Source organism: Cuculus canorus, chromosome 2, assembly GCF_017976375.1.
Source record: "Cuculus canorus isolate bCucCan1 chromosome 2, bCucCan1.pri, whole genome shotgun sequence".
Classification (NCBI taxonomy): domain Eukaryota; kingdom Metazoa; phylum Chordata; class Aves; order Cuculiformes; family Cuculidae; genus Cuculus; species Cuculus canorus.
The window spans coordinates 83,937,168-84,009,256 of NC_071402.1; positions in this window are offsets into that span (position 1 = coordinate 83,937,168).

Sequence of the window (72,089 nt, forward strand, 5' to 3'; positions counted from 1 at the left end):
CTTTATCTTTGCTGTTACTCATGTGGGGTTAACTGCTCCTGATCTAGTCACCTAGAAGCTGTAAATTGGCAGCACTATAGAATCATTGTATCATAGAATTGCTTGGATGGAAAAGACCTTTGAGATCACCAAGTTGAACTGTACCTGTCGACTATTAAACCATATCCTTGAGCACTTAATCTACCCATCTTTTAAATACCTTCAGGCACGGTGACTCAACCACCTCCCTGGGCAGCCTGTTCCAGTGCCTGATAACCCTTTCAGTGAAGAAATTTTACCTAATTTCCAGTCTGAACCTTCCCTAGCACAACTTAAGGCCATTTCCTCTTGTCCTATCACCTATCACTTGGGAGAAGATACCAACACCCACCTCTCTACAACCTCCTTTCAGGTAGTTGTAGACAGTGATAAAGTCTCCCCTCAGCCTCTTTTTCTCCAGGCTAAACAATTCCAGATTTCTCAGCCACTCATCTAATAAGACTTGCTTTTTCAGCCCCTTCACTGGCTTTGTTTCCCTTCTCTGGACATGTTCCAGGACCTCAACGTCTTTCTCTTAGTGAGGGGTGCCACCTGGGCACACTGCTGGCTCATGTTCAGCCATTGTCAACCAACACCCCCAAGTCCTTCTCTACAAAGCAGCTTTCCAGCCACTCTTCCCCAAGACTGTAGCACTGCATGGACTTGGCACCTGACCTTGTTGAACTTCATCCTGTTGATTTCAGCCCTTTAATCCAGTCTGTTCAGATCCCTCTGTAGACCTTCCCTACCCTCAAGGAGATTAATGTTTCTTCCCAGTTTAGTGTCATCCGCAAACTTTCTAAGAGTACACTCAATCTCTTCATCCAGATTATAGATAAAAATATTGAACAGAACTGGACCCAGCACTGAGTCCTGAGGAATACCACTTGTGACCAACCTCCAACTGGATTTAACTCCATTTTCCACTACTCTTGGGGCCCAGCCATCCAGCCAGTTTTTAACCCAGCAGAGATTATTCCTGTCCAGAACAGTGGCAGACAGTTTCTCAAGCAGAATACAATAGTCAAAGGCTTTACTAAAGTCCAAGTACACTGTATTCACAGCCTTTCGCTCATCCATTAAACAGGTCACTTTGTCATAGAAGGAGATCAGGTTAGTTTGGCAGGACCTACCTTCCATAAACCCATGTTGACTGGGCCTGATCACCTGGTTTTCTTATGTCTGCTGTGTGATAGCACTCAAGATGACCTGCTCCATGACCTTCCCTGGCACAAAAGTCAGACTGACAGATCTGTAGTTCATTGGATCCTCCCTCTGACCCTTCTTGTAAATGGGCGTAACATTTGCCAACCTCAATACACCACAACCTCAAACACTAATATCATACGACACTCTCTTAAGTTATTAGTGAGCACCTAAAGAGTAACTCATATATTTGTTCACCTTGTGTCATTACAAATCTTATTGTACTGGCTTTGTTCAAGGATTAAGAATCATAAATATATTTCTCTAACTCACTATTTTGTACCTATGATGTTCTCCAGTATGTTTTACTCAGCCCGTGAGTTAGTATTATCAGATCTTACTGGTTAGGAATTTTAGGCAAAATATTTGTTGTCCTGTCTTTCACTTCATGTTGAATAAAAAAGGATACATTGGAGTAGAGACTTATTCTGTATATCTATGTTTTGTTTAGCTTTAGGAATTCTGAATAAAACCCCCAAAAGCTGCAGAATAAGATATATTTCTTATTAGTCATTATTCTGTGTATGAAATTACTCTATAACAAAAAGAGTAATGTTCACAACAAAAACCCTCTAACGAATAGCATACTTTTCTCACTGTAAGAACAATTAAATGTAAATATAGATATAAATACAAATATCAATATAAATACAAATGCATGGTTTTGTTTCTCAGTATGTTTCCTGTATCTTGCCTTCTTATTCTTTATACTATATTTTCTTTCTTTCAAGATGGTCTCCTTCTCTCACGTCCTCACGGACTGAGGTAGGATCCTTTTTTTTCTATGTAGACTTTCTTGGTTTGATTGCTCTTATCTTTACACCTGTCTGGGATTTTCACTTTTCTTCCCAGAGTCATTGTAGAGCATGCTCAGACAGAAGTTTCTGTCTCTTAGCCTTTTCCCATAATCTCCTGTCTCTAGTGGCAACTAGTACTTTCTGAAGCATCAGATGAAGAAATGATCGTAAGTGAGGGAACAGTATTTTATTCCTCCCTGAGGCATGATTGCTGTGATTAGCTAGGTCTGCTTGAATGTTCAACTTCATGATGCGTCTGTTTCCTGAAAAAACCTCACAAAATCAAAACTACAAAATGCTGTTCAACCATGGGTACCCTGCAGCAAAGCGGCAAAAATGGAGAATAGCTTTGCAAATGCCAACCCGAGGTGTGGTGGTGTCTTATTATTACATACGATTACATAAGGCTTGAAATCAGATGTAGAAGAGAATTTTTTACAACAAATTGTGTGTGTGTGGGTGTGGTGTGGTTGTGCTATTCTTTCTATGCCTGACACAATTTGCAAAAGAGTACTTTGTAAAGTAAACTTGCTAGGTCTTCTGTTAAAATTGGTCAATAGCTACAGCTAATGTTATGTTTGAAATGCTGAACAATCAATATAACAACTGGTTTATAAGTTAATAAGTAAATAGCATTATATAAGATTCATTTCATATTAGAAACAGAAAGATGGCATGGACTCTAAGCATAGTAGAATTTGGAGAGGGGTGGCTGGAGAGCAGCCCTGCAGAGAGGGATCTGGGGCTGCTGGTTGATGGCAGGCTCAATAGCAGTCAGTAGTGTGCCCTGGCAACAAAGGGCATGCTGCGTCCTGGGGTGCATCAAACACAGTGTAACCAGCTGATCAGAAAAAAAATTACTATCCTGCTACATTCAGCCTTGGTGTGACCTCATCTTGAATACTGTGTGCAGTTCAAACCCCTGAAATTCAAGAAAGATTATAAGGTACTTGAATGCAACCAAAAGGCCAAATCATAAATGCCCTTACCTTGTTATCTCAGTGCACTCAGGTATACCAAAATGTTCAACTGAAAATTTGATTGAGGGTAAAAAGGTGGACATAAGTCCACTATGTTGTGATTATCTAGACTCCAAAATACAGAGAATATCTTTCAGAGCCTTTTACGTATGTTTCTCATTTCAAGCATAGAATTGCTTTTCTTTTTATCATATTAAATTCTGATAGCATCTTAATATCAACTTGTTACTCGTGAGATCTAACTTTTTCTTCTGAATTATTCTTCAGTTACTAATTTGGTCAAGGTTAGAATCCAACTTGGCTCCTGTGGCACAAATGAACAATAAATTAAGACAGAAAGCTGAAAAATGCTGCTCTTTCTAAAAGAATCTTTGATGAGGAAAAAATTATAATTTTGTTTTAAGTGAGATTAATCATGGTTAAATAATGCTGGACCACCAGAATATTTGTTTAATTGAACAGAGACATAGAATGTAGCAGAGGTGATTTGTCAGGCTAAGGAAATTTAGGAGTGATTCAATTTTCTTCACACATAAAAATCTACTCTCCACCCTCTATGGAGAATGTTAAGCACGTTATTTACTCTCTTGGCATGGGTATTATCTGTATTATCATCTGAACTAAGTCAATAAAATATGCTGGTTAGGTCATTTCACAGGCAGAAGGGTGATGATTCTTATTGTTATTTTTCTTTGCCTTTTATGGATACCACAGCACTTGAAGGCAAAATTTGTTTTCATATGTTAGACTACTATATAACTTTATTTAAATAAAGTCCAAGCTCAGCAAAGCATGAAAGTTCCAGTGATGTAATCTAAAGCTAACGTCATTGAAAGAAGATTAGAAATAAATTTGCAGCTCCACATTTTTAACAGAATGAAACAGAATCACCTTTCTAAACTGGTCTGAAAAGGGGATCAGAGTGTTTCTCAGTGGGTTCTCTCTATCTAAAATTTCTCAAAAAAATGATCATAGGTAATGCTAAAAGCTATCAGTAACAGAAAGACCATTTTGGTATATCCAGTCAGGAGATTAAAAAATAAATGCCACTAAATCTAAATTCTCAGGTCTAGAAGTAGCCCTTGCTGGTTACAGCTGCAAAATTACTCTGAAACAGCATAAAGAAACTTGTACTGCAAGAATAACAACTTCATATTATGTTGCTGTCAATCTGATACCTTATAATAGTGACACAATCACCTCAAAACAAACTTAGTGCTGCTTTTTGTTCTCTAACAAAGTTCAATGGTAACTGTAGTCCTCTTTCCTCATGGTACCTTTGCCTCATGAAAATTTTGCTTTCACATTGCTTAAGCAATATCAAAGCAGTTCTTGAAATATTTTTGTCTTACCAATGTGTGCTTGGAAGCGTATAAGGGAAGAAAAAGAAGAAAATTGTAGTCATCATATCTATATGCCTCCATACGTATAACAGGGATTATCTTCTTCTCTTACCCTTTTGGGAAAACTTCACCTTAAGATCTTCCTTTCCTTATTTATCTCTATCCAAGCTTCATCAGTTCATCACAGCCAACACTGCACCAAAAGGTAAATAAATTACTTTTTGAGGATTAAAAAAGGAACAGCAATACAAGAAAGTTTTTCAACCAAGAAATGCATGATTATGTAACTTCTCACTTACAAGGTTTATCGTAGATTCCAAACACAAAAAGCTTTCATGAATCTTCTTAATTATTTACCCTCTTTAATTCAGTTCAGTTTAAGTGTAGGGATGCTGACCCACCAACAGTCTGTCACCTATACCTTTGTTGTCTTTACAGTCCCCTCAGCAATTCTGCAAAATATATGATACAGAATGATTTTCATTCCAGAGGCATTCACATAAATATTTTCCGCTTTTGATTAATGCATAACTTTGAAAATAGCACAGCTGTTCTAAATCTATGTGGACCTAGTAAAGAATATAATCTGTCCTATTGTCTGGACACCTTTTATGCTTTGTATAATGCTTAGTAAAAGTATCTTGGTACCCCAAGGACATCCTTAATAGGCTGACAAAGCAAAGATTCCATTAAATACATTGTATGACATGGATGACTAGAAATGGAAACTGTTGAACATGTAATACATGTTAGACCTATCTGTTGTATGTTTTTACTTCTAATTTTAGTGCTAAATTAGCCATTTCTTCTAGTGGCTAATAAACAGCAGGAACAAAGTAATTTCCTGAAAAATACACAGATAAAAGATGATAAAAAAATAATGCCATGCATGCTTTAAAAACTATACTTTGTTTTCATTTTTTAAAGGACTGTGAAGATAAGTTGTTCTTTCTGAAAGAACAGAAGGCATTGTTAGGTAAAGGATTGGGAATGAAATACTGCATTTAGGGAGATGCCTAGAACAGAACACCAAAGTGCTTTTAGAAGGATTTGAGTATTTAAGTAATAACTAACTTATATTGGACACAGAAGGAGAAAGCCTTCAGGGCAGAGGGTAAGGAACTACAAATGGGGATAGAAGGTGAACTAGAGCTGAAGGAGGGAGTAGTTGAAGTGTTAAGAGGAAAGGAGTGAAGTACATGATAGATATGTCAGTGCCCTTGTTATGCCTCTGTTATTTCCTGACTGACTAGTCCTTCCTGGAAACAAAAATTAAATGGAAAGGCCAGATTTTGGAGATGTTGTAAAGGGAAAATGGCAGGATTTAGCAGCAGCCTGAATGTGAGAGATAAAGGACAGAAAAATGTCTAGTATAATCATAAGTTACCTGTTTGTAGAATGAGAGAGATTACAGGCTTATGTGCAATGATGGTAAAGGGCGCCAAGGTGAGGACGCATGTGAAATGGTTATTATTCGTTCCCTCCCTCTAAAAGGTATATGTTTCTGATACAGAGACATGAAAAATTCACAGTGGTTTTCAGAACTGAAATACAAGATGCGTCAATCATTGAACAAATGAGAAGCTTAAGGTGAGGTAGGCTGTCCAAAATTTACATATAGATATCGTATTTTGTCTGTCTATGAGAAAACTGCCTTACACAAGAACAGGAGGGATTAAAACACCTAATAATAGATACCAATAGATATCAGAAATCTTTCTTTTACATTACAGGCCCAATTACAAGGCATTGGTTGAAGCATCTTAGTGTTTAAAAATAAATTTAAGTAATGATGAAATATTGGAAGAAGATCGCAGCTCTCTGGGTCTTAGAAGGGGAAGAAAGTACTTAGAGAGAGTACTATCATCTTCAATCCATGATAGGACTAAATCTTAATTGTTATGTATCAGAATATTTAGACAATAGAAGAATTTTAAAAATAGAAAAATAGAAAAGGTTTGTCTTTCTTTCTTTCTTTTTTCTTTCTTTCTTTCTTTCTTTCTTTCTTTCTTTCTTTCTTTCTTTCTTTCTTTCTTTCGCCTTTTGTACTTCCTATTCTGTATTCTTAATTGGATCAAGTCAGATTTAATTCCACTGTGACTACAGCACTAGTGTCATCACCCCGTAAGCTGTTAAATCCCTCTGAAACCTTCAATTGCTTTTGTTAAGTGGCAGAGCCATTTTCCAGAACCATTTTTTTTTGTTAAGTGGCAGAGCCATTTTTCTGTAGAATGTGTGCTGGGTTTTGATCAAAGTTATCTTCTTGCCAACTGTGAATTATTATGCATGCGTGGTAGTTGGATGCATGTGTAAAACCAATCTTTCTGGGAAAGGGAGATTCAACTAACGAGTATAAGGAAGATGATCATCGATCTCATGTTTTTAAGCCTCCTACAAAACAAGAACTGTTGAAACTCCAGGGGGATATCAATTCACTTCGACACTTCATTAAAGATAATAATAATCTTTCATATTAGTTTTCGGTTTTAAAGGCAGTTCAGAATTTGAAATAAATAAAATTTTAATCAAGCACACAATTGACCTTGAAGTAGACAAAGGTGCATTTCTGTCTCATTCTGACATGAGAATAAGTCTTTATCATAGCATTATAAAATGTTTGAGTTAAAAACTGCTTTTTATCTTTAGGGAGAAAGGTTTGTATTTCACTGCCGTTCATTCATGCTGCTTGTAATTGCTGTCCTCAGTTTGAGAATATTGACTCATAAGACACTACCGCTTAGAAAAAGCTTTATTTCTGTAGTATTTGTGGTTTCTACTGGAGTACACTGTCTGCTTTATATGCTAAGCTAGTTTGACCTTGCTCTTTCAATTTACTGCTGTGAATGTACCCATGCAAAAATGAGTTAAATGATTCAGTAAAGACAAAATGTGGGTTTGAAAAAGAAGGCCAGAGAACCCTGAGCTTTATTTTATGTCTGCATCTCTTTAAATTGCTGCCTCAAGTACTGGAAGTAGTTTGTCTTGCACTGAAAACATTTCAGTATTTTTCCATAGATTACCCGAACAGTAAATTAGTCCACACATGATTTTTGATTGCTGGGTTTATACTGTTTCTGATATCCAAGATACAGCAAAGATAAATCAGCTGGTAGAGAGGCTGTCTCTTTTCTTTTGACTGTAGAACATCTACTTTGTTTCTTGGTGACTATAGATCTACATAGGTTTCTATAAATGTGTATAGAAGTCAATGAACATCATATAGTGTGTATGAATACGCATGTTTTTTTACATAAACATATTTGTACACTGATTGAGTGCTTGCTTATCCATTCAAACACACACATACATATATACAAAGAAAACAAACTTTTATTCCAAAATGTATTTGGAAATAACTGTCTTTTCAGGTTATATTTAGTAATTTATTTCATTTTTATTATCAGAATGAGAATTTACATTCTAAAAAAAAAAAATGTAGATTATGATTATTTTTTCATTTTGAACTAGAGTAGGCGGCCACCATTACCATCAAAGAGCAATACAAAGTTCTCATCATTGAGGAAGATCAGAACAGTTCCTTTTTTTTTGTAGTCTTGTTTATATATTTGTTCTTTTGATCATTTGGCATTTATGCAGTACTCTGCATATAACCTGAATAGTTATTTTATATTTGAGGTAATACTAAAGGAAAGATAACACTACTAGATAAGAACTGGATGACTTCAAAACCACCAAAACAAATTTGCTTTTATTTTAAAATTTATTCAGAATTGGGATATCTCCATTAAATATTTCAGATTTCAAAATATCCAGTTTAATATTTCCATGAGGTTCTGTTATCTTTCAAGAAACTGAAAATAGATTAGATAGTATCTTATTAAAAAAATAGACTTAAGCAAAATCAGTTTTACTTAATGCTGTGAAGAGTCTCAGTTGAAGGTACCTTAGTTTTAATAAACTTTTAGTTTTAGATAAAAAAGTAAGGAATTTTGTTTCTGTTTTTCTTTAATGCTTTTGGTTTAATTTTTCTTATAAATATGCTCATGGTTATTAATTATCATTCTATATGTAAAGTTTTTTTCCCAACTTTGAGTTTTCTGATTTATGTCTTGATGTCCCAATTTGATTGGAAGTCATGTCTACATCTCTTTTTTTTTGTCTATTAGTTTAAATTGGATTACATGAACTGTTGTTTGGTGTGTTAATTTCCCATATAAAAGACTACCTTGAAGAATCTCATAAAATTAAACAGAAAATTTTAAATTGAAAGAAGCAAGGGGAAAACTGTGCAAGGAATTTATGCTTTTTGACAAGATTTTTTAGTGCTCAGTGTCAAGGCACAGCATGGGCCAAAAATCAGGCAGAGGAATAGGGCTCCATCAAAGCTGAACTAGGATGTGATCCTGCCGGTGGGGGTCAGGATCAGGCCTGGTCAGACACAGCTCTGGGATGGCCGGGCAGGGACATGGGGAAGGGCGTGCAAGACTGGGCAGAACCAGTAAGGCCTATCAATTTCACTCGAGGATACTGGGTCTGTTCTATGATAATAATTCAAGCTGAAAAAAAGAAATAATAATGCAAATTTCATGAAATTTTGGGAAGCTTCTTCCCACTCTATCTAATTTTATTCTCCTTCTAAGCCTGGATGTTGCTGATTGCATGGACATACTATAATTTAGCCTGTAAAACTCATAGGAGACAAAATGTGCTGTACTTTTAAGGTCTAAAGCATCAGAAGCAAACTATACATTCTTCACTTTGATAAAACTTTCTAGAACATAGACCTTTTCTACAGTATATGATCATTTTTTTTTCTCTAGAGACTACTTGTCTCCCATGTTTGCTTAAGCAACCACAGTATCTGAACAGGTCCCTTTTGGGCGTTTCAACATATCCTCCTTTAGTTCAATTGGAAACAGGAAACTCAGGTTTGTGGGGAAAATCAATTCTTTAGCATTACTGTTAGAAACAAACTGGAAAAATAGTGACTTGAAAAGCTTGGGTTTTTTTGTGATATATGCTGAATGTCACATTATAACTAGAGGAACTTATTTGACAGAAAAATTATTTTTAGTTTTCTCTTTGCTCTCCTTTACGGTACATTTCTAATTCTTACTTCTGCTTCTTTTCTGAAAGTTCTTTGGAGGAGGAGAAAATGTGTCTCTCAAATATTAATAAATAAAAATTATTCCTCAGCAGTCTTCTCATATAAAAGTCTTGTTTATTAAGGACTAGACAGAGGCAATAAGGTTAAAATTTAGAAAACTGGGTTCTTGCAATAGCATTTAGATTTACTCCATAATTCTGTTGTTTCTGTCTATACATATAATTCTTCTTGAGAGTGAATAGAAAAATGAATGCATGGAAAACTAATAAGAAGTCAAGTAAAATCTATTATTATATTAATATATGAGTTGTCTGAGCTGGAACAGATGTGATTTTTGGATGAGGAAAGTGAGTAGTGAGTACTTAAGTGTTGGATATCTGCTCATATGTATGAGTGCCCCCAGGAAGACAAGCATAATATTTGAACACAAAATATTTTTTAAATCACTCTTCATGGTCACTTTGAGTTTGATCAGGTTTTCTGCTGCTGAGGGAAGGATGTTTGCCCAATTTATGTCTTTAAATCAAAGGAGGAATATAGTAAAATAAAAAAAAATTGGATCCCTGTCTCTTAATAGCTCTTAGAAACCTACAGTAACATTCTGTTGCTTTAAGCAGTTTGAAAGGACCTTACTTGGTAGTAACTTGCTAGCAGACAACTAAAGAGATAACCTTTCCTGTCTGTTACTATTGTAACCCTCTCACAAGTATCCTTTATCAGACCTCCCATCATAAACAGTTAAACTTTGTAACTACTGGGATGGAGGAATTAAATGCTGTCAAAATAAGTGTTGATTTTAAGGTTATAAAGTTTATCATAATCATTTAGGTTTAAGGTTCCATAACATGTGCGATTGTTACCAACTTTGTAACTCCTGAGCCGAGAAAGACCAATAGGATAAATATTATGCAGATCTGGGAAAGATTTGACCCTGGGCATGTTTAAAAGTGAATAAAAGCTTATCTTCTACTCTTTCTTTTTCATGCATGAGTTATCTTGATAATCCAATCTTAACTAGTTTAATGTGGTAGAAAAAAAAGGCATTTCTTCCTGCTCTATACAAAGGCTGCAGCTGAGTGCAGTGTGTAACCTGCTTAGAACTATGCGAGTACTGAGAACCTAATGAGCTCGTATCCCCTTTCTGAAAGAGGGAATAAAAAAAGTCTGGCCTAATGATCGCTTTTACAGCCAGCAATAGCAGTGCAGCTAATATATTGCTATGTGGGAATTGCTTCTAGCACCTGTCACAGTGTACTTCCACTGTTAAGTACCAGGGTGTAGACATTACTCTTGCTGTTGATTAAATAGGGGGCAATCAAAGAGAGAAAGGTGCAAGCAATGCAAAGGGTGATTTGAAAGAAATGCCTGTCTCCCAGCATAGTGACTACACTTCCTCCTAGGATTTTAGTCTGAGGAAAACGGGACTTGCTGGAGCTGCTGAAGCTAGGCCAGCTAACAGAACTTTAATTGGTATTGCAGTTCAGAGACTTTAACAATCTTTTTTCATAAAATTCTCCTGAGCATTCTCAGAACTGAGTTATATTTCCAATTTAAATGATATTTTCAATATAAGAGAAGAATGTTTCTGCAATAATTATATTACCTTTCACTACTAATATCTTTGTTTTCATAGAATTATACAATCACAGAATTGCTTGGTTGGAAAAGACGTTTGAGATCATTGAGTCCAACTGTGCCTGTCTACTACTAAACCATACCACTAAGCCCTTGTCCACTTGTCTTTTAAATACCTCCAGGGATGTTGACTCAACTACCTCCCTGGGCAGCCTGTTCTAGTGCCTGATAACCCTTTCAGTGAAGAAATTTTTCCTGATATCTAATCTGAACCTTTCCTGGCACAACATGAGTCCATTTCTTCTTGTCTTATCGCCTGTCACTTGGGAGAAGATACCAACATCCACCTCTCTAAAACTTCCATTCAGGTAGTTGTAGACAGTGAAAAAGTCTCCCCCAGCCTCCTTTTCTTCAGGCTAAACAAATCCAGTTCCTTCAGCTGTTCCTTGTAAGACTTGTTCTCCAGCCCCTTCACCAGCTTCTTTTCCCTTCCCTGGCCACGCTCCAGAGCCTCAATGTCTTTCTTGTAGTGAGGGGACCAAAACTGAACACAGCATTCGAGGTGCAGCCTCACCAATGCTGGTTACAGGGATGCGATCATTCCCCTGGTCCTGCTGGCATTGCTGTTTCTGATACAGGCCATGATGCTATTGGAAAGGTGTAAATAAGCATGTAAGACATACATGTCTGGGGAGTAAAAATGGAGCACTAGTCCTCCCGAAGCTCTTTTTTTTCCACCCTGTAGAAAATGAAAGTATTTGTGATTCTTGTCATAAATCTACTTTGAAACAAACAGAAGGTTTACAGAGAGCACTGGAAAAAGAGTTTAACGTTTTAAACTAATCTAAACCCATGACCTTAGGAGATCTGGTTTTACTGACTTTCAGAACTCAATGCATAGCTTCCTTTTATTGTTCTGCAAGCATTTTTAAAATACATGTCTAGAGATCTATGGTAGAAGGCTGAGTGCTAATATCTTATTCGGATAATATTATTCTATAAATTTCAGGAACCTAACATTAACTGGTTTTGGTTTTGGATTTTGCCTCTGCTGACAGTAATAACTTACCACAATAAGTATTGTGCATTGGCTTAAAATATTTAAGAGTATCTACAAGTGAGATGGTCTCCTTAAGAAACTAGAATTATTTTTATTGTCATAAACCAACATGTATTTGTATTGTGTGGATCTTTTTCAAAGAAAAGTAAAAATATTCCTCAGTCTAACTGGAGATGAATGGGTAACCTACTAGGATTTGCAGCTGCTTTCATCTGCTTTTCTGCAAGTATATACATGTACATATGGGTCTTATGTATTTTAAAAACTGTTATCTATAAGATTCATTATGATTCACAGGGATGCTTGTTATCAAATTATCGCATTAAAAAAAAAGACAAAACACTTTATAATAATAATTGGTCTACAAACTGTCCAACTGTTGTGGTGGCTGTAATAGCAACATGGCTTCAGTGAATGGACATATGGTTATATTCAATTAATTACTTGAGCATTGGACTGTGTTGTATACATGTAGACAGTTTAGAACAGGTTGTCACTGCAAATGCTGTGATAGAGACAGAAGTACTGAGTTTACTCCAGGGAAGCATATTGCTGATTTAGGAGCGTAATGGCCCCTGGCAAACTCATTCAGAAGTGTTATATACTGTTGACATGGTAGCACAAGTTCAGAAACACTTCCATTAATTGCCTCTTCTGATTGTTGACAGGTTTTCTTTTCTCAAACAAAATCAAGAAGAAAGTCTATTATCCCAAATTGAGACAGGTAGTAATTTTTTTCTAATTTTATAAAACATACTGCTTTTATTCAGATATGCATGTACTGCTAGGTAAGACATTTGATTTCAGCATCACTATCAAGGGAATTAGTGCACCATCAAGCTCTAGGAGGTTGATGATATAGTCTCTAGAAATGCTTGGATTGTTTTCCTGTGAAAATAAATTATCTAAGCAATTACATCTTCTTTATTCTCTTAGACAATCGTTTATCAAATGATCTTCACTCTTTAAATGTGATTTTTATGCATAAATGTAATTTGAATATCTTAGATAGCAGTTTGCAGTCTAGGGGGTATATGTGAATTGTCCAGTTTGCAATTTATCCATTATTTGTGTGGTGTAATTGGTTTCTTCTGACGTTTATTATTGATTATTTGACTGTTAGGGAGAACTATGTAACTGAGAGTTTTTGAACAGAGGAATAACAATTTAAAAGTGAAAATAATGACAGCATTTTCAGAAATAGTATCCAGTTATCAGGATTTCCAGAACCTGTGCAACTTTCTAAAACAAATGAAATGTAATTCTTCTTGTCAGAAACTTCTGATGCATGTGATGGTCTATGAAATGCTATTACTTAATATGGTTTCCTTCTATCTTCGCTGTCAGAAAAATATCAGTGGGCATCAGTTTAAGAGCCTTTGACTTGGCTAACGCTTTCCCAATATGGCAGTTTTATGTTACTGTTACAGAACACCTTTGTGAAAAGTGGATTCCACTATAAGGCCATTTAAATCTTGAAAGGGTTGTTCAACAAAGAAAGCAATGAGACTTATGGGCCTTTGTTCCCAGTTCTGAATTTACTTTGATTATTTTGTCATGCAGCTACAAATACTTTATTTGAAAGGTTTTAGGAATTAAGCAGTTAGTAAGGATGAGGAAGAAGTAGTTTGGGACACATTAAAGCTCTCATTTATATGACACTAGATAGCACCATCTTTCAGAAATTAATGCTTTATAAATGACTGCAACACTTTCAAAACAGAAAATAGACTGTAAGTGAGAATAAAGTCTAAATTATCACCCTCTAGGAGATCACAACCTCTATTTTTGGTTTGCTTGACATTATTTTTCTCCAACAAATGAGTTACAAAGTTTTTTTCACTGAATCCTTTTTCTCTTAGGCAGCTGTAATATGACACAGAGAGAAGAAAACAGCCTTTTTTATCCAAAAAAAAAAAAAAAATTAATAGCACTGCATTGAGTAGCCTACACTTACTCATGACTGTCTTGTATTTTGTCAGAGGGAGATGAGCCCCAAACTGCCTGTTGCTAGTTTCTTTTAACGGGTTTCTTTACTCCATCAGTCACTTGATAATTTCACCTCTTGAGAAACTCTTCCTAGTGAAAATGCCATAGTCTTCTAAAGAGGAAAACTAGTGCCAGGGACTTGAGTACTTAGGTTCAAAGTTGCTACCTCCATCTAATTTAACAGTAAGCACACAGCTAAAGAGTGTTTGGTTTCAGTTTTGGTTTTGCCCCTAATATTTCTAAAGGAAATAGTAATGTTTCAACTCCTTTCATAATTTATCATTTGTTTAGTTTGTGAAACTAAGAAAGGATCATCCCCTATATGCTGCATTCTCTAAAAAGTGAAGTAACATGACTTATATTCCTATTGTATATTCAGGTATACAGACATACAGCAGATGAAGGTTAGATTTGCAATAGGAGTGAATAGTTGTATATGTACTGTGGAGGGTTTTTTTTTGTTTCGTTGTGTTTATAAGGAAGCAAACTAATTATTTCTAAAATTAACATTATTAAATAGTTTGTCACATTTGTAAGTTATTTTCTAAAAGGATGTCCAATCAGTCCAAAAAACCTTCAGTTGTACCCTTTTTTTTTTAAAGCAGTTGTGTTTAATATTTAAAGGGGGTAATAGAATAAAAGCAGAGCATAATTACTTTATCTTTTTTGATTCTCTGACATTCTTGCATTCACTAAATGCAAGGATAAGATTCTAGATAGGAATTTTACTTTTTTTAAAGCAACTGGTTTCTACAAGCTACATTCTCATGACAAACCTGCAAGTCTGCAAGAAAGCACCATTCATTGCTATTTCATTCTTAGACATTGTGAAAGATTCCTTGCCACTTAAAGAAAAACAAAACCAAAGGAACTTCTGAAAATGATCCACAGATAAAATTTACTCTTGTGGATTGTGTAGAAGTCTTGGACAGTGTATTTTTTTTCTAAATACTTTTATGGTCATCATACAAAACAGTCTGAAAAATGACAAGACCATAACAGCATTCAGAATCATGTTGCACTCGTACCAGTTTATTACTAAGTGTAATCTGTGAGGCAAGCTTGAACAATCTGTTTAACTAAATATTTATATCTCTGAAGGAAGTCTTCATTTAGTACTCTGTGTTTACATGAGAATTTTTTGAATATACATCTGACTTCTCAATGATGAAACAAATAACCTCATGTCTATGTAAATACTATATCATAGTGTTATATAATTTTAAATCATTTATAAGGTAGTGTATTTATCTTTTAATCTTCATCATTATATCACTATGACAAAAACTTTGTCAAATTTCTGTGTCATTTTTGCCTCACTGCTTCTCATGGAAGAGAAGGGGAAAGAAACATAGCAATGCAATTATTAAGATTAGTTGATTTTGGATAATGCAGTTTAAGACTGGAATTCCTGTTCTAGGAGTCCAGATAGAGAAATGCAGTACTAAATGACCAATCAGATGACACAGCTATAATAGAGTGTGTCAGATAGATAAATTTGACTTGATACTCTTCAGGACATTAAATGCTGTAATACTAAACAAAGAAATTAACAAAAAACCTTTGCATTCTGTGGGATTCTCACATGACTTATGTACTGCTAAAAGAGAAGCTCTAAGAAGTGCTTTCTACTTGGTCATCAACTGACATAATAGTCATTATGTTTGTGGTTTGAATAGCCTAATTTCTTCTGAATTTAATTTTTGATCTATAAGGGAAGAAAAATTAGGATCTGAAAGCCCAAGAAATAAGTAATAAATCATCCAGCTTGAGGCTGAAGAAAAGAGAAATATGCAGGCAAAAAGGTAAACTGTTAGACTTCTTAGACTTCAGTACAGAATAATAATTCAGCAGTATATTTCTTAGGGCTGTCTTGTTAGTTTTCAAAACTATAGCATAGACTTGTAAATGCAGGTCATGCAGATTGCCCAGTCAGGCAGATAAGGTTTAGACTTGTACAGTAAGATGAGTATTGATCTTGCTTATATTTCAAACCAACAGAAAATATTAAGCAACTAGTAAACCTCCAAGCATAAGACTGAAGATGTTCTGATTAAAAAAAAAAAAGAAATAATATCAAAATTCTTGAAATCATGTCATCTTCAATATTAAAGGAGGAGATCAAATGCCATCCTTCACATAAGATCAATGAGGTCTGTAGCAAGAAGTGAGAAATATTTTTCTATTGAAACGGGGGAGGGAGGAAGAAGCATTCATTAGAGAGGACTTTAAAGTTTAGATGACCTAAATTAAACTGGTGGAAAACAGAAAACTAAATTGTTTCACCTAATTTAATAGACACATATTGGAGTCAGTTGTGATTGGATTTGATTTACAAATGAATCCATGAAGGTTTTTTCAACCTGTTTGTTTCTAAGACTGTGTATATTTGTATAAACTGTAACATAATTTATACAAATTACTACTGAGAAAGTTTTCTTCATGAAAAATATGAAGAGACAATAAGGAGGATTTATGTGACCAATATTCTGTGTGGGAGCAGTTGATTTGACTCTATTTTTGATTACTGAACATTCATAGCTCCCTTTCCTTCTTTTTTATTTTTTTTAGGACAGATTTCATATTATGCTTTATAATTTGTAACAAGTAGAAGTTTTTCTTTCTATTTGTTTAAGTGAAAAGAGGAATATGAATTTTGGAGACAAGGCCTTGGTATTATTTTTGTTATGTTCCTTTTTGGCTACTCAATGTGATACTGATAAATTTATGAGAATAGTCTCATAAAAGCTATTCAGTGCTTGGGGTATATTTATGTATACTTATATTGGCATGCTCAAAATCACTTTCTACTTATAGTTCTGCATCTAAGTGGTTCTTGCTTTGCTATGGAAGAAGCAGGATTTATTCCAAAAACATGAACGTATTAGAGCCTATTTGTGTCAGGATTTAATTGGTTCCAGTGGGGAGCCACTCAGTAGGACAGTACCTACTGCTTGCATTTTCTTTACACCTTATCTTTTCTGCTACAGCAGTTAGAGTTGATCAGCTTATCATTCTCTGAGAAATAAAATTAGCAAGCACTTTATTCCAAGGACAATGTGCTTACTATATAATTCAGAAGCAGGTTTTTGGTAAAACGTGTAACAATAAGAAGAAAGTGATTGCTTTAAATTTACTGTCTCTCTTTTGCCTTTGTTTGCTAAACCTAACAGAAGTGAAGTTTGTTTCTTTAGGTAATTTACACTGATCTGATGACCATCCTCAGCTCTGTCTGTGAGATCTTGACAAAAAAAAACACCCCTTCAAAACCATGTAAAATAAAAATGCACGTAGTGTACAATGTCTGAAAGAGTTCTGACATAACAACAAGCAGTGTTATTCTACTCCCTTGTGGCCAGGACAAAGAAGAAAATGGAAATATTTTGATAAATTCAGAGGCAATTGGGAAAGTTTATAGTGTTCTGAAACAAAAGCCAAAAAGCCCAAGTTCAACATTTAAATAATTGGATGAAACTGCTCATAATCATAGAACAACTTAAAGTATTTAAAAACAATACTTTTTGCTTATTAAGAAATGATTGATTTTAGTAGAGGAATTTGACAGGAATTCTGTAAGGGCTGAAGAGCTGAGAACGTTCAGATCTATTTCTATTACTGATTGTACCTTACAATTTCCACATACAGGTATCTTTTATTTTCTTGGGTAAAAAAAAAAAGAGATAACTGAACTATGATTCTTAAACACTTAAAAAATCTGCACTATTCCCTGTGGTTTTGTGATACATATAATAAAATATTGATGGTCTTGATGTAGCCTAATGCTTTAGCACAACTGGAAGAACAATATTCTGGTGAAGCATTGAATAGTTTTAACACAATGAATCCTCCTTAAAAAAAAAATATACTTTCCTTCATGAAAAATGAGTTGGATTCCTTTTTGTATCTTCTTTCCATCAGGATGTGAGTAAAAGATTATAAAATAAATGATCTGAAAACACAATTTCTTATCATCTAAAAAGAAAGGACATTCAGGACCAATTTCAGTTTCTAACATGGGATATTTTGAGTGCAATGCTGTTTTATCTTTTTTATATTCATTGAAGAGTTTTGGAAAAAAGCTTTAACTTTATGCCCAAACTACCAATTAGATAATCTCAAGAAAACAGAAGGGGGTTGAGGGGAGACATGTTTTGGACCACACCGAGTTAGCAGTCTGGTGTTTTTCCAGGTTCAGTATGAGCGCCCACATGCTGGCAGGTCCCTACCCATTCCTCCTTGGCATTATGTAGTCCCACCACACCCCAATCAGCTAAGCCCAGGCAAGCTGTACCTTGCCATCGTCGGCGCACTGAGGTGGTCATAAATTGGCAAATGGCAGGAGAAGCTATGGCAATAAGACAAGTGCCAGGGCAAGATCGGAGTGCTACATGACCAGGAATAATCATATTTCTAAGGTTTCTCAGCAGAGGACTTAGAGTGTTTGTATGTGGCCATGTGTCCACTTCTCATAGCTCTTTCTCAAATATCTGTTCTTTCTGACTTAAAGCCACACAGCTGCAACAAATGCTGTACGCAGGTATAGGAAGCCAAGCTTCTAGACCTAGTGGTGGTGGGATGGCTTGCAGTCAAACCGCAGTAGAGACCAGTAACCAGAAGCACTGTAATCATAGTACATGCAAAGAATTCATGTGGCAACTTGTGTGAAGAGGGTGCTGAGGATGCCTTTAGTTCCTGCTTAAGACTGTAAGGACTGCTAGAATCAGCACAATGGTGTTTGCAAAACCCCACAGGGCAGGTTCCCTTCAAATGGCTAATGTGACCATCTCATACCTCAACAAAGAATTAAACTGTCTTGGTTCCCAGTGAGCTGGCTCTAGTGACACCACATCTGAAGTACAGAGCAGTTTTTGTTTTCCCCATGCAAAACACATGTTGACTATGAGAAGAAACTCAAAGGTGACAAAGAGACTGGAGCACTGGAAATACGAGGAGAGACTGAAGGAAAGGGGTTTATTTAGCCTGGAGAAGAGATAGTAAGGCTAATGGGAGATCTAGCTGCCTACAAAGCTTTTGTAAAAAGTCAGACTACTTTTGATGAAGTGAGGCTATTTTTAAAGTTCAATGAAAGGAAAGGAAGCAACAGACGTGAAAGAAATTCTGATTATGTGTATGTGTGGCAAGTGCTATGAGATGTAAGCTATGGGTCAATTATAAATAAAAAAATCAAGTTTGTTCTGAGTGTGGACTTGCTAGATATTATGGCCTCTGTGAACACCCAATGCAAGTCAATAAATAATTTCACGGATGGTGTCACTGTTCATCTATGATGATGAGGTAAGGAACTTACTTGAGCTGAACTGAACCTAGATATTTGACTGAACTCCAAGTCACCATCACGATTAAATGTATGACTGACATACAGGAGTTCTAGAAATTACTCCACACATCTCCCACTGTGCCTAGTCCAATTTGTTTTTTTCAGTGTGTGGGTTAACAACCTGGGTGGAGAATCTGGCCCTTCCCTCCACAGATTCCCCCAAGTGAATGCTGTTTCAGAAATGATCTAGTTTAGGTAGTGGTAGATAATCAGTAGAAACTTTTCATACACAGATGGTCAGGTAGAGCCAGATATTTGAAAGTTTATTTACAACTAAGTTAATAGATTTTTTTAATAGTTGTGAATGAAGGTAGATAACATACTTAAGAGATATTTTGTATGTCATTAAGATAACAGTGACCAATTATGCATGGAGCAAAGTGTTTGGCAGGACCATGGGACAACTGGATTACTATCAGTGAGCACAACAATGATTCAGGAAGTCTGATCTGATCCAGGTGAAGATGTAGTCACAAGGACCTTTGTAACAGGGACTCCCATTGCCATCTAGACAATAAATGACCATCCTGTTCAAGAAATCTGACTTCACATGGAAGTATTCTCTTATGACAATATCCATCTCCCATATTTTTTCCATTAACAATCTACCCTGAGTGTATCAATAATATTAAAAACCTCTTTTTTTCAGCATGAAGGTGGTCAAACACTGGTACAGGTGACCAAAGAGTTAGTGAGATCTTCATCCTCAGAGTTATGGTACTAAATAGCATTCTTTAACTTTGAAGTTCATTCTCCTTTGAACAGGGCATTGTTGATCTCCTAAAATCCTTTCCAACCTGCACTTCTCTATGGTTTTGATTTTAAAATCTCAGATGCTTGGGGAAGATAATATCTTTCATTCATATGTGTCCTTCTCCTATTGTAAGAAAAAAACACAACCCGTAACTGGTATCTCAAGGAACTCTATGAACAACTATAATACCAGCAGAAGTTACCTGTCAAGTTTCTCACTGCAGTTTTTCTTGAATATTTGATAACTCTTTTTCCAGAAGGACAACACTTGATGGTTTGATTTTAAGGAAAACAAGGAAAGCTGACATTTCTAATTTATGCAATTCTTGGCAATTTCATATTGAAGCCACTGGGGTTTCTGAGAAAGGAACAGACACCTAGGATTTCACTAAGAATTTATTTACAGTTTTGCTGTCTTAATATTTTAAGTACTCAAAAAAAAGGGTATTTCTGAAACTATCACAAGCATTACATAAGAACATTTTAGCAAAATTGGACACTTTACTGTTGTTAAAAGCTTAGCTATAAGCTTAGCTTCTGAAATGGAAGCAGCTTTTAACATTGATAGAATCAATTTTGTGCTTTCATGTTTCTGAACATCAGCTACTGATTCTTAGTTCTTAATTTAAGAAATAAATATGAAGGGAATGTTAAAATTGTGGCATTAAATCGAAAATTTTTCATTCAGAGGTAGATAGGTTTTTTTTTAGACACATTTAAAATAAATTAGCTTTTCTAATTTAAACTTGCATGTATTTTATAATTCAGGATGGCTGTTGAAGAAATGGAAAACAAATTAAACATATTATTTACATACTGAATTAAACTCTATAAATAACTGCAAGATTCTCAAAAGCTTTTAAGTTAAATATGTGAAATAAAGTACTTCTTCCCTGTTCATCCTTTGATCGTTCATTTTAAAAAGAGAGGTTTTTTCTATGCATGCTTTCTAATTTTTTGTACTGCTCATGATTCCTCCAAAAATTAATGGAAAAAAAACCACTAGCTAAATATATGTATCGAGAAGGAAGAAATTTATATCAGTTTGGAGAACTAGAACAGATTTTAAGATGTGAGTCTGCGTTTATATAAAACAAGTATTTGTAATGAGTATTTGTGACATATGAAAGATTGTTAACAACTAAGTTAATAGACCTTTTTTTCTTTTCAATAGTTGTGTACAAAGGTACAGTCCAGTTGCAATACAGGGGTATTGAAGGAGTCTAAATTCAGTTTTGAGAACATTTCCTGTACTGGTGACAAGTATGAAGACAAACAATGTATAGCACAGAGAGGGAAGAGAAATTCCAAGTGTGGAAGTGATAGACTTCTGAAATTCAATTTTCAGTTATCTGAAAGGGGTGATAAGTAGGATTAACTGGGCATCACTCCTAAAGGAAGAAGGAGTTCAAGAGAGACAGGGATATTTTTAAGATCATAAAAGAAGGAAAGTCAGTCTCAAGATGTATCAGCTTCACTAATATATATGATATTCAAAGAATAGAAATTGAAAATAGAATGTCAGAAGTAGTGACTAATTCAAATTGCTGAGGATGAGAACTGAAAAGAAGTGCAACTGTGAAAAGAGAATCAGTTGAAGCATAAAACAAATTGCAACAAACAAGGCACAGAAGGTATAGCAAAAGCAGTATTTTGTATGCATACTTATGAGTGAAAGATTAATGAAATAGCTGGTCCCTCCATCACATGTAGGAAATGGCATAACAGTAATCAAGAATGCTTTTTATTATTATTGAGCTTTATTTTAAATGCTCACTAACGAGCAGCTGGCTAATGTAAATGCAATGAACTTTGAAAGGTACAAATATGAAAGCATAAGCTAGAGATTACTTACATGATAGTTTTGGCCACTGAGATCTACCATATAGTACTTACCAGACTGACTAAGTGTCATTCATAATTTTGTGTCAGAGAAAAGTGCGGGGGGTAGAAAAGTCATAGAACCACAGAATAATTTATGTTGGAAGGGACCTCTAGAGGTCATGTTGTCCAGCTAGATCTTAAGCACTTCCAAGGATGGAGATGCTACACCCCTTCTGGTATTTGATCTCCTCATAGTGAAAAAACTTTTCCTTATATATAATAGAAATGCCCTGTGTTACAGCTTGGGCCTATTTCTTCTTCTGCTTTCACAGAAGAGTATGGTTTCATCTTGTTCATGTCACCTCACCTGGGAGTTGTACAACAGTAAAATTCCCCATTAGCTTTCCATTATTACAGATGAATGAACCCAGCTCTCCCAGCCATCCTCCTATACTGCGTTTTCCGTGCCCCTGACTGTCTCGATGGCCATACTAAGGACTTGACCCAGTACATCAATGTCCTTCTTTTACAAAGGATCCCAAAAATGGATATGCTACTCCATGTCTGGTCTCATGAGACCCAAGAAAACTGGTAAAATCCCTTGCAGTAGATGTCATTTACCTTGACTTTGCAAGGCTTTCAATACCATCTCCCATAATAATATTCTGTCCACAATGGGACGTAGTCTGGATGGGTGGACTAACTGGATAAAAAAAAGGTTGTATGGTTGGGCTTAAAGAGTGGTAGCTAACGGAGGCTGGTAACAAGTGTAGTACTGCAGGGGGTTATTGTGGGACTTGTTCTGTTCAACATCTTTATCAGTCACCTGGCAGAGATGATGAGACTACAGTAAAGTTTGGAGATGACACCAAACTGAGGAGCTAGTCAATACATGGGAGGGAAGGACTGAAATACAGTGAGAACTAGAGAAGCTGGAGGAATGGGACAACAGAAACCTCATGAAACGAAATAAGGGCAAAGACAAGTGCTTTCCCTTCTCAAGGACACTGCCTAGGGACTGCCTGGCTGTGAGCAGCCCTGTGGGAAGTGACCCACAAACCTTGGCAGACATAAAACAAGCATGAACAAGCAGTGTGTTCTGTCTGCAGAGATGACCAATGATGCCCTGGGAGGTACTTACAGGGGTACAGCCAGAACACTGAGGAGAGGGATTACCCTCTGCTACTTGACATTTATGAGATCCCACCTGAAATACTGCATCTAGTTTTGAGCCCCTTAAGAAATTGATAAGAAAGAAGTCGATGAATGAATAAATTTAGCAGAGGTATTGGCTGGGGGCTGTAGCACTTCCCTGTGAGGAGAGGTTAAGGAACAGGATCTTGTTCAGCCTGGAGGAGAGATCGTCTCAGGGGTGCTTAACAACAATGTCCTAGTACCTATGAAAAGGCTAGCAAGAAGATGGAAGGGTGTCAAGGGTATATAGACTCACTATAATGAAGTTCTTTTCCATGTGGGACAGCTTGCCCAGAAAGGCTGTGCAGTGTCTGCCTTAGGGTATTTCCAAGATCTGTGCTGGATAAAGACCCCAAGTAACCTGGTCTGATCACACAGCTTATCCTACTTGGAGCAGGAGGATGGACTGGACAATTCCTGTAGTTCCCGAGTCCCTTCCAGTCTGCACATATGATCCCATTACTGTATATGTGGTTGAATTTCTTTAATGCACACTGCTGATTCGTGGTCAACTTGTCCACCAAGACTTCTGGGTCCTTCCTTTTGCAAAGCAAACATAGTTTCTCTTAAAAAAAAGGGAGAACAGGAAGAAGTATAGACCGAGAACCTGAAGTTTTACAAAAATTGGGTAAAATTTCTGGAAAGATAATCACAAAATCTATGTGTTAATATTTAAAAAACAACACAAGAGTCAGCATAGAATTGCTAGGAATTTTATTTACTAATGATTTATAAAAGCATGGAATAAATTGTACAAACTCTTCTTTATTAGGACAGAAAAAATTTTACTGTTGCTTTCCTTCTCATTAATTTTCCAACTAAAAAAATAGCTTCTCTCAAAGGTTTGAAATACCATCATAAAAATGAAATGATAGCTTTTTGACTGCTTTTCTTGAAGAGTTATGTCAGTTTTGCTTCCTACAGGAGAAAGTGACATTGTGAAGCTCCCTTCTATCAAATAAAAGACAGACAGAAAGAAACCCCAAGATCAGTCTTCTGAATTCTTTTAACATTCATCAAAATGTTGGCTGAATATTTTTCAAAATTTTTTTGTTTCATTGTTTTGTTTCATTTTGTTTCATGAGAATAGATTCATTTTTCCAGCCATTTCTTGTGTCATATGAGTTTAAGATCTGTCATTGCCTTGTTGATCTGGATACTAAAAAAGCTTTCAATTCGGTCCTAACCCTGACAAACCTTTTGAATGCATTTTCTTTCTAACGGTATGTCTCTTAAATTCTCCATCTTCTGTGATATCAACAGTGAATCTTCAGAGTGCAACTGTGGTTTTAATGCAGCACTGAAGTGCTTCAAAACTGTTCTTCCTACTTTCTCTTTCTAGGGCTACATCATGCAGGACTGATTTCTAAACAGTTAGAAAAAAAAAGTAGGTCTAGTGCTCAGGAACTCTGAATAAGTCAATGAAAGTGCATTGTGACAGATATAAAGCATCAGTGAAATTCTTAAAAATGGGATCTCTTGCTACTATTTGTTATTATTATTATGATTCTTTTCTGTATTAAATTAGAGGTCAAAGCTTCTGAAATATACTGTAATATAAAATAAATACTGATTGTCCAACCCATGTGAAGTAAGGTACAAGTATGAGCTTCTAGAGCTGTAATAAAAGTGCTTTCATAGACTTTCAGTAAAGGATTTCAGTGAAGGTTGAGAGGAAAGGGACTGCTGAATGGTTTTATAGATATCAAGACTTCCTTTTTTTAATGCAACATAAATTTTATTTTACATGTCACTCTTCTCCAACTTTTATTGTTTTAATAACATAAAGGGTAAGATTACCAACGGGATTTGTATGCTCAATTCTCATTAATTTTAATAGGAACTGGTCATCAAATCCCATAGGCAACCCTAAAAACATCAGCCAAAATTTCCTGCTGTATTTAAGAGCAAACCATAAAATCAACAAATCCCAGAAAAGCTCTCCCAGCTGAAAATCTGTGAGCACATTTACTGGATTTCCACAGCACTGAATAAAGCATAGAGAGCAGTCTGAATCCCTCTTCAGGGCCCTGACTCGTAAAGAAAGCAAACAGAAGTGCTCTGTAACAAACACAGGTAAAAACGTGATCAAAGCTAGATTGCCTTCTCTGTTGCTCTTGAAACATCTTGCTGTATTTGACAAATGCAGAATGCCTGAGAGTAGACGAGGAATGTGTTTAAGGTATAAAATAAAGAATTAGCAAAAAACCTTAGTAAATCATCTTGTTTTAATTTACCACAGTGAAACCACAGAATTAATGTTTTAATAAATACTCAACAGCCTGAAACTATGACGAAGCCTCACTGAAGTCTGTGATCATTTGGTAATGATTGAAATCAATAAACAGCATTCCATAATTCTGGGGCATGTTGCATCAGGTCACTGGGTTAAGATCTGCTTTTAGATACACCAGCTGCATTAATAAATATTCCCTCTCCATGTCTATAAATATTCCATGTCTAAATTATTATGAAGTCATACTTTTCATTATATCCCCTAAACTCCAGCTACCTCAGTTCAAATTAAGGTTCCTTTGACAAAATAGATGAGAACTAGATACATTTTCTTTTCACTAAATAAAAATCATGATTCATTTGTTGAGAGCTGAGTTGAATTTACTTTGTTTAACATCAGTCATCCTCTCAAAATATCCATACATGCCTTCATATTATTGGATTAGTATTTCATTATCACTCTTTTTCAAAGTAAGAAACTCTTTTCCCAAGATATAAGTAAGTGTTTTTTGAGGCAAAGATGCCATAGGCATAATAAAATTTTTAGATGATAATAGTGTTCATTATTCATCTCCTTCCGTAATTCTGTGGGAATGTGTGACAAAACTAACGTCTGTTTTCAAGTAAGCAAGGCCTTAAAATATGTTGTGCAGGAGAAGTTACTTTTTTCCGTTAGCAAAAACCAAAATAATTTTAAACAATTATCTTTATAGTTTACTGCATGATATAGGACTACTGGGATTATCAAGGACATAAAACTTTAACAAAAAAGATCATGCAGTTATTTTGCAAAAAACTTTATTTAGAAAGCACTGTTTGATAGCTTGATGACAATGCTTATTTTCTTAGCTTTGCTTCGTTTTTAAATGGCAATTTTATTCTATATATTTTGTTTTGTGAAAAGGGTGAGAGAGGAAGAGGGGAAGTGTAGCCTTGCTGTGCAAGTGAAATGCAAAGGAAGTGCTGTGTTTGTAAAGAAGCAAAATGTTGTCAAACAACTGTTTTCAATTTCTGAAGTAATATCACATGATAATATATTCGATTTTCCACTTTTAGTCAAGCAGCTTCATTCTCCAATTGACCGCAAAAGTGCTTGGAATAATTCTTGCTGGCTGTATCCAAAGTCTGCTCTTCTGAACAATCTTGGAAGGCTTGAATGAATATAGTACTATAAATAAGTCTTACCTACAGACAGGCATAAAACCAGTAAATCCATTAAATCTTTCCTTGATATCAGTAACCATCTCCATAATTACTGAAAGGTCTTTATTTCTGCTGTAATCTACTAGTTTTTGTCAGACAAACTAAAAGCATGAAATTGTGTTATGAGGACCTTAAATGCAACATTTCAAAGGGTAGAGCATGACTGTGAGGCTAAAGTGACTAAAGGCACATGTTAAGGGACAAAACCCAAGGTTTTGGGAGGAAGCAGCTAACAAAATGCTGGATTTCTGTGTGTAGTCTGAGAAGATTTTGCCCCTGTGGTTATTCCTTACTGAAGTCTTGCCACTGAAGGTAAAAATGGACTTGGACATTCACAGTCATAACTACACTCATGCTTTCTACACTGAACTAAACAGATATTCAGACATGTAATTCTTTGAATGAGGACAGCTGTAAAGGATTGTTCCCTTGGAGTGGAGATTGTAGGAAAGGACCAATTCAGAGCCCTGCTAGCATGAGTTGGAGCAAAACTAAGCTTTCCATCAGGTGTCCTAGGGCTCAGCAAGAACTGAGCAAGGACTTGCTGAAGATTCCCCTAGGTGTATCTGTGTGTACTTCTTGTTGTGATACTCTAGATATCGATACGCTCTCATTAAGTGTCTCAACACTCCTACAGAACTTCTTAATCAATGGTATCCTTGGTATCTTCAGAGGTGACCTCTTTCTCTTCACTTAACGGATTTAATGCTCTCCTTGGTACTGCTGTTCCATCCTTGAGGTTGAATAATTTAATCCTGTTTAGGAAAGTCTTAGGTTTTGATATTAGATTGCTTTTCAACTTTGATGTGTTTTTCATCATTGTCTCAACATAGCATTGACTACAGCATTTATGACAAGCAAGCATGTGGGATGCTCCAGATTGCCAGTTTTGTGCATTTCCACATCTTTGTGCCTCATCAGCAGATGTATGTGCAGTTTGTAATCCCCCCAAATTGTTCAGCCCGTTTGAGATTGTCATGCAGTTAAGAAGCATTATGCTTTGATTTATAAACACAATGATAGTCTGTTTTGAGACAGCAAAAACAAATTAAGCAAAGTAGAGGGAGATTGGGGGTTATTTACTTGTCTTTTCTGTCAAAAAAGCATAGCTGTGGAAGTGCAGTGCATCTGACTGTGTACCATTATTTTTGTTGACAAAATGCACAATGTTTTCTGTTTGATGATGAATAGATTTAAAATCTCTTGGAGACAGACGAGTTACAGGCAGTCATTGCTCATCTTCTTCCCTGCTTATGAGGAAGATTTGAGCTATTGCTACCTTTTTCTGAACTCAAGCAGATTTCGTGCTTGAGTTCAGTTGTCTTTACCAAAATACAACAACAGAGCATAGTATAGATAGAAGAGCTATCTGCCTGTTCTGTGTGTGTTTTATAGGTATTAAAAGAAACTCTTTCTTGTCTATTGCGCTGACCTATCTAAAGCCTATTTCTAAAACAATGAAACATGGAATTTATTGAAGTCCTTTGGACCAAATCCTGAGTTTCTGTCACAGACTGTAAATTATCAGATTATCAAGACTTACTTGTAAACCATATGATGATTTTGAACTCCAGAATGGAGTGGAACCTTACTGAATCAAATGTTTCTCAACTGTCTATCATTCTTCAGGTTGGTGAAGGTCCCTATTAGTATGATGGCTGCTAAGGTTAGAAAGATAATTCTCATATAGATTATTGAGCTTTTCCTTTCACTGAATGTTGGCAGGAGATAAAATTAATCAAACAGTAAGTTTTAACCTGTGTAGAATAAACATTCTTGTAGAAGTAACACCTAGTTAGTGCTTAATGTCAGTTCTTCAGATTAGTAAGCTCTGAGTAGGAGCTAATGTGCTATGTCCCTTGTGGGAAAAGCTTCCAGCATGTACAGACATTTTCCTGGCATTTCAGAATTTATAAAAGAATATTTTATAAAAGAATTTATAAAAGAATAGCCACAAAACCAGTCACTGAAAAATCTAAGTTGTTCATCGGTTTTGCACACCATTAATAGAACCTCCTCACTAGGAATGTCACTGCGCTGCACCACTATTTTTAAAAATGGACCTGCCCTATCAATACTTTGAATGTATATCATTCTATATTTCAGAATGGCCATACACTTACTCTATAAAGAGCAATAAATGACAGGCAGGGCAAAAGTGTCTTTAAGAAGATTCTGTTTGAAATTGCATAGTGGCATAAACTATGTGACTTTTTTTCCCGAAAAACATAGGAAATTCAGGAGACACAATGAAATATATTCTATAGCTGAGAAGCATGAAAAAACAACTGCAAGGCCCCACATTTTAGAAGTTCACTTTTAAGGGCTCTCAAAGCCCTCCTGGAACCCTGCATTAAACGTCTATAAAACTCCTCATTGCTGGCTTGAGGATTCTCTTTTAAATTAACTTTCCAGAATGATTTACTGCCTATAAGTGGTGTACAATTGGGAAAGCATCATTTGCAGGGGTTTTTTTTTTTGGTTTTTTTTTTTTGGTTTTTTTTTTTTTATCAAACAACTTCAGAACATACCTTTGGTCCACATTTGCTTTATAATTTAAGACTTTCCAAAACTCAGGTGAGAGAAGTTCAGCACCCGTTGCGGTGCCTGCAGCAGCAGGGGTGACAAAACGCTGCCCAAAGCCAGGGCTGGGTGAAATCAGGTAAGAAACAGCCCTTTGAACCCTGAGGGGGAGCAGGAGGAGGGAAGTGGGTGCTCCAGCGCCCTGGGAGAGACCCTCATGGGGCAGGGGATTCCGTGTGGCCCCTGAGAAGGACCCGGGCTGGAGCAGGGAAAAGTGTGAGGAGGAGGGAGCGGCAGAGAGGAGCTGCTATTGGCTGACTACATCCCCCATTCCCCTTCCCCCTGTGCTCCTCAGGAGATGGAGGTTAAGGAGCTGGGAGTGGAGTCTGGGAAGCAAGGGACACAGACAGAAAGGCTTTTCTTCTTTTAATATTTTTTTTTCCTCACCATCCAGCTCTAATTGGGATCAAATTAAACTATTTTTTCCTAAATCAGATAATGATCTAAGATGATCAGAGGGCCGGAGCACTTCCCATAAAAGGACAGGATGAGAGAGTTGGAGTTGTTCTGCCTGGAGAAGTCTCCAGGGAGACTTTATAGTGACCTTCCAGTACCTGAAAGGGGCTACAGGAAAGCTGGAGAGGGACTGTTCACAAAGGCTTGTAGTGATAGGACTAGGTGCAATGGGTATAAACTGAAGAGGGGCAGAATTAGACTAGACGTAAAGAGGGATTTCTTCACAATGTGAGTGGTGGGGCACTGGCACATGTTGTCCAGGGAAGATGTGGATGCCCCATCCCTGGTGGTGTTCAAGGCCAGGTTGGATGGGGCCTTGGGCAACCTGGTCTAGTGGAGGTGTCCCTACTCATGGCAGGGGGGTTGGAACCAGGTTGGTCCCTTCCAACTCAAACTATTCTATGATTCTATAATGCTATGTCAAGCCTGTTTTGCCAGTGATGGCAATTATGAAGTGATCTCCTTGTCTTCGTTTTGACTTATGAGCTTTTCTCTCTTTTCCTCTATTGTTAAGTAGAGGGTGAGAGCACTGAGTAGGCATCTGGCCCTTAGCCATGATCAACCCACCAAGGCTTGCCAGATCTTTTTTCTGACTAGATTTTATTCTCAGACAAAATGGAAATTTTTGCTGTCAAAAAACCTTTATGTGTTGTAGTCTTCAGACATCCAAGATAGCAAGCATTTCTGTGGGATTCGATAAAGGAACTTGTTCAAATTTTGTTCAAATAAACTACTGGCTTTTCTAAACTTTCACAGTGTCAGTGAGATCAACATTTCACTTTGTGACTCCAATAGTCAACTTGTAAATATGCGTCTTCGTAGCTAATGTGGAAACATGTCCTGATTTTAATGATTATGAGTGCATCCGGATCCCACTGGACTATATAAGAAGTTGCAGAAGCTGAGTACTTCTGAAAAAAATAAAATATTTGGTTGAAAGAACTTAAGCTTTTATAGATATGTGTGCAAATGTTAGAATAAACAGCTGTTTGTGAATGTCATCAAAATATTAGCGACTCTTACTGGATACCTATTTCAAAATATGAAATTTCTTATTTTATGTTGGTTTTTGTTATTTAGCGATTAAGTGAGCAGAACTTATGTTTTGTAAGGGAAAAATTCCCACCAGATAGTGTTTTAGCAGTTCCCATAGCACTTGTTGCAGCCTGTTAAACTTATTTGTCCCTCACAGAACTCCTACAGTAAAATTTCTGCTGTTTTTTCTATTGCAAGGAATTGACTTTTTTCAGAATGTGTCATACAGGAAAAAGGTTGATGTCAGTTTGAACTTCCTTTGCTCTTTGAAAGGAGTGTCAAGATTATGTTGAATATGGTAAAAGCAAGAAAACTAAATGGCCAGTCAACTATGTCCTTCAATACTCTATAGATCACGGATCACAACCAAATGATCTTAACATTTTGAGAAGATTCACTGGGCTTTGGATGAAGTCCTGAGTCTTAGGTAAATGGCAACCTGAAATGCAGCTGAGCAACAGAATGAGTATGTGTTTCACCAGCGTTAGGAAAGCAAAAGCTAATGAGAAGGAACTTGTCATGAAAAGAGTGCTACCATGAGTGACAGCAGCAGCAGCAAGAGAGTTGACACAGGGCCATAATGCAGTCAGGGGGTCCTGATTTCCATCATGCTGAAGCTAGGCAGAGAAAGAAAGCAGCTGGACTTTTATGTGTTCCCTTTCTTTCTGAGGTTTTACAGTTCATTAGGGGATAATAGTACCTTTAAAAGACACGACCAGTAGGAGAGGCTACTTGTCGAAATTTCTGTAATTGCTTACTCAGGTTGGGCTCCTCGAAGAAAGAAGAGGAAGGAGTTTTGAGGTAGCTGACCTCTTATTGGAGAATGGTTTGTGTTCTACAGGGGAGTACACAAAGAATTATCTGAGGAGTGGTGAAAGTGAATGTATAAAGATTAAAATAAGTCTCTGCATTATATGAAAAACTAAATTCTTCATGCACTTCTTACTTCTCACAGCCCAATACCATTCTTAAACTTTATTGTATATTTTGCGATAATGTTTATTTTTTGCTAAGATGTGCAGTGAAGTAAAATTATAGACAGAATATTAGAAATTATTTATTTGAAATCACCTATCTGCAGTTTTCATGCAGCTTAAAAGGATATTTCAGTTCAAGCAGTTTAGACTAGTCTGATTATTGTACTCAGGAGATCTTTCAAATTAGTATTACTAAGAAAGGTGAGCTCCTTGGTTTTCCACTGCACAGCCACAGAGGAATTACTGTTGTAACTTTGCTATTCATAATATTTTATACAGATATCATTTTACATTGTTTTGGGATTGAATTTTCTCTGTATTACAACTTGATAAAGAGTCCTGCTTTATAAAGGGCTTCAGCACATTCTTGTGGTCACCAGGGAATATGTTTTTGTTTAGTTGTGGTTGTCTTCTGTGCATCACCTTCTTTTTTTTTTTTTTTTTTTTTTTTCCACACAAATCGTTAGTCTTATGTATAGATTTCACAGATGTAGGACGACCAGTAGTACTGATCGTATGTGTCACATGCCTTTATTTTTCCTGAGTTAGCTCTAATGTGGTTACCTTTTTAAATCACCTTGGGTGGTCTATCAAGAGGATGTAGTCTAACAGCTATTAATGTTTTATGCAGCTGTTCAATAACTGCAGCTTGGCTGCTCCTTAAAACTCATGATAAATCTTCAGGAATTAAAGTCTCAAGGTTTTAGATGTTAAAGTGTCTGTTTGTGGATGATAAAGATCTAGAAAAAAAATGTGACTAGTGGAGTGCCAGAAGGATAAAAATCATGATGATCAATGAGATGAACAAGAGATAGGATATTGAAATCCAGAAGAGTGAGCTGTTAACAAAATAAGATCATCCCATTCAGGATATCTGTAAGGGCGTCAACTCACAGACATTGAATGTTGTGTAAGTTAAAATATGAAGATGAAAAGTAATGAAATTATGATGAAAAAAGTAATAAAAATTACTAATAACTCATCTTTGCCTTCCTGCTTTGAGATTTTTATATGGAGAAGGATCACAATATTTGAAGATCTGGAATTAAATGAACTGATGTGTTACAAACCAGACTTTCAAATAAATTGTCACATTACTTTACAACTTCATTAGGATCTCCATACAACAAAATATAATATGAGAAGTGAATTCATTGGTCCTCATTTTCCCTTGGGAGGTCAGAAAGTAAAAAAGAAATATGAAAAGAAGATTTTATTTTCCTTATAACAAGAATTACTAAGCTTCAGATTAATTAAAATGCAGATATCACTTTTTTTAAATTATTCTAACTGCTTAGATTCTAATCTTTAATACAATGCTTCATCTTTTAATAAATATATATAGATTTTTTTTCTGGAACTTGTTCTTGGATTTTATTTTTCACCTTTATTTCCTCTTGTTCCTCTTCCTTTCTTTCTTTCACCCCAGATAAAAGAACAATTCGAAAACTTTTGAATGTATCAGGGAAGAGTGTCAGGCTGACTGTTGAAGAAAACAGAAAAAAAATCTACAGACCTTTCTCAGAAATCCATTGAGCAAATAAAGGGTGTGAATTTAAGTTTCTGTCCTTCAAGCACGCTGGACTTTGGCTGTACAGAATTTTCAGTATATAGGTTAGGCATTCAAGCACTCTAGACAATGTAAATGCATTAATTTACAAGCAAACTGTAGAGAAACTCATAGTTTTTATTTCACATCTAAAATGACAATGCTAGTTGTGTGGCTTATGGATGTCTGTCACAAAATGAACTCTATGCCTTTGTGATGTTTGTGGGAGTTTTGCCATTGACTGCAATACAACCAGAAGGTTACTCACAGCTGTTACTATAGTGATCGGAACTTATTTTTGTCTGACATTGTCAGGGAGTCCTTGGAAGTCTTGTTCCAGTTGATTTCCTGTACACAATTTGTGATGTTGTTGTGGTAATTAATAACGACAATATTGTCAATCAGCATTGCACCTATAGTGGGGATTCTCTTGGCTCTTTTGTGTGTTGTATGGCTTAAATCCAGTATAAACATAGTGAATAACCTTGAATGTGATAAATGGTACTAAGACCATTGCTTTTGTTTTTCCAGAATAACAGATCTACGAAGGTTTCACTATCAGAGTATTTGTAGGACTAGATATGAATAAAAACTTATTTTGAAATCTTATTTTAAGATTTTTCTCTGCTTTTATCAGGAAGAATCTTTACCTTGAAACAAACAAAATCATAGAATCATGGAATGCCCTGAGTTGGAAGGAACCCACAAGGATCACTGAGTCCAACTCCTGTCCCTGCATAGGACAACCCCAAAACTCATACATGTGTCTGATGGTATTTTCCAAATGCTTCCTCAATATTGCCAGGCTTGATGCCTTGACTACTCCCCTGAGGAGCCTGTTCCAGGGCTCCACCACCCTCTGGGTAAAGAACCTTCTCCTAATGTCCAACTTAAACCTCTCCTGGCACATCTTCCTGCCATTTCCTCGGGTCCTGTTGTTGGTGACCAGAGAGGAGATCAGTGCCTGCTCCTCCTCCTCCCCTTGTGAGAAGATCTCTTCTCAGCTGAGAAGAAGCTGTAATGAGGTCTTCCATCGATCTCCTCCAGGCTGAACAGACTAAATGACTTCAGCTGCTCCTCGTATGACTTCCCCTCTGAACCCTTCACCAACTTTGTGGCCCTCCTCTGGACAGCCTCCAGTTGCTAAGTATCCTTTTTATACTGCGGCACCCAAAACTCCACTTAAGATGAGGCTGCACCAGTGCAGAGTAGAGGGGGACAGTGACCTCCCTCGGACAGCTTGCAATGCCATGCTTGATCCAATTAAGGACATGATTGGCCCTCTTGGCTGCCAGAGCACGCTGTTGGCTCATGTTAAATTTGCCATCAACCAGAGCCTCTGTATCCCTTTCCACAGGGCTGCTCTCCAGCGTGTCACTCCCCAGTCTGTATGTATACCCAGAGCTGTCATGTCCCAGGTGCAAAATCTGGCATTTGCCCTTGCTCAGCTTCATGCAGTTGGTGATTACCTAGCTCTCAAATTTGTCCAGATGCCTCTGCAGGTCCTCTCTGCCCTCAAGAATGTCAACAGCTCCTCCCAGTTTTCTGCCATCCACAATATTCCTTTAAGGAGTTGTTCACTTAAGAACTTTTGTTGATGCACTTGATCCTATTAAGAAAGCAATAATGAGGAAATTAAGGATGAATGCACTATCCATGTCCTACCCAACCATTTTGTATTCCCTAATCGCTAAGCTACCTAGTTAATTCTTTCTGAATGAGTCGGAGCTCCTATGGATAGAACCAGTATGCAATCAATGAGCTAAAAGAAAACATCGGAGTATTGTAGGAAACAGCATTCCAATGACAGTGGCATTTTTAGACTATTCTCTCTATTTTACTTGTATGGATTTCCAATGAGGGCAGGCACATCTTTTAAGAATTTAGTGAAAATTGTATGACATGCTTACATGTTATCTGAAAATACAGTGTCACACTGTGACTAGATTGTATTATGGACCCTGTATTGAGGGACAGAGTTAAGGTTAACTGTTGTAATTTTAAACTGATATTTACTCTTGTAGAAACACTGATCAATAAACAACTCTCATATCCTACTGTTACTTTTTTTATATATTGCTAAATTCCATTGGGTGGAATGTCAGGACTGCTCCATGTGTATGTAACTATGTTGCCCTCTTGTGACCAGCCCTCTAAAATAAGGAGCCATAAACCACTTGAAAAGCAGAACTCAATTTAAGATCATAATACAATTATTACTAAACTTACATCACTTGTGCATTTCTGTTATACTAAACAGCAAAATATTTATACTTTCTAAACATGATGTTAAAAATCTATCACATGAATACTGTTTCTGTTCCTTTTTTATCCTAATGTCAAATTTTTTGTAGTTTTCTCCTCACATCTCACTGCCCCTAGGGGCCTCACCAATATAAAATCAATATTCACAGCCACTTAGGAGCATTGTATGTGTTGATTATGATGTTAGATTACTGTTCTTCTCTTAAACAGGTATACAAGTCATCAAGCATCAAGTCATTCTGGTTTTGGTTCTTCATCTCTTGTGATTTAGATACTGGTTGTTGCAAGCAGGAAAAACAATAGAGAAATTAATCTGTCACTTATTTCGGATGTAAATCTGATTTAGTTTTCTTTTGGGCTTTCCAGATTGGTTTGTTGTTTGTTTGTTTGTATTTCTTATTATGTGCCACTCACCTTCAAATTGATTCCAACTCTTTTGATGCACTTGTTGCTTGGATTAATGAGTAACTCTTACAAATTTCCCTTAAGAAGGAATTTTAAAATGGTAACTTTGACTACTGCCGGGTGTAGTTGACTAGTTTAATCATTGACTAGTTTTGATAGATGAACTGGACAGAGAAACAGAAAAATTAATTGTAAATCAAGAATAATGCACAGTAGATTATAAACATCCTGTGAAATTACTTACATCTTCAGAAATCCTAGATGGTTTTGCATGTTAAGCAGAAGTCAGAAGAAATGTCAAGTAATTTTCTGACTTTCTGTAGTACTTTTCAATGCTTCAAATACAACTAGGTCTGATTTAATTGTCTTGCTGTGATTCAGAGTTTCCATGAGATGATAGGCCCCTGTCTTACTGTGTGTTATGATAGGAAGTAGTTCTAACTCTTATTTCCATTAAAAACTTCATCCATGTCTGATGTCACGAGTCAAAAAATATCAAGTTTCAAACGACTGAAATGGGGGTACAAGGGAAGGACACGTGTATGCAAAGCCCAACACAAAAATTACAAGACTGTTTCTGCAATATTTTTATTTAAAAAATCAAGAAATTTAACTATGACTACCTTCAAGATAGTTTCCTTCTGAGGCGACACACCTCATGCACGCAATGCTGCTGATGTTCAAAGTGATTCCACAGATTTCCGAAAGGCTATTGAGGAGCTCCATCTTTTTTTGCTTTCTCATCTAGCAACAAACAATGGGTTCCTTTGAGCACAAATTTGATGTCTGGAATCTCTTCACCACAACCTTCAGCCAGTAATTAAAAAGTTTCCATTGTGGATTTCTTCACTTTCATAAGAAACTACGTTAACTTTCTATTCATTTTTGCACACTGACATTTTCTGGCCAAGGGTAAGAAAATGTCTGTATTTGAACACGTCACCTTGTACTGAGTGAAGTACTGGAATTGAGCCTAGCCTCAGTTTGAGGGGCCAGAACATGTTCTATAACGATCTCTTTGTCTTTCCCCTTCCACTCTTTGTTCCTAAGCTATAGGTTAGTCTCATTTTTTTCATGTCAGAAATTGTAGATACATATATAAATGGTATTCACCTCTCAGAATATTACCCTGTTGTTTATTACAGAAGGTACTGAAAATTGAATGTATCTTTCTTTTCTAGGCAAATATTTAGTGGGTGAAGCCACTGGCCTAGAAGACTGAAACATTCTAGCAAACTAATCTCTCCTTAAATAAGGAAGACTCTAAGGAAGACAAAACTGAGCAAATTAAGACCTGAAAGTAATTTACCGAAAACAGGGATTAGTCCCTATTAGACTAGAATTAGTGAAGCCACCCCAGGTTACATTTTAATTAGAATTTTTGTTGCAGCTTTTACATAGAGTATGCTTGATTAAACAATCTACTTCAGAAAAGTATAAAATTATTCTCATTGTTCTTTGGATCCACTCCTTAAATCACAAAGATATACACAGACTATAAAGTTTGCGTATCACCTTTTTGACAGCTGAGGGAAAGGCATTGAGTAAGCATATTTTTTCCTCTATAAATCTAGATATAATAATTTCTAAAACAAAAATAATCCATCATTTAAAAGGCCAGAACTTAAGTACCAGGTAGTTGCTTAATGCTGCTTCTCCAATCCAGGATAAAGGTTTTATTCAATTAGAGCAGGAGCCTCTGGTGAAATGTGAGTGTGCTATCATTTTATTTGCAGATGTGACCAGCATCAGTACTCTGGTGGACAGAGGAGCTCAGTCCTGGTAGCTGAACTGCCCTCTATGTGTGAGGATCCCTGAGCCAGCATAGGAGAGGGCATTCCCTGAATTAAGGAGCCCTTCAGGAGGTAAGCACAGTAAAAGTGTATATCCATCACTGTCAGCTCCTCCCTTGCTCCTTGACAAGTAGCATAGCTTCATCAAGGCTTTTGTTTGTTCTGTAAGTTTGCCTGCTTATTGATGCATATGTGGTGAATTGAAAGGAACTCTTTTGCAAAGGCAAAGCCTTTGCCCCACCTTTACTTCATCTTCATGAATTACTACTATTCTTGTAGAAATGGTGGCTTTTGAAACCATATAGGTTTTGATTTAACTATCTTATTGCAGTGTCTAAATTAGCAGAATATCCGAAGCTAGGAATTTAGGCAGATAATCTTGCCTCAGTCCTTTGCTGCCCTAACTATTGTATAGTTTTGCACAGGCAGGTTGTTTGAGAGGAAGCCTATAAATTCAGTAATACTAAGAAACCGTCACCTTTGAGATGGAGGGCAGAAGTTACATGGCAGAAAGTATTCTCTGCAACAGTGTACCTGTATGGATTCAATTACAGGACAAAATTGTCTGAATTGACAGAATAAGCAGCAGGATATTATGTTAAATCTTTCCACAGGAACTGTTGGATAAGACGCATGTATCAGTATGTTACTACATTAAGATAACAAGTAGGCATTAAAGAGGTATCTTCCCCTGGAATTTCTCAACCTGATATGAATAGGGAAATAATCTTTATTGCTAATTTCAATAACTGTCCTTTTGAACTTTTTTATTATGTTGTTGGGTTGTTTTTTTTTCAGTAAAGTGTCTTCATTTTATAGAGTGGTTAATTAAGGAGTATTGCATTCCTATATCAGATTCATGCAACGTTTGACAGAGATCTGTGACTGTTCATACGTAAAGTGCGATACCCATGACACAGAATAAGACTTTCTATATATAAATGTAACTTTTTGTAGCTGAAAGAAGCCCTCCTATTCTTTATTCTACCTTGAAAATATTACAAAAAATTTCTATAGTTATTCATAGCTAAGGTGTTTAAACTGAATCATGCTGAGACAATATGAGCCATTGATATTATTTATATTAATTATGGCTACTCACACTGCCTCTTAGTTGGCTTTTATGTGGGTTACAGATAGTTTGCAATAATTAAGCTGTAAGTAGGATTTCACATAGGACTCTAAACAGCTTTTTCAGGGCTCAGATATGGAAAATGATATCATGACAGGAAACCTGAGTAATTATTAAAGGTATATAAAAAGTGATTGGCCTGGAAAAATGCATCCATTAGAAAATTTGAGACATTACTTTATATTTATTAGCATTCCCCAATGCTTGACTAGAAGTTTTTGTTAATGAAACAGTTACTTTACTACATTTAAAAGATAACCTCACACATGGATACATCAGCCTAATTTTAAAATATTTTGTTCTTATAAGAAGAATGAAACATAAGAAATGTCAATTTTCTCCTCAAAAACTTAAATTTTTATATTTGAATTCTTACCACTGTTATGCAAGCAGTGTTAAGTTCCGAAATTTAATTAACTTTTTCAGGGGTGTTAAACCAATTTGGAAATTACAGATTGAACGAGTATACTAATCCTCATCTAATTAAGTCAGTTTGGACCAAGTTTCCTTTTCCTAATGGAAGCTTTTTGTTGTCTTTTAAGTAAATCATTTTGTGTTTAGGTTTAGAGAAACAAAATATTTTTAGAAGCGCCATAATATCGTTCTTGAAAAACAGGTAAGCCAGGACAAAGCTATTTTTAATGGCATGCCTGTAGATTATATTAGCTACTTTTTGAAGATTTTACTCCATTGTAAACTGTAAGCTTAACTTAACCGAAGTGAAGAGATTCACCTAGGACAAGGAATACAATAATGTGAAGGGTTATGTAACAGAGCAATCAAAGCAAGATGAACATTTTGGAGGATGTTAAACTGGAGATGTTAGAAACTGGGATGTTTGTGAAGGAAAAGTATTTAGGAAAAGTAGATTAGCAAAATGGAATATATAACAAAAAGGATATGTGAGGATTTTATCTTTCTTAAATTGTTCTGGGTCATAGAGGAAATAGCATACAGTTGTGTGAACGCAAATGTTGGGGAGAGCGGGGATTCTGACGATGGCTTTTAAAGTCATTGGTGACCCAGATATTAGATTGCAGTATTCCTAATCTAAAGTTCAGGCCTGACTTCACCATGTTCCTCTCAACAAATGTACATTAGATTCACATAAAAGGAATATTTTGCCGAAGGCATATGCTACTGTTATATAAAGATGGGTATTATGGACCTGCAGGACAATGTAATGTAGGACAAGACTTCATTTTTTCCAGCCCTTCAGAAAATCTTTTGTTTTCTCACTGAATATGTATTTGTGCTCTGTAGCAGCCTAAAATTTGTATTTGAGCTCCAACTGTTGCATAAAATTGCACACATTTTATGTGATAATCTAAATTAATTTCTGCTTTAGTCCTTCAAATATTATTGAGAAGTATGTATTACTGAAAGGTAGTTGATTTAGAGGAGATTTTCTATGAGAGTTCAAAGTACATGGCACAGTGCTGTTAGGATAAGATAATTGTGTATAGTCTTACAGATGGTTAATTGGTTCCCTAGTTTAATATTTGGAACAGAACATTGTGAATCGTGCTATATCCTATTTGACTTGGAGAAGTTGAGATATGACACTTTTCTAATAGGTAGATGTTTAACATGTATAAAGTGTGCTAGGCAGTAGAGTTTGAAATATGTGCAGTACTTTTGAAAAATAAACTAATAATATTTCTTTGCATACTGATAGTAATTCTTGTCTGCCTGGTACAGCTGGAGAGTGAGTAGCAAAGATATTTGTATTCCCCTTTTCCACACTGCCAATGTCATAGGTTTCTGGGGACCCACTTGTACTCCAGCTACAGTTTAACACTAGTCTATTAAACATTTTGTGACTGAATCCAAATTACCCAAGCAAATTTTGCTGTGGAATCCCTTCCCAGTCACATTAAAGAAAAGTGTTAAGTGGGTGATCTGAGCTGTATGATATATAAGAGATTTCTCTCTCAACATCTGACCTACAATAGGCACGTAGAGCCTTTCCTCAAATTATCTGTCAGAGGAACTTAATGCTCATTATTATACTTGCCTTATTGGTGTCAGTGCTAATGGAAAAAGGAAGCTAAGAAAACTTATCATACCAAAAAGTGAAGTAGAATTTAAGACTTTTCTATTTCATGTTAAATTCTAGACCCTGTTAAGATGAAATGGATTTAGGCTTTGAGAATACAGATATAACTACACACTGAAGACTAATTCTTTTGTCCTTGTTCAAGCAAATCCTGCCCCCAGACTGAACTGGGAATTTAGATTGAGTGAAGACTGCAGAATTGAGCCCTAAAGGAATACAGCTTACTGCAAGAAAAGACACAAGAAAACTGGAATAATAATACTGCTAGCAACATGTAACAACAGAATAACATTACTTAGAGAAACATTCAAATAGGATGAATTAAGTAGAAACAACACTTTGATCTAATGCTTATGACAGTACTTATGTTCAGTGTAACCTATAATTTGTATTACCTCAACTCTGTCATATACTTTCTTATTTCCTAAATAATGTTTGCCTATCTTTTACTGTTCATGAAAGAAAATGTTTTGCACTGTCAAATTATTTGTTTGTTGTTAATAAAAGATTATTACTAAAAATATAATGATGTGTCAAATAGAGTTAACCCTCCAGAGAAGCTAAGCAGATGGAAATAGTACTGTGATAATGAATGCATTGTAATTCAAATAATTTGCTTTTCCGTAACAAATTAACTTGAAGTCCAGCTCACAACATACTAATGATAAAGCAGAACTAGAGCAACCTCATGGGTGGAATCTGCTATGCTTTACATTAGTGTGAAATGTATATAGCAGCATTTGACATCAACAGTGTTATTTCAGATTTACAATAACATAGATTAAAGGTCAATAAGCAGAAAATTAATAAAGCTAAGTGTTTTAAATACATTTTAAGTTCAATGAAATGTCTTTTGTCTCACTGATGAGCTCTATCCAGTTCCAGTTTAAAATCTGTTGGCTTTCAAAGAAAGATACTGATAAAGACTGCTTTGAAAACAGATCTATATTTATTGGAAAGACATTTTAAATTTCATTTTAATGCATATTTTTATACCCATCTGAAGCTCTTTTGCATTATATATTCTCAAGCAAATATTTGTTAAAATACATGAAATATTTTTACTCTGAGCTTTTTTTTTTAAGTATAATTAAGTGTGCAGGTTGATTTTACAACAAGCAGGTCTGCACAATTTATACTGTTAATCTAAAATGAATTTTTCGATGTGAAAACCACTTAGGTATTTTCTCATTATAATATTTATTCACAAAATCAAGAAATCAGTCACACAAAGTATGTCTTCATTAATATAGAGAAGGAACTGCAACTTAATTTATACCTTTCTTAACTTAAGAAACCTTCATAAAACAAGGCTATGTTTTTTCTCCTGGAAACATAATTCCACCTTTCTTTCAAAAGTCATTTAAAAACCATTCCTGTGTGAGGATTTATAAACATGGGTTTTGATGTTCATGCAGAATTCTAGTGAATAAGGCTCAAGGAATTATACTGAGCATAATTTCTTTTAAAAGCTACACATTTTCAATTTTATTGCTTGATATGTCCCTCTGTTCTGACATTTTGCCGTGTTGCACAGCAAAACATGCATTCTTTCCAAAACCTCCTTTGTTTCTTTTTCTTCCAAAATCTTTTATGTCTTTCTCTATGTTTTCTGCTTCCACTTCTTTTTCTCACAGCGACTTCTAATGAAGTTCCTAATTGAATTCTGATACTTTAACGACTTATTATGGGAAACTTCAGGACTTCTGACATCACTATGGTCTGAAGCCTATCTAAAAACAATGCTCGTGATGTGAGACCTAGGCTACACCTGCTCTCTGTATTACTCCAGCATGCAGAAGAAAGAAACAGAGAGAAGGAAAGAAGCAGGAATTGACTTTGTTAAATAACCGTTAGCATTATTACCTTCCTGTATCATTGTTTTGGTGAGAGGCTTATGAGTAACACAAGTAAGAACCACTGATTGGCACTCAATGCAGAGGAAAATCACAGAAATAGTTATGAGGCTATGTGGAGAGTGGGGTCATTTGTGGTTTATGCTGACAATCTATTTAAAATTTAAAAAAAAAAATAAAAATCAATAATTAGTTGAAAAAGCAGCCCTTTTCGGGAGATGGAATACATTGCCTGATGTTCAGCAGCTCTGGGCAGCCAGCCAGGACTTCGAAATATTGCAGTGGTCTAAACTGGGTTGGAAGTTCTGGGCTTGGTTTGATTTTGTTTAGGTTTTTGGTTTTGGAAATGTATGAATACTGCAGGATAAACATCTTAAAATAAAAATTGCCTTTTAAACCTGTTCTGCTTAATAAATTAAATATAAATTAAATATCATGGAGTGGTGTGGTGCTGATCTTATGCCTGCTCCATCCAAATTTCCCTGCATGAGGCATTCGGGAGTATTTTTATTACATATAATTTTCCTGATTGGAAATGGATTTGATCCTTTGTTAGAGAATCAGACTTGTAATTCCAGCAGGTTCTTTCCCTACTACCAGTCTACAGAAAAAGACTTCAAAAACTTTAGCTTCTCCATAGACTAACTAAGATAAAAAGGAGGGTCTGAAACATTAAATGATTCCTATCTTACTCCCATATGCAGTCCCTATCAAAATAAGATTAAGGCTATTTACTGAAGGTAAAATTAGAGCTGGATAAGAGCTTTTCAGATAAACTAGAGATAATTTGTCTTCCTCTGTAAAGGTGATAAAGAGAACTTAGGTTTTTTAATTAAAGACCTTAAGTAGGGAGATATAGCCAGTAATCTATTGGTTTGGAGTAATTAATTAATAGACTGTAAGAGCTTTATTTATGTTGATATTTTATAAGAGAATTTACAACATTCACAATACATGTGTACTAGCAAAACCAAATTATTCTAAATATTTTCTTGACTATGCAACTATAGACATCCAAGGATAAATTTCCTTATTTAGCTATTCAGTCACAAAATAAAATAAAGATACATACCATTTATTCAAGGCTTTGATTCACCTTCACTGAGCAAGCAACTGCTGTTCTTTGAGACAGCTCCCAGGCATTTGTTATTGCCCCTCTTCCAGATGTTACAGCTCTAGTAGTAGAGTCAGCAGAATGAAGTAGGTGGGGTGCTTCAGCTGTTCAAGTGTAGTTCAGCAAATTAGCTTTAATCTTTGATTAGGGGACTTGGGCCAAGAGTCTGGGCTGAGAATGGGAGTCACTTCAGGGCTGGCATATGTTGAGTTCTTCTGTAAGATGATAGTTTGTTACATAGATTCTAAACTAGTGCAAAAAATCACCAGATCTCTTCTGTCAATGATTTTACCCTTCAGTGACCATTTCTGTCAAAATTAGCTTTATCATATTGGGGTTACTTTCTTCTTTTTTTTTGGCAAATAAGCTTGACTTTATTCGGCAAACCTGAAATACTGTGATTCAGTGAGGTTCTTTCTCTTGAGTTTACACAGCTCTTCTTATGCTTCAGGTGTGGCCTGGTGTAAAGAAATCTGTAAAATAACTTTCTAAGAGAGTTATCATCTTTCATGTGCCTGCCTTCTCTGTTGGTGCTGCTGCCCACTGAGTTCCTTTACTCATCTGTTCTACCTCTTGGAAATGTGGTTATCTTACCATGCTTCAGATGACAAATCAACAGAGAGCCTGAAAAAATAATTTTATGCAGTGCTAGAGAATTTTTTAAGCATCGTTACCAATTTCTTATCACTACTTTTGCATTTTAGTAACACAAGAAAGTAATTTACAACTGCAGTTAGAAGTATGCATGCTATACAAATATTAATGTACTGGCTTTTTTTTAAAGCATGGGTATGTATTAATGCAGTGGCCATTTAACTCAAAAAGTTACGATTTCCAGATGGTGTGGTTATGGTTGATCTGGAAGTTCTGCTTAATTGCCTGTGTAGAGAGTTAGAGCAGACAGTTAGAGCTAAGAGGAAGGCTTGCTGTTATTAGTGATATAGGTCGCTATTTGAAATTTACCAGTTTTTTTTTCTCTCTAGATTGTTGTTAGGGTTTAATCATGACTTGAACATAGCTGGTGGTAATCTGCAATGAAATATATTTATATATTTTTATACTAAAGTAAATTCACTAAAAAATTATTTTCTAATTAACACAAATAGTAATATATAATTCAAACCCCAGTATTTTTTAAATTAATAAATTATTTACTAATAAAGTTGCAAATCCATACTTGAAGTCTGGTAGATGTACTTATAAGAACACTAGAGGTCAATGGGAATACGGTGTTAAAAAAAATTCTTCTACCAGTGTTGAACTAAAGGAATTTATGTAGTATTTCTGGAGATCCTTTACTACAATTGATGCTCATCTCATAAGTGGTTAATGAAAGTATATTTCTGGAAGAGAAAAATTATCAAGTATATATATATGGGGAAAATATTTTTGATGTTTTTTACTAGTTAAAAATGTTAAAATCATTTCACTATTTTCCTTATTGGTATATACACTTCAAGCTATTAAATGCAGCTCTTAAAAACTTGCTTATTTCTGACAACTTCCAAAGAATATTTAGCAATCATTGGATTTTAACTTGTTTTCTGCAGGAAGAAAAAGTAAAAAGATCAGGTGATGCCCAGTAAATTTTCGTGATGTATTTGATCCAATATTACACCTGCTCCAGTAGGTATTAGTTTATGATTATAACTAACCATCTACAAAACATGATTGTTATATTTTTTGGTGATTGGAAGGCTGTATTGCTAATCTCCACTATCTCCTGCTTTTCAAGGATTTAGCAGTAATCTGTGAAGAATTAAAACTCTTTCTTGACTGTTTGTTTTAAGACAACATTCAGTTTGTCTTGCAAGCACATGTTTGTTGTTTTAGGTCTATTAGCTTGCTGTTCATGTAGCAATAAATATTATGAATTCTCTGTAATATCTTGGTTCGTGACTTGCAGCCAAATACCAGGTGCAATTGTTTTCTCAGGCTTTTCCTTGTTTACACTGAAATAAACTCCTTCTGTGTTCACTATAATTCTCAGCTTAGTCTTTTAGTCTCCATTTGCAGATTAACTGAGTACCAATCCTGTCAGGGTTGAAGTTCTTCCTGTATATTTGGCTGTGTTGCAAGTTGCTAGACATGTTTTGCCAAATGAAGAAATTTGTTCTACTTTACTCTGAGCACATCTTTTCCCTCCTGCATATTTTAAGGCTTGGTATCAACCCAGAGGGCAAAATCTGTTTTGTCCAAATTTAGGCTGATTTTTGTATGATGTTGAAACTTGATGATGCTTCTGGTTTATAATGCCACTGATCTTTGAGTAAATTCTGCAACATACTGTTTCACATTAGCATATTTTCTTTGTCTTGTTTTTCAAATCCTTTCTTGAGGAATATCCTGGGTTTTGAATTGACTACTGCTCTGCACTTTGTGTTTGAAGTGAGAGGGAGGTGGTGCAGGTTTCTTTCTTTCAGTAAGAAAAGCTGGACATCAAATGGTCAATAAAGTCACTGTTTAAATAAGATGATAAAAATAGGAATATAGATAGCAAGTAAATCTTACATCCCCTTCAGATGCTGGGTTGCATGTAGCGTCAGACAGACCACAGATTTCCTACAGTGTGCTGCATGGATCCCATCAGAGAATTTCCCTCCATTTTTGTCATTCAAAATGTCATACGTAATTTTCTTAAAGAAAAAAGCTCAGTTTATCATTTGTACTGTCAAACAGAAAGGATGTTCACACAGGAACTTCTTCCTGCACAGTTAGATAAAGGCGGGGCCATGCAGGTGATGTCATCGCTGGTACTGAGTGGTGGGAGCTGCCTGCAGCCCCCTTGGTTACGATGAGCTGCCTATGTTTCTGCTGTGGCAGAGAATTTGTGCCACACAGCCCACCCTGAAGGCCACACTGGACATACAGCCCAGCTCAGTGCATTGTGGACAACTGTACGAAAGGTAGGTCCAGCAAGTAATGCCAATATGAAAAATGTGCTGGAAGAAGAACTGTCCTTTCCCTCTTCACTCCATCAACTACTATCTTTCAACATTAATTTAAGGACTGGACTTATACATATCTGTAAAAAGCTTCTAGTAAATCTTTCTAGATCAAATAATAATGCTGCATATGTTAGTTTCAAAACTAGAGAGGCAAAATAAAACTTTCAAACCGTCTGCATTTCTGCAGTACAAGCTGCATGGGAAAAAAATTACTTATCTTCTTTCTGACATCCTACTGAGTAGCCCAAACTTGTTATCAGGGGTTTTAGGGGGGATGTACAGGCATAAAGAATTCTCAACAGAGAGTCCAAGTAACATTTCACACCTCTTAGAGCCCTGAAAAAGCCTGCATAGGATGGACGAGCTTTGAGGATTGCTGAAGGTATATTGTTAAGAGGGAAACAGATTAAAACCAGACTGATTAAAAGGCATAACTGCAGTTCAGATTTTGCTAGCCCCTCCTTCCTGCATTTTCTGTTAAATTAGGCTAGGACAAAAACTTCCTCACATGTATTTCAAATTTAACGAGCTTTCAGTTTTACATTTGATGTAAGGATTTATCAAATATCTTGCTTGCTTTGCACTGTAGGGCTCAAGATCAGACATGGCAATTCCTATAAACAGCATTTGTACAGAGACTTATAGATGTTCAGTTACAGATTGTATTGATAGTGTTATACATACAATATATAATTGCAAAGATTTGTTTGTAGTTTTATGGTTCTTTCTTTTTCAGCACAAATGAAAAATACTAAACTCTCTATTTTTTGGTCCAGACTCAGGACAGTGAGTTCTTTAGCAAAGTGAAGCCAAAGTATCTAGCTGACTAAAGGACATTCACTCATGGTTTGCTTGTTTTTTTTCTTTAATAAATTAAACAGATAAAAACTCACAATCTAGCTAGAAGTGTAAGGACTTTCTAAGCAGGTAAAGCTTTCAGAGTCCCACTTCTGTGTGACTCCCACTTTTTAGCTCTAATTGTTTGTAATAAAGTAATTTTTACTGAAATCCACTATGATTTTATTTTAAGACTTACTCAGTTCATAAGATATGTATGTTTCGTATCTCTGAAAAATCGATGTAAGCACATCAGCTCTGGCAGGTTGTTATCAATGTTTCACAGAACCTAAAATCAACTTAAAAGATAACCTCCCAAAACTCAGAGGAAAAGCCACACTTTCAAATTTGCCTGTCAGTCTATCTCAAAGGAGACAAAGCTAGAAAAAATGTCTTTAAATGTGATGGTCTCTTATGATCAGTTTCTAAAATTGTGTTTCCCATTGGATAGATCTTTTATCACAACAAGACAAAGCTTAATGCTATCTTGTCTGACAGCGCAGCACATATTTTATACAAGTTGCTGCAAGGGTTATCTCATTTAAGCTAGTCTGTGATCAGTAACCTGTTTCTCCCATGAGGCTCTTCAAAGGTGGCTAGTACCCAAAACACAGGAGGGGAAAATAAAGCATTTGAAACTACTTTTTTTTTTTTTTTACATTATTCTGCATTGCTTCCATCTCTCTTATCTGTCTTGTATGTGAGGGGCATAATTTCAAACCACCCAGAGTCTAGAAGAAGCCAGTCTGTGGCTCAGCACATTTGTAATTTGTAGTGCACTTTGTACGTAACATCCCTCTACTGTGAAGGTGAAGCCAGAAAAATATTCTTTGAGATTGCATTCTTCAGGATGTTGGGTACCAAAGGAAGTCAAATTGTAAAGAATCTTTTAAAATCTATATGAAGTAGGGTTCAATGTATGTCCCTGTTCTGTCTCCTAGGAAACTTCCTTAATATAATACTGAAGGAGATGGCTGCTTGAAATTTTAACTCATCAGAGGACAGTTGCACCTTAATTAAAAATATTGAACAAGACTTTTCTTTGTTCATGGGCCACTCTCAGTGGAATAGATTTAGCTTATTTACTCCACAGAGAGAGGTTCAAGAAATGGAGCAGAAGGATTTGTTGCACTTCTCGTTTGGTGAGTATAAAATGAACTTATGCCACAGGTTTGTCTGTGAAACTAGTGTGATACAGAAAGCAGGACCATCTGATCCATCTGAATCCTCTAATCTAGAGATGTTACTAGGTAACTTCAAAAAAGTTATTGGTATTTGTATTAGCAATTACAAGTTTTATTTGCTGTGCTAGAATCAAACTTACATCCATCAGCAATACGTAACAAAATTTGAAGAATTTCTTTTGGAAGTGATGATACTTTATTGATTTTATCCTCTTTTTAGTCACAGTGTCAGCCATGGATATTTTCCCTTCTGTGTATCTTTGACTTCATGAAACCTAGTTAGCTGTGTAGCATCAGGAAAAATCAGAGTATCTACACTACTGTGTTCCATGAAGTCACAGAGAGACTCTCGCAGGACTTTAGGGTCAGAGCTGATGGAAGGACTGTTCTGAGGAGGGATATAGAGAAGAATGATTTTGGGAAATCAATGCTTAAGAGCTGAGCTGAGTTGAAGGCATTCAGATAATGTGCCCTCATGGAACTGAATCTGAGACCAACATTGCCAGAAGCAACACACTTGACATGATAATCAATGTTGAATAATGTCTGTACAGTGGGAAGAGGTCTGCGGAGTCCCAAATAGTATGCGATAATTTACAGTGCTCTGGAAGCATGGAAGAATCTGAAATGCATGAGAAATACATGTGTTAACCACATCAGCTTCAGGCTTCCATTCCAACTGAACTGCCTTATGACTTTAAAGCCACTTGTACTACAGGGTACAGAGCTGCATTACGAGATGCTTTGAACATATTTGATATTCACTGCTCTTTCTGAAGTCTAGATAGAGGGTATGGGAACCTTTGCTGTGTATCAGAAGGTGCACTGGACAAATATCTCCACAGCTTCTCCTTTACTGTGAGTATGAAATTTCTTTCCTTTACGACTGTAAAAAGACCAAAATAACCTAAAATGAGGCTAACTCCAGGTAACTCAAGACTTCTTCCAAAATAAAGCAATCTCCTTTGCATCATTTTTTGCAGTACACCGTTTTGTGAATTTTTCCTTTGCTCTCCTCTCCACACCATATAAATCTTTCTCCATGCCAGCATCTTCAGTTTTCCACTCATTTCATTGTTATTGATACAGTGTAAAATTTTCTGATTTAAGTACCCATTAGCTACTAAAATTTGAAACTAACTATGGCAGAAAGTAAAATAAAGTATCTGAATCTCAATATTCTTCTCATTGCTAGTGTTTCTGACAATCCCATGTGAGCTGTTAGTATGATGAATAAACATGCGTTAAATTGGTTCATTAGGGTGGAACTATAGATCTATCCTGATGTTTCCTTCATTCTTTGAAAAAGAGGCTTCATTATTTCTATATAGTTGGCTGTTATAGCTGTGATGTAGTAAAGCAATGCAAAGTTCCATACAACAAAATGCATCTGCTTATAGAAAATACAAAAACAGGAAGCAGAAAAGATAAATGTAATGCAAATTGAATACTTCATCTTGGTTATTTCCAGGCACATTTACTTGGAAGGAAATTCTGCCATAAGTTGTAGAATTACAATGACTTGGTAGAAATATGTTCTCATCAAAAACACAATTTAAAAATTAAAGAGAGTGCCACAGCTTAATATTTGTTCTACCCTGGAATCAGATGCAATAACATTACTTTTCCATAATATCTATCACTCTTATCTGAATCGGCCAAAAAAATTTAATCAATTAAGCTTTATTGCACGTCTACAATGACAAAGTTTGCTCCAGCCATTGGGCAGATGAAGGAGTGTTACTGATAAACATTCGAATGTCTTTGTCTGAGCAATCACTGACAGTATCCTTTTTATTTCAGTGGTCTATTTCAAGAGAAGTGTTCTGTGGCACTGCTTGTCTTTGAAATGAAAGTAACATTTTTATTTTCTATTGCAGGGTTTGTAGATCACTATAAAGTTAATTATTTTGATTTATGTAGTGCCTAGATACCCCATGAGATACATGAAAATCTCATTATTTGCCTGATCCATGCTGAAAGTCACTACCTCAGACAGCTTATTTGTTCAAATTATACAAAATAATTTTGTGAAATAGGAATAGAAAATGTAAAAAAAAAAATAAAATATCCCCATTAATATCCTAGACAAGGCATGCGTATGTTCAAAGTGAATAAAAAGGTAGCTCTGTAGCCTGAGTCCAAAACATGTTCCATTATTCCCAGTTCAACATTCTAGCCAGAATACCACATGTACTGATCTGGTCCTATTGCTGATGTTTTGGATGAAATGTTTGGTGAGATATAAAACCATTCATACTATCAAAGAATGTGTGTAATTTTTAAAACTCAAAAGTATAACCAACATTTGAGGACAATCTTGTGTAAGTATCAGTGGTGACAAAATGCATTCCTGCCACTCTTTCTTTCTCTCTGATCAAAAAAAAGTGAGAATGTATTCTGGCTTTTCAGTTGAGTGTGAGTGGAAATACACAACACATTATCAGCGATGTGTTTATCACATAGGACTTTATGTATGTCTTCTGCTTTCAAGGGAGATTTTTGTTTTTATGCTGAAGATGCCACACACATTTCCATGGCAAGGTATATAACATTACTGCCAACAGAGGATATATACAGTTAACAAGCAGATGGATGCATCTGAATCCCAGTTCTAGATTTCAGTGCTCTTCATATTATTCTCCTGAAAATTACTCCTTAAAATTTCTGAGCAGCCTGCTGCAAATGATACAGTTCTGCCAGAACCTTATAGGAATTTCTGTAGTGACAAGCCAGTAAGAAAGGTCGATAGTAAACAAATGCATTCTAACATAAGAAGGCACTGTCCTTCATGGAGATTTTTATCTATATGAGAAGAAAAGGTGAAACCTGGTTGTGTTCTTTGTTCATTTTGTAAAAAAATCTTGTAACAGGAAAATGTAGCAAATCACCTGCTCAACAAATTCTTTTTAGAAGGACTTATACCATCATTCTTCCTATTTTTTCACAGAGAAATTCTATTGCAAGTGAGCAGAGGGGTTTACATTTCTTTGCCTTAAATAATGTGTCCTAAATATTGCATCAGTCGTGTTTTATTCCAGATACACTTAATTTTAGCTGATGAGAGAATACTTATTCATACTTTGAACAGTGCATCAGGCTGATTAAGTGCTCTATCTTTTATTTCTGAAATTTGATGTCTGAACAGCCAAATACATTCACATAGTTTTCCATTAAAAATATTTTCCACAAATACATAGAGAAAAAGACACAAAATCAAAGAACTGCTTGAGGAACAGCAACAACAACAAAAAGTTAGAAGCGTATGTTAAAAAAATCCATAAAATAAGTAAGCAACTCAAATGCAGTACAAGACATTTTAACATCCCATTCTAACACCACAAAACATCAACTAAAAATATCCATATATACAGTTGCTGTAAGAATTATTTTCTTCTCAATTATCAAAACCAATGTTTACAATCATGCAATTATAAGCTTGTAGATACCAAAATGTGTTACTGTTGCACTGAATTCTGTGAAGGCTTACTGTGCAAGAAAGATGATTCTTTTTGTTTCCAAACTGAAAGGCTGGTTTTGCTATTTCTACCTCTACAGTGATTTTATGAGGAATATATTAACAAATTAATCTTGAGTGTAGTAAGTTCACCATAAAAAAGCTGTCTTCACCAGGAGATAGTGATCTTTAACAGCAAATAAAATGCCAAAAAACATTTTAATATTTGGCCTAGTGCCTGTTAACGGTTTGTCCATTTCACTGCTACTTTTATACTTACAAGCGCTTTTGTAAATTACATGCCTGTGAGTTGGGCTCATTAATGATAGTTGTTGACTCTTGGAAACTAGAACAATGTAGGATCCAGTATTTCTGGGTATATTAATATCTATATTTTCAGTTCTAAATGAATTTCACGTTCAGTATTTTCTACTATTCTTGTGGAGACAAGTGGTAGAGCTTGATGATAGTATTTCACCAGAATGTTTATTAGATGTGCTTGGACATCTTAAGAAATGAAAGCATTTTAAAAAAAGATTACAGTTTACTGAACAGAGTACAAAAAGGAGCATCATTAGTAGGAACAGTGATGAAAAGATTTCCAAAAACCTGTTAAACACAACCATGCAAAGTACACCTAGTTTACAACTTACAAAATTAATTGCGGTGAGCTGCAAATGAAAACTCCTGAGAATCAGTGTAAAAGCTAAAATATGACTATTACGAATACTTGAACAGTGCACATCTAGTGTTCCAATTAAGCACAACATTACTGTTCAAAACTTTAGGATCATAAAAAATAACATTCAAAGAGTGTCTAATAAGCACTAAAATAATGACTGAAATAATTTTTTAACCCCCGAAGCTTCCTGATAAAGTTCTTTCCTTCCATGACTTAGACTTGTTTCTAATTTTCTGACTTTTTAATTTTACTTTGAACATAAGGCAATTCTTGAAACACATGTAATACAATACACTGGGGAGCAGATTGTAATCCAATACTTCTTTTTAAGTTGCTTTACAAAGTTGCAGTTGGAATAGAATTTACTCCTATTCCAGAAAATCAAACACTGTATGTATGCTACTCAAGTCCCACTTATCCTGACAAGACACAGGTCTTACACAGGGCTCATTTTTACTTTGAGTCTGAAGTCTTGGAAAAATTATTTTTACTTTGTAGATTCCATGTCATCTCATTATCTTCAGGCTAAACTACTAACATCAAAGCAAGATCTTTGTCCCTGTGTGAGTGGAAGGGAATGAACAGTGAAGAGAAATGCTGGCTGCAATCTCATTCACATGATATAGAAATACCTGCTCCTGAGCACACTGATATTTTCCCTGAAAGTAGATAAAGACAGCATGCTCCTGCATCGAGACCCACAGAATTGTTCAGGGTATGGCTTGAGCAAAACCTAGTAAAAACCCTTACATTTTGTTTCATACACCATGTGGCAGCTCCTCCTTTGGTTGATGCGTGGGATTGATCTGGAGAGAAAAGGTATGGTGAGTAGGGAATGAATGAGTGAGCTCAGGCACTGTAAGCAGTGCTGGACATCAAAGCTACTGACATCAAGGCTACTTAGGAGAGTCAAAAGAAACATGAAACAACTTTCAGATTTCCCAATGATTCCACCAATACATAACTATTAGTATATAGTTCAGCATATGTATAAATAATGCAGGATGAAGTACAGAAGTACAGTAGTTCAGTAGTTCAGTATTATAGTATTTAGTTTACATTCTAGTCTTTCCTCTGTCATGAGTACTCCCTTAAAGTAGGAAGAGTTATTTGCAGCATGTTCCTATTACTGCTGCAAAGCTTTCAGCAAAATTTAAAGAAGTGTAATTTAAAGATTTCCTGAAACACATTGTTCTGATGTTGTTCCTTTTACACAAATTAATAGGAAGAGAAATCATAAGCAGACTTTCACGGAAAAAAAAAAAAAAAACCTCAAATTTATTTCTAGGTCCTTAAGAATAGGTTTCAATTTCAGAAAATGCTTTTCTAGGTGTAGTAAAACCACAATTGAATTGCAGCACTTTTTTTTCCAAGTGTATAAAACTTATTTATATCAACAAAAAGACTGAGGCTATTTTAGGTTAGTTAATAAGAAAGCAAGAAGAATAATGACAAAATCCCTCTCTACACCCTTTTGTTTGTAACATTTTTGCTAAACGGTAGCACAAGGTAACTACTTCTTGTTTGCAGAGATGGGAGTATAGAAGTGATCATAAGGAAAAGTACAATTAAATGAGAAAAAAAATTACCAAGAAAATATGTTAATATGTCAGTTAAAAACGTTTTAATGACCCACATTCCAGCAATAGTAGCTATTATTCTCTGTAGAAATGGAAGAGGAATGTGGAATCCTGATTGAAGTCTGGACATACTTTAGAGGGAGACAAGTTTCTGTTTGCATTAGACCAGAATTTTTAATGTTGCCTTCCAACATTTGTCCAGTCAGCTATCCACACAGTGTAATTGCCAAAAAGTACAAGTCAGTATCAGATAAAATAAGTGGGACTATCATTGATATCTAAATAAGTACTAATAAGTACAGGTGAGCACTGTTAAGATTGCTTCCTTTCAGAGCAGGAGGAGATATTTTATTCTCATAGTGGTTCTGCTGGAGGAAAAATAAGGACTGAGCATCTGAAGAACTTCATCTTCAAGAGCTGCTGTCTAATTCTGGAACATATTTAATTTCAAGGCCACTTTACAAGTAGCTTGAGTAGCCCTAATGTTTTCAGGTTTTTCCTTTCTTCCTGAACAAATACTGCCTACCTGCTAATTGGTAGGAAAATAACTTATTCTGCCTCACCCACTATCTGCCTTGTATGTAGCTGGAATGGAGGAAAAGAGAAAGGCTGTAACATGTCCTGCTCTGTAAAGTCATTCTGTAGGTGGATGAAGTGGTAAAGCACTAGGACGGCTCTCTTACACAGTCCTATGCACAGTGACACATCGTTTTGGGAAAACACTTACCAAAGCGCAGATGAACTTCCAGATATATACATCTTCCTGATACACTCTAACATTTTTTCCTTTATCTATCTTAAAAGCTGAAATAAGATAGCATCACCTGATAAGCTCAATGCTAATAATGATAAACAGGCAACAGGACAGGTAATATATTCCATTACTTGAATACTACTTATGTGACAAGTCATTGCTGATCTATAGTACTTTTTTAGGTGTGTTAACCACATCTAAGAATAGTCTACTGATGACTCACGTGGTCACTGATAATTTTATTCCCCTTTCATTGCAATATTTGTCTTATTTGAAATGAAATTGTGTCACTAGATAGCAAACTATGTGAAACATAGAATTGGACCATCTGTACTTTGTTTTTAGAAAAGTAGAATATATATCTTGAAAAATACTAAAAAAATACACTGTGAGATATTATCATAAAGTCTAGCCCAAGAATACTAACATTTATGAATGTTTATTTGTAAATAATATTTAATTTTACTCATTAATGTTAATTAACTTGATTAATCTATAGGACTAAAAGTCAATCAATTACTTCAAACACAGCGTGTTTCACGTAGTTCCCACCATAAATCTAGGATTTGGCTCACATTTCAAGCAAAAATATTATCCAGACTGTGGATTGCTTTCCCTCCAGGAAAAGAAATTAGAATATGTGTTGGTTGGCAGATGATACATTGCCAACATAATTTTCTCTGGCATCTGTCCATTAGCTCAAAAGGAAGAATTATCATTGTCCTCCTGCTTGGCAAAGGAAATTAATTAGGATCAGAAACTTGGTTGTCTCAACTATTACAGAGCTTCCACAATTATAGCATAAAGAATCATACAGAAAAAAAAAATCATTAATGAAAACAGAAGTCATGCATTTTTTGTCTCAAACCCCTTGTTTTGCCTAGCCTACTCAGACAAGATTATGTATGCATTCCATCCCTTTATTAGTTTGTGCACAATATCTGGATATTTAACCAAAAATTATGGTAAGCAGATTGTGAGATGTAGCTCCACCCAGACTTCCCAAGGATGAATATTCACTCTTGATGCATTTAGCTCCCCAAGAGAGTAATGAACTGACAGTGATGTCCTGTGTTATCACCCAAAGGTGAGAATTCTTACTCTCAACCAAGAGAAGTAGCGCACTGCTGCTCTCTTAAGCAAAGAGGATACAGAGCCTTAGCTATGAGCCCCCTGACACCATCAAACGTCCAGGCTGCAATCCTCTTTTGGATATGTTACAATAAGTGCTGTCCTTTACTTCAGGTGTCACACGCTCTCCAAATCGGTGTAGTCCCATTCTAGTGTGCAGAAAATAACACCTCTGCTAACGAGGAGGCACTTCTGTTTCTGAAATGTTCTGGTGCTCACTGCTTAAATACATTTAAATTAGGCAGGCAGTAAAGTTTTCATGGGGATTTATTTAAAAATAAAGTGTTGCATTTAGAAAGAATTTATTTACTGGAGTGTCAGTCCTTAAATGAGGATAACAATTGCAAACAGTACAGAAAGAATGAAAGAATATAATCTATTGAAGAAATGAGAGTTATTAGTCTGACAGAAGTTTACGTTGGTTGCCAAAACTGCAGCAGAACAAGCTGCAGTGACATCAGCTTTGACCCATCCAAGGCAACCAATGTGATACCTGAGTCAGCTGGGTTTATGATAAAATGTAGGCTCTCTGACCCTCAGAAACTAAAATAATGACTATAATTTCTGAGCTGGTATAATACTTCGAGTGCTAAATACTTTGTGACAGAATATGAAGGTTCAGTTCATATCAACGTCAGAGGAATCTGGGGTCATTTAGACCTAGACACTCAAAGGTACTTAAGGGTTAACTTTCCTTCCCCGTGCCTCCAGCAGCATTCATACTTTTCTGTATCTAATTATCAAAATCATGTGAGAGTAAGTTCTTTACCTTTAGTATGATTTTATTAGTCAGTTTAGGCAACACATTGGCTACTGTTGTATATGTAATAGGAGACCAGTATTTTATTGTTGTTATCTATATTCATCAGAAAATGAAATGTGAAAAATTACTTGTGGACCAATGTGCCATTGAAATATCTTATACTTCATGACAGCCGAATTTGTCAAAGGTGGTGGCTTCACCAAGGGCAAATCCTGCCTGACCAACCTAGTGACCTTCTGTGATGGAGTGACTACATCAGCGGGCAAGGGAAGACCTATGGATTTCACTTGTGGAAATAGGTCAGATCATCGTCTCCAGAGGGTTTCGCAGCTCGATGTCCAAATGGAAATTAGTGACAAATTATGTCCCTCAGGGGTCTTAATTTGGAACAGTGCTGTTTAATATCTTCATCAGTGACATAGACATCAGGATTGAGTGCATTCTCAGAAAGTCTCCAGATGATACAAGCAGGGTGGTGCAGTTGACATGCCTAAGGGACAGGATGCCACCCAGAAGGACCTGGACAAGCTCCAGAAGTGGGCCCATTTGAACCTCATGATTCCTTTCAGGGCCAAGTGCAAGGTTTTTCATCTGGATTGAGGTAACTCCTGGTGTGGATACAGACTGGAGGATGAAGGGACTGAGTGGCCCTCTGAGAAGGCCTTGGAGTACTGGTGGACGAAAAGTTACACATGAGCTGCCATTGGGCTCTTGCAGCCCAGAAATCCAACTGTATCCTGGGCTACATCAAAAGAAGCATGGCCAGTATTTCATGGGAGGTGATTCTGCCCCTCTACTCTGCTTTGGCAAAACCCCACCTGGAGTACTGCATCCAGCTCTGGAGCACTGCATCCAGCTCTGCAGCCCTTGGCACAGGAAAGACATACACCCATAGGAAAAGGTCCAGAGGATGTCCACAAAAGAAAATTAGAGGGATGGAATACCTCTCTTATGAGGAAAGGCTGTGAGAGTAGCGATTATTCAGCCTGGAGAAGAGAAACCTTCGAGGTGGTCTTATTGCAGCTTTTCAGTACTCAACAGGAGGTTTATGAGAAAGATAGAGACAAACGTTTTAGCAGGGCCTGTTGCAATATGGCAAGACATAATGATTCAAAGTTAAGAGAGGGTAGATTTAGAATAAATATAAGGAAGAAATATTTTAGAGTTAGAATGGTAAAACCCTGGAGTAGGTTGCCCAGAGAGGTAGCAGAGTAGCCCCATCCCTGGAAGCACTCTGTGATTCTATGATAATTTTAGAAAAAGTGAATATGGACATTTTTAAATTAGTGCGTTTACACGGGGACAACATTTTCTATTCTACCACTGCAGTGCAATGTCTTCCCTCTCCTTTTCCTGTCTTTCAATAAGGCCTGTCAAAGAGGAAGGCTGAAAAAAGTCTAATATATGGAAATCACTGTGTACTCAGCACCAAGTACACAAATTGAGGCACCTTGTAGAATCCATGCTAGTGAATTAGTCTGTTTTTCCTATTTAGGGAACATAATGGCCTTCAGAAGCTAAACTTCAGTTTGAAACCTTGCTCAAGTCTCTCACTGATTTACAAGAGCTTTCTGAAAATATTCTATTTCCAAATTTGTCACTGATAATTTCAAGTAATTGGTTTCCTAGTCCTTTTGTTTCACTCTTTTAAAAAGAGTAAAAATAGTTGTCACAAGGAAGCTTGCATACATGATAATGTATTTGGAGTTTATTTTGAGACCTTTGGAAATAGAATTTGTTTTTCATACTAATTCACATTCTTTCTGTGTACTTTTTGCTTGAGATATTGACCCAGTTCTATATTTTTTTCTGGAAAAGTCTTCATGAAAGTCAATAGAGTAAGAGTTCTTCTGAGGCCAAAATTTAAAGATAATGCCCCAATGCCATTGATTTATTTTCTGCAGTGAAATTTTAAACTCAGGTGAAAAAATTGTGCCTGTGAACTCTTTGCTGGTATAAAATCTTAGCAGTGTAGGACCCCCCTCAACGAAGCTGAAACCTTCTAATGCTTAACTGGGTACAAAGAAGGCAGAAAGAAAGTGAAGGAACAAAAGTCAGCTAATTATTTTTCTTGTCAAACCAGATCTTGCTGAGCAATATCTCAGTATTTAGGTGTTAAAATAGCACCTTTTATTGACAGTCAGATGTAACCAGGAGAATTCAAATGCAGTAGTTATCTGTGCTTATTTACCAAACCAAAAATACCCTAACATGCTTAAATACATACATGCCCAACACCTTTGAGTGATAAAACACAAATAAGCATTTTCACACTACTCCTGCACTGCTCTTGAGAATTGAGTAGGGTAATCACATTTTCTGTAGGCTTCCAGGTCAAAGTTGTTTCCATCATCTAGCTGAGCTTTGGCACACAGATTACTTCTTTTTAAGCCTGAAATTGGATATATATGCAAGAATTCTTTTTTGTTTTAAAAAAAAACCTTTTCTTTATCGTTATTCTTAACACAAGAAACATAGAGATCAGCTTTTCCCTGCAACATATTGATCAGTACTTCTTAGTCTAGGCAAGAATTTCTCAGGGCATCCAGAATTCCCCCATGGAGCTTTTTCTTTCTTTCGTTCTTTGCCTGGCCAACTACTTCACTTCTTCCTTGACTAGCTCCATATTTAAAACAAAAAATGTTGGAAAACAGCAGTCATGTCTGCCAAAAGAGAGGATAGGGTCTATACGCACAAAATAATCCGTGAGACAATCTTTCAATTATATATCATGTTTCTGGTAGGTGATTTCTGAACACTCTCACCACCTCATTAAAACTTCTCATCACCAAATCAGTTTGAAAGAAATGGTTTGTCTTAGTAGACATCTTTTCACCAACTATGCTCTGTTTAAACATATGATCTTCAAAGGTGCTGTTCCTAAATCGAGCACAGTGATTTCTCATGTGTCCCTTCTCACTTTCCTGTTCAGTAAGGAGACAAAAGTCAGGAAAGGGGGCAGATACTGTGATAGAGTTCACAGGTGAATATAAAAGTGTAAACACAAGGAGGATTAGTGGTATGACAGATTCCTTGAAGAATATCCATGAAATCAGGACAGATAAGTGGATATGCTTAGCAAACCTTCTACAGCAGGTAAACTGCTTTTACAACACTGTTATAAACACTGTTAAACAAAAGTTCTGGCCTCTGCAATAAAAATCAGTGTGTGAATATATTTATATTTGTACATGAACATTTACATTAAATAAAATTATGCTCAGGTAATTTGCTATATTTTATCTAAGCATATGGATAAACATATGATGTATTTTGCTTCTTTTAATTCTATGTTAGGCCACCATAGTTAAGTAACAAGCAAAAAATGTTATTTACTTTAATTTTTTTAACTTTTTTTTTTTTTTTCAGAAAAATCAGATGGCACGTTTCTTATGTAAATTATACAATCAGTATTCATCAGATTACGCCAACTGTTTGTGCAAAATAAGGTACTTATTCAGCTGGCAGGAAAGCAGAAAAGCTTATAAAGAAGCAGAAATTAAGGAGGAGGGTGAGATGCTGATAGTTGCAAGAATATTTGGAGATAAGAGCATTGGGGGAATATAACAGGTACTTTCTTTTAAACAGTCACATTGACGTAGTGTTTTAAACACTTACATGGAAACAGTATAAGCCAAAATTCCAGATTTAACTTTTATTGAGTCTTAGTTGTTATTTCTCCTTGGTTTTAATTTTTGCCTATCTATTTGGATGACAATGATTCAGGATAAAAACAAGGACTTAAGAATCTGAAACTGTATTTCCAGCTGAGTTACACACTCAGTCTTCATCTCTGTCATCACCTTTATTTTCAGAAAGACTCCATGAGTTCCTCAAACAGCATTCCTAAACAGCTTCAACACACAATATTAAAACTGACCACTTTTTACACTTCATGCTATGTATTTTGCATATATATTCCTGAAAGCATTTTGCTCTTTCAGAATACTTTTTTCTGATAAGCAAGTGGAATTCGATTTTCATAGATCTTGGTTGCTTCAATCAGTTTTTTAGTCCCACTTCATGATCTCCTGGTATGGTTTGAGCTAAAGCAGAAACAATTCTCTAACTTTTCAGTTAAACCTCTTGTAAGTAACTTAATTTTCTGAAAGCTAACTATGTGATTTTTCAGACTGTGTCTGTCTCTAGAAGTGATAACATTTAATATTTATAGTTATCACCAAAGTAATGGGGCACTGGTAAGCAGGAAGACTGTTGCTTATGCTTATTCCTATAGAAATCAAGGCCATCCTCAAGCTGGTGGAATGCCATTAAGTCAAAAGGGTGAAAAATGGTCGCACCTGCAGAGAGGAGCAGACAGGACAGCTGACCCCAAACTGACCGACAGAGTATTCCATTCCATACGTGTCATACTCAGTACAGAGATGAGGGATCAGAATGGTCAAGCACTCTTCTTTAACAGCTGAAGTTCAGTAAGAACCTTGCTAGTCTTTCTTCTCCAAATCCCGATCTGTGCATTTCTGAATCCAATTCCTAAACCCTGTTTCTGAATCCAGCTCCTGTCTGCCACCTAGTCCATTCCAAGACTTTCCCTGTGCCTGCTTTGCAATGTCAGTAGTGGCAGGAGTTCAGGTTTGTATATTTGTGTATATTTTCTTATTTTCTTATTAATATTATTATTTTCCTTTTTATTATTATTTCAATAAAGCTGTTTTACTTTTAGTTTCCAACCCACAACTCTCTCTTTTCCCTTTTCCCTCTCCCGGGATGTGGGAGGTTGAACTGGGACACTGGGAGCCCCATGTTTAGCTGCCAAACATGTGGAGGAGGGGGCAAGACTGGGGTATCCCCTTTGAACCCCTGCTACACTGGAAATTAAACAGAAAACTGGCTAAAATGTCTGTTTCCTTTACTTCTAACACACAGCCTTTACTTCACAGAGTACTGAATGATGTATGAGCTGCTCATCTACAGACATTATTTAGGCTGCTCCTACCTATACCAGCCTTCATACCCAAAAGGAGGATCAAGAAAACATTTCCTGACAGTGGTGCCTCTTTCTTTTTGCTGGAAAAGTTGAATGTAGAATACAGGTAGAATTTGGCCCTGGATTATTTGAGTCACAGGAAAAGCTAGACTCAAAATATAAAAATATTATGCAATATTTTGTTTATTTATTTTATTTACTTTGCTTGTTTGAGTTCTTCTTAGCCAAGCATGACTAGCACCTGGATTTTTCTGGATTCTGGTTATTTTTTTCTTTTTTATTTTCTTTTAATATGCCACTTAGCTTAACTAAGGAACAGAATGGCTCCAAAAACCAGAATTTAACAACTTTTTAAAATGGTACAGGGTTTCTTTAGATTTTCATGCTAAGCCAAGAATATAACCAAGATTACATAATGAGCCAGTGACAAGAATAAATTCTGTCAGTATGTGTTTTTCTATCTTCAGCTTTCTCATAACATCTCAAAGACCCAAGGATCTACAAAACACTGCACTTAGCATTAACGCCAATTATTCATATATGATGCAGTAAGCTAAGTGAAGAAATCATAATACTGTGAAAAGAAAACCTTTTTATTTATAAAATCCTTTGTGTCTTTGTCATTGAAATTGAGTAATTCTTCCTTTTTACTTGGAACTTTATTATTCTGCTAAATATATGTGTGCATCTCAGAATATAGTGGGGAATGATGCAAACTACTTGTTTTATTAAAATATTTACAAAACAAGGTAACGAACCAATACTGTAACTGCACTGCACCAACAGAGAAGTGTATTAATTATGGCATGAAAGCAAAGGTAATTCTTCACATTCTCTCCCTGTAAGCTCTTTTTCATAGATCTAACTCTCTCATTGAGGAAGGCAAAAGTCTGACTTGTGTCAGGAAATTCAGCTGTGATGTTTCCATTTTTACATTATATGTTTTCTGTAGTTTGTGTTCAGAGGAGATAACTGCCACCCTTTTCAGAATGGGACAGTAGGAAGCAATCAATATTTCCAAAAAACTCTTAGGGAACATACTGCTTTTGTGTGTCTTATAATGTCTTTTGATACTCTTGAAGAGTGGTTGTTCTCTTCAGCAATCTAGCCAAAGACTTGACCGTATCATTCCTTTAAAACGAATGACTTTAATTCTTCTTTTCTGAGCACTATTGTGTGAGAGCAAACATTTTGGGGATATGTGTTGACTGAGAAGCTTCCTTAAACTCTGAGCAAAAGAAATGCTTCTTATTGTTTGCGTTGTGACATGTTCAAGGAAAAAGAACTTTAAACTCTTTGCAGGTACATAGAATTGAATAAAAAAATAATGGACAAAAACAGTCCTCAGAACACCTGACCCCATGTTCAATTTCTTCCTTAATGGAAGTAAACTGCAATCTAATCACAGGTATTATAAAGAATTCTTCTTCCTGTACTATTGTGCATTAACAGAATTGTGAAAGTCTGAAGCAGGGTAAGTTAACACAAGGAGAAAACTGCTGTAATGTGAATGTACTGCTTTTAGTACAAACCTATCTTGTTTAGAGTTAGCCAAAATACTACTGCGGCTGTGTATCATGCATCTTAAGAAATCAGTTAGATTTATCAAAATATTTTAGGCTATGAATTTTCATTTGCATGGAGTATTGTCAGAGAAGGTGCCATCTTAGTTCTAAAACAATACTGAAAATCCATAAAGGCTGCAAAATCAACATCTTGCAAAGTAAATCTTGCAAAGTAAATTAGAACTTTTAGCAGGTCTTTTTAGACCAGCTATTCATACAAAACGGTGTTAACATGATCACTTTTTTCCAGAATACTCTTACCTTATTTAGTAGATGAATGTTGCTTTGATGTTCTTATATCTTTCCCTTCAATGTGTCATGTCAAACTTAATTTAATGCACGCTACTCAATCTCTGCACTGAATAAAAATATATTAATATTCTGCCAGGTGATTTCATTGAAAATGTTTAAACCACTAATGACTCTTTTGTTTCAATGTCCATTCAGTATATCTGAAAAAAACCCATATGACTAAAGTTGTCATCCAGATGCTCCCTGAACTCTGACAGTCTTGGTGCCATGACCACTTCCCTGGGGAGCCTGTTCCAGTGACTGACCGCCCTCTCAGTGAAGAAACGTTTCCAAACGTCCAGTCTGAACTTCCCCTGTCATATCTTCTTTCCACTTCCTTATGTCCTATTGCTCGTCACCAGAGAGATATTGTGGAGGATGCAGACTGCATTTAGCATACCCTTTGTCAATACAGAGCAAGTAAATCCTCCAAAAAGACAGAAGTCTGAGCATGTATATTTTATTTGTCTGCATAGTTATTCTAAAATTTTCAGTTCATACCGTGTTAGCTTTCCTTCATATAGCTGTGCTAATTGCTTTTCAGAGAAATCCACCATACTCTGTAGAATATTTAAGTCAAATTCTAGGTATGTGGAACTGAGCATACAGAAGGTAAAGTATGTAATTATCAAATCATGCATAAAAGACTATTTAAGTGGTTTGGAATGACCGCATAAACCAAGCAAGGCTTAAACCCGTATTTTTTAAGCTAGCACCTGAACTTGGAGTTCAAAATATATTTTATTTTTTTAAATCATCTGCTTTACATGCTTCACACTTCCTGTGTCTTCAGTAAAGGAGGCACAACTGATCCATCTTAATTTTCTCTAAAGTCCTTATCCATCACTGAGTACCTAATAAACAATTAGCAAAATAAGCCAGAAATTTAAAATATATCATCAGCCTACAGACAGACTCAAGTATCTGATAAATGAGACAACCGACTAAAAGTCTGTATGTGTGATCTGAGATCTAAAACTTTCAAAACTTTCCATCTGTATGTGTGATCTGAGATCTAAAATTTTCAAAACTTTCCAAACGGCCTCAAAATTAAAAAGGCCCAGACTCAGGCAGCTGATTGCCGCATAAGTCATGCAGACCCTCCTTGCATCTGCTGTTTCTGCAGAAAACCCAGAATACAAAAAAAATTCTTGCTAAATAGCTCTATGCATTGTAAGGTACAATACCTTTCGGTATTCCTCACCCTCCAGAGAGAGTTTTTACTTCTCTTGTTGAATATATTCTGCCATGGTAATTTGAGTCAGTCTTGTGCTGCTTGGACCCCAAAGAAGTACAAAAGAATGGATTTCATGACGCAGTACAGGAAAAAATGAAGTTCTTTGACATTTGAACGCAGTTTCTTTCTTGGCATATTATGGCAGGTGTGACCACTCTAACAAGGACCCAATAAAGATTATGGCCTACTAAGGACCTTGCAGATGGCAGGCTGTCCAAAGACACAAAAACTGGGGCTTTCTGTCTGTTGAAACCCCAGTTCTCTAATTAAATCTTTGTTCTTTTCACTGGCTGGTTGTCTGTTTCATAGGTGTTATTTTGCCTCTTGATTCTAGAAATCATTGCAAAAGGATCCTACTTTCCACAGAAGAATAAGAGTGATCTGTTCTTTCCAGTGCTTTCCTCATTATTACAATCTCCAGAAAAATTACAGTGTCTTAAAATAGATGTAAACTACTAAACAGAAGCTTTTTAAGATTTCTGCATCTGAACCTGCAAGCATAGTTTTTGTGCATACAAACATTATAACACTGATTTTAATAGGGAGAATAATTTTTATTTATGGCTGTTGAAGCATTTTTTTTGAGCTACAAGGGCTATCAACAGTGTCTACAGCTGCATATGATTTAGCAATTAGCAGTGTCCAAAGCATCAAACTCTGGCAGATGTTTTGAGTGTGGCTAATTTTAAACTGCAACACAATGAACTCTGCATGTAAGAGAAAACTTTGGTCTAGTGAAATATAGAGTTGTTAGCTTAACTTTTAAGTTGTTTAAAAAGGATTTTTTCTGTTAAAAATCTTCGAATAAACAAAAATCTACTATATTAATAGGAAATTTAAGTACGATTGTATGCTTGTACTCATCTGAGCTTGAATTATAGTTTCTTTTAGAAAATGAAAGAAATAGTATGCTTTGAGGCTTTATATACTTGATTGATCTGTCTATTCTTAGACACTATAAATCTCTGTGATTCTGTCTTACTCTTAGGTTGTAAGTCTTATTCTCTGAAATATACAAATGTTTGTGAATATTTCAGACAACCTCTAGGACAAATACTAACTTCAATCTATTTTCAAGAGATTATGTATAGTGCAGTTAGAAGTGGGGGAAGAAGTAGGGTTCGTTGTTTGGGTGTTGGTTGGTTAGTTGGTTGATTTGGGATTTTTTGGTTGTGAATAGCTAATGATTTTCCTTGAAGTTTCATAAAGGAGGGAAAGATGCTTTTCTTAGTTTATTGTATTTTATTCCACTATCATGAGGCAACTTCTCTTCCTCATGTGTTCTTACCAATGAATTTTGAAATCACTTTTATTGAGTCCAAGATCCAGATAAGATTAATAATATTAAACAAAGTTTATTAAGGCAATTATACAGTACTACTGCCAGAAAACTATTAAAAAAGTGAATTCTCATACTGCAGTGAGTCTTTGGATCTTCTGTTAGCTTATGCTAAACTAGCTACAGCATTATGTATGAAGCTAGAATTTTTCCGTATTTTAGGGCATAAAGTTCAGAAGTTGATAGTGTACAAGAAAATAATTTACTTTTATTTCTAGATTTGTTTTCAGGGTATTTTTTAATATTTCATGACTCCACATACATTATTGCACTTCAGTACAGGACATGTGAACATAGAAGTCAAGTATTTCCAGTTCAGAATAAATGGCAGGAAATAACATCTATTTTTTAATCCAATCTAGTTTTTAAATTTTTTACCTGAATTTCCTCTGGATTTTAATTTCTGAATAAGAGAGAAGACAGGTAGGAAGAATAAAAGAGAACTAATTTCAGAAGGATTTAAAACTATCTTTCCCTTAAGTTTCACTAGTATTGGAAAACTGTTAACTTAGCTTTGGATTACATCTTTCTAAATATAACCTTTAATTCGAAGTTTTGAGAAAAACATCTGACTACTTAATCCAACAATGCTATGTTGAATATGATCTGTTTTTTTCAATTGCAGTTTATTAACTTTCTTCTGACCCTGTTAACAGGGCACACAGGCCATTTGTATTAAAACTTCACTATCCATTCTTTTATTAGCTATTGCAAATTTCACATGTAATACATTGCATAAGTGAAATTTATCTGCCAAAAGGAAAAAAAAAAAAAAACCACCACCTCCAAACCTCCAGTATGGTCCCTTATAGAATCATTATTACATAGCTCTCTGTTAGCAAAGCCAATCAAGTTCACACATACAATATTTGGTCACTTTTTGTGTTTATTCTTGTTGATACATAATGAAATTAATAATATTGAGAAGACAAAATTCATACTCAGAATAGATATAAGGAAGAAAGCTTTTGAAATGAGGGTGGTGAAACAGTGAAACAGGTTGCCCAGAGAGGTGGTAGACTGCCTATCCCTGGAGACCTTCCAGGTCAGGCTGTACGAGGCTCTGAGCAATCTGATCTAGTTGAAGATCATAGAATCATAGAATCACAGAACCATAGAATAGTTTGTGTTGGAAGGGACAACAGTTTATCCCTTCCAGTTTAGGGAAGATTATCCAGTTCCAACCCCTCTGCCATGGGCAGGGACATTCCACTAAACTAGGCTGCCCAAGGACCCATCCAACCTGGCCTTGAACACCTTCAGAGATGGGGCATCCACAACTTCCCTTGGCAACCTGTTCCAGTGTCTTACCACTCTCATGGTGAAGATTCCCCTGCTGATTGCAGGGGTGTGGACTAGATGACCTTTAAAGATCCCTTCCAACTCCAACTATTCCGTGATTCTACTAGTTCATATGATATGTTCATTAAAAATATTACAATTAATGTATAGCACATTTCATTTATACTTTGATAAATCAGAAGTAATTTCACTTAAAATAAATGAATGACACTGGGGTTAACCACCCACACAATACACAATTCAGTGAAAGGAATTGTATAAAACATATGGTGTATAAGCAGTTCATATCTTTATTAGACTGTGCATGGCTTTCCTATGCAAAATATTTTAATTTATTTCTGTCTCCTTTGCTTTTGTCCTAAGTTTAAGTTTCTATTGTGCCTTGTTGTGTGCTGTTTTTCAATGTGAGGAGTGAAAGTGAGAAACAAAAGATTTAATGGACTATTTGCACAACTAGCACAAGTTCAGTTGCAGTGTAGATAACATTAATAGTAATCCTTTGGCTCTGGTAAGAACTCTCTGCAAACCCATAGAAATCCTAAACTAAACTTACTAAAGAATATCTTTATTTTCTCACATGAGTTGCAGAGTTTCTTTAAGAGTCATGCTGTCTTTGGATACGATCCTTATAGTTTAGGCAGCCACTCCTGGGATCAATAAGGGATCTATGGAGCTTACTTTAAAAGCACAGAAAATAGAGAAAATGATATTACATGGAAAAAAAAATCCTAAAAAGATAGTGCAATTTTCTACTAAAATCTGCAAATAAGAAAAACTTGGAAGTCTTAATACAGTTATTCAAATAAAGAGATCAGCTTAATATGCAAAGCTAACCTGAAAACAATATTTTGCATAGATAGTTTCATAAGTCTTTAAAATCCTGGAGTTTTATAATTTAAACTCAGTTTTCACCTTCTCTCTTTTCATTAGCTTTTGTGTTTTGCTTGGAAATTTTTTGTGGATGTTAGAGGGAATTTGTTGTTCCCTGTTACCTTTCATAGCTTTTTTTTTGCCTTAGCTCCGGTCTTAGATAGCCACCGTTTTCCCTTAGATCCAGCAAAATATGTTTTCACTTCATATCTATTTATGTATTTTTCTGTTTAAATTTGAAGGTCAGACCTAAGAATATTCAATCTCAAAGAAAAAACCCAAAACCCAGCCATCCTCCCTACCAAATCTCTGATTTTCCTCTGGTTTTATACTACATCAATACATTTGAAACACATGGGCATATTGCTAAAAATTCTCCTCAGTTTATGTCATATATCTACAAACAGGTAATCTAGCCTGAATGCTGGTGACTGCAACTTGGCAAGCGATGGCAGTGTATCTCGCACTGTACAAGGTGTAATACATGTATGTTCTGTGTCCCACAAAGCCAGGGATATTTTGACGAGCTCCTGACTCTGAGAATTTCTCTCAGTTTTCTGGTGAAAACTGAACACACCTCTCACTCTAATCAGTTACAGCAGTGGTGTCAGTCAAGTTGCAACACAGATAACACTGACAAGTTAATGCAGCTTCAGCTGTGTGAACTTCATAGCACTCTCACGCAATTGAGTGAACATCTGCTTTTGTTACTCTTTTACTTGCTTGCTTTTCAAAATGCGAAGTTTTTTCCTATTGTGTTCTGTACTGAGTAAAGCCATCAATTTTAACTGTCTTTTTCACTCTTGCCGCAGAATGAAATGATTATCTTTTTTCATCAAACAATCAGTATAATTAGAGTACTTTATAGCTATCTGTATCAAACAATTAGTGTATTAATTGCTGAGGGTTGGACTATACTAGTGAGCATGTATACAGGATTTTTTTATTGTAATACATTGTTGAAAGTGTAGAGAACATGAGTGGCAATTCTATAGACAATTAATCCTTTTCTCCAGAAAATAACAACAAAGCTTTCTGATTTTCATCATAGATAGTCAGTTGTTTACCCTCAGGGGATATTTCCCTTTTCTATATCTCAAATTTTCTGTTTAGATTGGAAGGCCTGATTCTGATCTGGCTTATTTAGGTTTTACTCTAAAGGAAATAAATTATTTTCAAAAATGTTGATCTGCATTTATGAAGCCATAACCAGTAGCTTACTGTGGCCCAGAGTCTTTTGAGCAACCTCTGAGGGTTCACTGAATATTAGTCTCTTGTTTTGCTGCTGTGGTTTCTTAACAAATAAATACGGAATGCATAGCAAAAATTTATTTGAGTTTGTTGACAAGTATTTAGCATATTATTGAAATCATTAGGGGTTTTAGAACACATCTGATGTGTCATGTTTTTGTGCATATGTGTCTGGCCCATTAGATAAACTGAGAGGTCTGTATTCTGCTTCAATAGGATAATTCTAGTCTTCCCTTGCAAACTTATTAACAGCTCCATCATCCTTCACAGGTACGAACTGTGCAGTCACATCTGTGAAAGGTCATGCCCACAAGCAAATACTCTTGAGACAACAGCCTTTCCTTAATTGGCTTATAATTTGGATATCTTTAATGAAGAAATCCACAGTTACTCTACAGTAATACTGTCAGTGGTGCATGAAAAAGAACGAGTATATCTCTCTGTCTTTAGAGTGTCTGTTTTCACTGTATATATTTTTAATCTGCAAAAATGAAATTATCTCTTTCAATTTTAAATATGGAATGCATTGAGCACATATGAGGACCTGAACTGGGACATTTTTATCTTAAAGATTGCTAAACTGCTATCAGATTGCAAGACGAACTGCCAAAACCATAGTCAGCACCCTGCAGAAGCTCAGTGTGGACCACACAGTCACCGCATGCATTGCGAGCCAGAAGCACAGGGTGAAAAGTGCTCAGGCAAAAGTGTGTCCATGCCTCTGACCATCACCAACTCTTCACAGGACGCCAAGATGCCAACCCTTGAAGATGCCATGGATCCACAGTGGTGATTATTCTTGTGACAGTATCCCGAGACCTTGCTTGAGTTTCTGCCTTTGTTCCACTCTTTCCTATCGCTACTGCCTTATTCCGCTTTTCACTTGCCGCTTTTTACAATAAAGAAAGATTTCTGATGTACAGCATCTGACTTCGGTTGCTTCTTAATCTCAGGCTGGGGGATTACTAGGCAACCCTCTGAACTCTAGTTTGGGGCAGCATGATAATATTTATTTTTGCCTTTGTGAGTAAAGGGCTGGCAAACTAAAGCTCTTTGGGCCTGTGGAGTGGAGCTCTGCAAAGGCAGTGTCAGGAAGGAGAGCATGAAGAATACTGCACTCCTCTCTTCTACCTCTGTTTTGATTTCACAGAGTGCGATGACTCAGCTCTAAAGACATATAGTTGGTAACATAAGCGATCTCTGCTATGGGATCTAAAATCGTCATGCAGATCCCTTGCGTGCCTTAAGCTTTGCATTGAGATGAGACAGTTATGTCCTATGTTTTCTTGTTCAATATGTTCCTATGTAAATGAAATTTTAGTGTGCAGGTTAGGTAGGAGTTGCTGAATATTCAGAAAGGTGATTAATCTGAATGAAAAAGGGAGCACCACTGTGAAAGTCACAGAGAAACAGTCCTAAACAGAAGTGATCATGCAGTCACAAGCAGTCTTACAAGCACAAATAAGAGCATCCAATAGTACGCAGTGATATTGAAGAAAAGACTGATGCATAAATCTCCTGTGGTAAATGCAAATTTCTCAAACTAAAGAAAATTCCAGCCTCTGACAGAAGTCATACACCAAAACAAGTAAATATTAGTTTGGGACGTTTGTGCATAAAAGAAAGGTAATCTAGAAGCAGTTGCATGATTTCATGAATCTCTGAAGTTAGATGAATCTTTAAGAGGAGTTTTCCATGTAAGCAATTTGATCCTCAGCAAATTCATGAAACTACTAAAGATATGGCTTAAAAAAACTTCTCTATTAAGATACAGGTCACACTTAAATCATTTGTTAAGTTTGTTTTGGGATGAGAAAATCGTGCAGTCACCCAACCTCTGAATTAACTTAACTCAGAAGGTTTCTTTGCTTTTTTACCCTGTTTTTGCCAGTGAAACAAAAGGGACCAGAATGAATAAAAAAAAAAAGAAATAAAGAAAAAAAAAAAAAAAGGGAGTTATTTGCGAATGGAGACTTATATTTCTAACTATTGAAAAAAAAAAAAGATTATCATCGGTTATGTTCCACATAGCTGTTTTATATCATTATTAGGTTTCAGTTTATCACTTTCATGTTGTAAATATGTTATAAAATATCACACTAATGTCCAATATTAGGAAGTAAAATGCATCCACTTAACACAA